General features: G+C 47.3%; 3 protein-coding genes and 1 pseudogene across 3 annotated transcripts; 1 reads left to right on the top strand and 3 right to left on the bottom strand.

Annotated features, from left to right (window-relative positions):
* Positions 1-22648: 22648 nt before the first annotated feature.
* LOC123039560 (uncharacterized) lies at positions 22649-23984 on the bottom strand (annotated as a pseudogene).
* A 10894-nt stretch (positions 23985-34878) lies between these two features.
* On the bottom strand, positions 34879-37308 carry LOC123047182 (uncharacterized). Its single transcript, XM_044470678.1, has 10 exons — positions 37050-37308; positions 36861-36956; positions 36638-36712; positions 36384-36452; positions 36157-36233; positions 35987-36075; positions 35734-35863; positions 35543-35633; positions 35380-35445; positions 34879-35251 (listed from the first exon to the last, which is right to left on the bottom strand). Exons 1-10 carry the CDS (start codon positions 37206-37208, stop codon positions 35132-35134), a joined length of 972 nt encoding a protein of 323 aa, XP_044326613.1. The 5' UTR covers positions 37209-37308; the 3' UTR covers positions 34879-35131.
* Positions 37309-37465: 157 nt separating this feature from the next.
* On the top strand, positions 37466-46009 carry LOC123047181 (uncharacterized aarF domain-containing protein kinase At1g71810, chloroplastic). The gene is made up of 21 exons (XM_044470677.1): positions 37466-37927; positions 38055-38099; positions 38190-38228; positions 38461-38631; positions 39086-39238; positions 39426-39461; positions 39937-39980; positions 40602-40692; positions 40788-40829; positions 40929-41037; positions 41191-41305; positions 41446-41495; positions 41601-41679; positions 41765-41815; positions 41977-42118; positions 42284-42328; positions 44128-44235; positions 44315-44356; positions 44766-44945; positions 45426-45545; positions 45657-46009. The coding sequence occupies exons 1-21, from the start codon at positions 37565-37567 to the stop codon at positions 45759-45761; spliced, it is 2130 nt and encodes a 709-aa protein (XP_044326612.1). The 5' UTR covers positions 37466-37564; the 3' UTR covers positions 45762-46009.
* Positions 46010-46058: 49 nt separating this feature from the next.
* LOC123047183 (shikimate kinase 3, chloroplastic) lies at positions 46059-49285 on the bottom strand. The gene is made up of 10 exons (XM_044470679.1): positions 48849-49285; positions 47950-47996; positions 47780-47834; positions 47615-47687; positions 47414-47501; positions 47096-47178; positions 46890-47019; positions 46724-46802; positions 46494-46558; positions 46059-46414 (listed from the first exon to the last, which is right to left on the bottom strand). Exons 1-10 carry the CDS (start codon positions 49060-49062, stop codon positions 46361-46363), a joined length of 888 nt encoding a protein of 295 aa, XP_044326614.1. The 5' UTR covers positions 49063-49285; the 3' UTR covers positions 46059-46360.
* Positions 49286-70867: the final 21582 nt, after the last annotated feature.

Here is a 70867-nt window from a genome sequence, read left to right as displayed (position 1 = left end):
ACTCCAAGTGAAGTTAACCAAGGAGAAAGCCACTTTTCCCCATATGGTCTTAATTGATAACGCAAATGCTACTAACCCATGTTGTGAGCATGTTCATCTTGTGGAGGAGAATGCCCAGTTGAAAGAGCAATTGAAGAAAGGTCTTGTGACATGCATTCAATGTGAGAAAACCTCAATGACCTTTTGAGCAATCAAAAGGAAGTTGTGGCCAAGGAGGGAGTTGGGTTTACCCCCAAGTCCAAGAAAGAAGAAGAATGACAAGACCAAACGACCTCCTCCTCTCACGCAAACTTTTGTGAAGGAGGGAGAGGGTGCTCCTAAGGAGAAGAACAATGTGAAGGGTGGTGATGTCAAGAAGGGCAATGCCACCCCTTCCAACAAAGCCGGCGACTTTAACCCCTCTTATGTGTTATGTCGTGCTAGTGATGGACATGTTTATGCAAAATTTGTTGGTTCTCCTTATGAGTATATTGAATGGTCTATTTGGGTTCCCAAGACCCTTGTTGCTAACATCAAAGGACCCATTACTCAATGGGTACCTAAAACCAAGCATTGATTTCATGTAGGGGTTTGCTTCCGGTGGAGGATCATGGTTGCTCGATAGTGGAGCAACAAATCATATGACCGGAAGCAAGGAGTTGGTGGTGGACGTGCACAAGATCCCATCTATGCCCACCAACGTCGAGTGGGGTGATGCCTCGTCTTCTAAGGTATTGGGTCTTGGCAAGGTTGTCATTTCTCATGATCTAACGATCGAGAAAGTCATGCTTGTCGAGTCCCTTGCATTCAATCTTCTTTCCGTTCGTCAACTTGCACTCATGGGCTTTGCCACCTTCTTTGATATTGATACTCATGGTCTTAGTGGAGAAAGACTCTTAAAGTAGCCTTTGTTGGGCATGTTGAGAATGGTCTCTATGTGATTAACTTTTCGGAGCGACCCACTAAGACCGCGACATGCCTAATGGCTAAAGTTGATGTGGGATGGCTTTGGCATCGCCGTTTAGCCCACGTCAATATGAGATCTTTGCAAAGTCTTCTCAAGGGGGACCATGTCCGTGGACTAACAAATGTTAGTTTTGCCAAAGATCGTGCTTGCAGTGCTTGTATCGAAGGAAGCTTCATGAGAAGGCTCACCCTCCCACGACTATCATCTACTCGAAGAGACCCTTGGAGCTCCTTCACATGGACCTCTTTGGGCCTCCATCCTTTGATAGTCTTGGGGTAGAAAGTATTGCTTGGTGATTGTGGATGATTATTCAAGATACACTTGGGTATATTTCTTCAAGAGGAAGAGTGAAACTCAACAAACCGTCATCGACTTTGCAAATGAAGCTCAACGTCAACATGATGCAAAGATCTTGACAATAAGAAGTGACAACGGCACTGAGTTCAAGAACTACACCTTGGATGAGTTTCTGAGTGATGACGGGATCAAACATCAATATGCTGCACCATATACCCCTCAACAAAATGGTGTCGCGGAGAGGAAGAACCGGACGTTGATGGATGCGGCAAGAACCATGATGGTGGAGTTCAAGTCTCCATACAACTTTTGGGATGAAGCCATCAACACAGCATGTCATGCATCCAATCGGCTCTATCTCCGCAAAGGCTTGAACAAGAATCCTTATGAAATACTCACTGGTAACAAGCCCAACCTCAAGTACTTCCGGGTGTTTGGGTGTAAGTGTTTCATTCTCAAGAAAGGTGCTTGTTTGTCTAAATTTGAGGCTAGAGCTTATGAGGGCATATTTGTTGGTTATGCTTCAAACTCTCATGCTTACCGTGTCCTCAACAAGTCCACCGGACTCATTGAGGAGACATGTAACATGGAGTTTGATGAGAATAACAGCCCCCAAGTGGAGCAAAGTGGTACTTGTGATGTAGGTGATGGAATTCCTCCCCAAGCTATAAGAAGAATGGGTATTGGTCATATCCTACCCATTGAGGAACCCCTTGTGGCCGAAGGAGAAGGACAATGCTCCACTCAAGTGGAGCCATCACCAACCCAAGACCCACATGCTTCCGAAGAACATAGTGAAGGCCCTCAAGCTCGTGAACAAGACCAAGGGCAAGATCAACCTCAAGATGGTGATGATTCACCAAATGATGCCCAAGGTCAAGTTCTTCCCCTCGAGCAAGTTCAAGATCAAGAGCTAGATCAAGATCTTGAACAAGCTCAAGACGGCGCTCAAGATAATCAAGTTAATCCTCCTCCCTCCACATCCGAGGAGGAATTAGAGCATCACGCCGCGAAGATCACTTCCAAGCTCACCACCAAAGGTCATCTCATGGAGAATGTGGTTGGAAGCCTAAGAAAGGGGGTAAGCACTCATAGACAATTAGCAAACTATTGTGAACATCACGCGTTTGTCTCTTGTGTTGAACCCCAAAAGGTCTATGAGGCGCTCGAAGATTCGGATTGGCTCAATGCCATGCATGAAGAACCCAACAACTTCGAGTACAACAAGGTGTGGAGATTGGTTCCAAGGCCGTCTGGGAACCACAACATCATTGGAACCAAGTGGCTTTTCAAGAACAAGCAAGATGCTCATGGGAACATCATTTGCAACAAGGCAAGATTGGTAGCACAAGGCTACTCCCAAGTCAAGGGTTTCGACTACGGTTAAACCTTTGCTCTCGTTGCCCGCCTTGAATCCATTCGTTTGTTGATTGCTTATGCTTCCCATCACAACTTTAAGTTACAACAAATGGATGTGAAAAGTGCTTTTCTTAATGGTCCTATTAATGAGTTGGTTTATGTCAAGCACCCCCCCGGGTTCGAGGATCCCTACTTCCCGGATCATGTGTATCAACTCGATAAGGCACTCTATGGCCTTAAACAAGCCCCACGTGCGTGGTATGACCACCTTACCGAGTTGTTACAAGATCGTGGATTTGAGGTTGGGCAAATCGATCCCACTCTTTTTACTAAGAAGGTCAAAGGGGAGTTGTTTGTATGCCAACTATATGTTGATGATATTATCTTTGGTTCCCCTAACAAAGCTTTCAATGAGGAATTTGCCGCTCTCATGACCTCTAAGTTCAAGATGTCTTCGATGGGAGAGTTGAAGTTCTTCCTTGGTTTTGATATCAAACAAAGAAGAGAAGGTACCTTCATCAACCAAGCCAAATACACTCAAGACATGCTAAAAAGATTCAAGCTAAGTGATGTCAAGCCGGCTTCTACTCCAATGCCTACCAAGTGCCAACTTGACATTGATCCCAATGGTAAAGCGGTGGATCAAAAGGTATATCGCTCCATGATTGGATCCTTGCTTTACCTTTGTGCATCTAGACCGGATATCATGTTGAGTGTGGGAATTGTGCACGGTTTCAAGCCGCACCGAAGGAAAGCCACTATGTGGCGGTCAAGCGAATCTTTCGATATTTGGCTCATACCCCAAACTTTGGCTTATGGTACCCAAGAGGAGCAAACTTCAAGCTTGAAGGTTTACGGATTCCGATTGGGCGGGAGACAAAGTGGATAGGAAGTCCACTTCCGGAGGGTGCCAATTTCTTGGTTGCTCTTTGGTGAGTTGGTCTTCCAAGAAGCAAAGTTGTGTGTCTCTCTCGTCCACCGAAGCGGAATATGTGGCGGCCGGTAGTTGTTGTGCACAACTCCTATGGATGAGGCAAACTTTAAAGGAGTACGGTGTCATTTGTGACAAAGTGCCTCTTTGGTGTGACAATGAAAGTGCCATCAAGATTTCTCTCAACCCGGTGCAACACTTCAAGACGAAGCACATTGAGATTCGGTATCACTTCATCCGGGATCACATTAGGCGAGGGGAGATCGAGCTCAAGTATGTTAACACTCATGATAACCTTGCAGATATTTTCACGAAGCCTTTGGATGAAGCAAGATTTCATGAGTTAAGGCATGAGCTAAATAGCATTGATTCGAGCAATGTGACTTGAGCCCTTGCACACCCCACCTCACTCAACTTGTTGTCTACTTTAGGTGTAGGCATGGAGATAGGGGGAGTGTTGTTCTCTCAATGAACTCTTCCTCCCCCCATTATGCATAAATTGATCAACTCTTTCACATTAGCCATTTTTTATGGTAGTTGTGCTTCAAAGACGAGTTTTGGTCATGGACCCAAGGATAATTCTTTGCGGTGCCATACCAATTGACTCAAACATAGGTGGCTCCGGCCACCGCCCTCCCTTTGGAGAAGTTGTGTCTCGTAGTTGGTCTTCGTTGTCGTGTGGCTTCCTCTTCTCCTTGCCGTGTTTGGGTCGTCGCTTGTGTTCACCTCTTAGTTGGTCGGTGTTTTTCCGGAGGTTGTTTTGCATTTTCTCCCTTTCTCTCGTGTGTTCTTGCACTCTCTTGGTTTACGGTACTACCGTGGTGAACCACGGTACTACCGCAAGAGTTGGTGGCTCTACGTTTAGTGCGTGGCCCTCCAGGGGCACGGTACTACCGCTACCTCCGCGGCAGTAATTTTTTACTACCGCTGAAAGAGCGGTACTACCGCCCAGCATGCGGTACTTCCGCCCGGGCGGTACTACCGCGATGACCCGCGGTACTTCCGCGCCCACACGAGCGGGTGGGGGTTAAGAGCGGGACAGGGGGAGTTCTAACTCCCCCATACCGATTCATCTCTATTCCCCACCCCATCTCTCTCTCCTGCCCAAGAACGGCGCCGAAGGCCTTCGCCGGATCTCCATCTTTGGCCGCTCTTTTTGAATTCCGACCGGTGGAATCGTTCCCCACCTCGCTCTCTTGCCATGGACCAAGGTTTTTCCCAAAGTTCCTCTCCTTTTTGTCCTTCCTTGTGCTTTTAGGTTTTGGGGAGATGCATGTGGTGTTCTTGAGATTTTTGGCTAAATCTTTGCAAGTGGGATTCGTAGGAGAGTGGTAGTGTAGTTTGCATGCTCTTTGGATAGTCAAAATAGTTCCGGTTGATCAACGGTAGTATCGAAGTCGTCGTGCGGAGGTTCTAGATCCAGATCCGCGACCTCTGCCACGGTTTTCGATCCATGCGGTACTACCGCTCCTCCTGGAGTGGTACTACCGCAGCCTCACCTGGTTCTGACGCCTTGCGGTACTTCCGCACCTTGGTGCGGTACTACCGCTTGGCGTCTGGAAGTAAAAAATTACTTCCGCCCCAAGCGCGGTACTACCGTGCCACCCCGGCACGGTACTACCGCGGCTGGAGCGGATATAATTTTTTACATCCGTAACCCTGCCCGGTACTACCGTAGATTCATCCAGCGCCCTTTGTGCTGTCCAGATCACATGCTTTGTGTTTCTTTCGGTTTGGTTTTGATCCGTCTTGTTCCTGTGCATGTTTTTTTTGTGTGTCTTTGTGTCTAGGTGGTGGCTCCAGTTTCTTTGCTCGTCACTCGAATCCCAGCCGTGACACAGGGTCAAAGCGGCTGCGCAACCCAGATGAAGCTCCAGAGGGGTCCTCTGCTCCCCAACGCAGGACCAAGCACACCGCCAGCAAGCAGAAGGAGCCCGTCATGGGCATGGATGAGATGCCCCAGGCCGAGTTTGTCATTCTAAGGAAGATCAATCCCTATGTGACTCCTCGGGCTAGCTCGCGGGGCAATGATCTCTTCTGGAACAAGTAGCAGAATCTGATCTATATGGACGTGATCAAGGCCAAGCAGAATCACTACGTCGAAGTTCACTGGATTGACATGCATCACATGAGGCAGGAGAAGCATCGTGGGTACTTTGGAGAGCCTTTGGATCTTGTGGAGCAGTTCGGCATTGAAAACATGCTCACCTTCCACAAGGATTTTGATCCGGAGATCATAGCACAGTTCTTTGCTTCGGTCCACTTCGGCGTCGATGAAGCAAGGACCATGACTTGGATGACCAATGATTGACAAATGTCTGCTACCTGGAAGGAGTTCATGGAGTTGCTTCAAGTTCCCGATGATGGGCTGGACTCGCCGGTTGGAGTTCGCCCTCATGCCAACTCTGAGTCTGCCAACAAGAACAAGCTCATGCCATTCCTTGTTCAGAAGACTCTTCCCAGCATGAAGAAGGCGTGGGTGCTTAACCCCTTCCTTGACATCATGCATAGGCTCTTCTAGAACACACTCTTCCCGCGCATTGGTGACATGGGACAGGTGCATGCTTACCTCGTTGACATGATGCTCCTTTGTGAGAGGGCCCGGCAGGCTCAGACTCAGCCACTTGATGTCTCACATATCATGTGGTGTGAGCTTCAGTTCACCGTGTTCAACCATAAGGTCCCTATCTATGGGCCTTACCTGTTTCACCTGATCTCCAAGACTTGGGAGCAGCTCTTTCCCAATGATGAGTTTGAAGCTCCAGGCTGGATTCATCATGAGACCATCAAGCTCCGCATCAAGCTCCAATGGGCTAACACCACCACTGCTGCTGAGGCTGCCAGGATGGCTGTGGATGAGGAGGAGATTGAGGAGGAAGAAGCTGCTGAGGACCGTTCTACTTTCCCTACTCTCTCTGTTGAGCCCTCTTGGGCGAAGAAGCTGAAGAACAAGATGAAGAGGCTGTTCTGCATGCAGGTTCAGGGTCGGTATAAGGCCCATGTTGCTCAGAAGGAGAGTCGCCGTCGCGACATCAAGATCTCGAGGGCATGCGGGGAGGACGTGGCCAGCGGCTCTGAGAAGCACATCACCCCCGAGGCTGCCTGGATGGCGAAGCAGGGCTACCAGTGGACCGATTCAGAGGAGGAGTATGTTCCTGCTGCGGAGTCTGGCGACGACGAGTCATTTTCTGCCTGAGCTACCACATTTGTTGTAGGTGACCTCTCTGCCTTTTTGGTGTGTGGATGCCAAAGGGGGAGAGAGTGTAGGATTTGCTGTCATGTGTCCTGTGTTTCGTTGTTTGCATTGCTTTCCGTCGTTGAACTTGTTTGCTTTGGTTTGGTTGTGCTCGTGAGACTAAGTTTAGCATATGGTGTAAGACATATGCACTCTATCGTACCTTATTATCTTATTGAGCTTATGCCATATCGTGCTATTTATGTTGTGCTCATATCTACCTTCTTGTTTAGTGTTAACCTTACCATTGCTAGATATGCTTTGTTTCTAAAATATAGGGGGAGTGGTGATCCTAGTATTCGTGCCATGCAGTCCAAAGCACTTTACTCTCTAGCACGAATCTAGGGGGAGCTCGTCTATATTTTAGAGATGTAGGGTTTGCTTATGCTATATTCATTCCCTTTGTGCAAATCTCGTATTGTCATCAATCCACCAAAAAGGGGGAGATTGTAAGAGAATTCTTGTCCCTCAGTAGTTTTGATGATTGATGACAATGCCTTTGCGGACTAATCATGTGTATTGAGCTTTTCGGATATATCACAACTAAACACAAGACGATTTGATGCCCCTCGAAGATTATTGAAGATGGCATTTCTCTACGGTTCGGTTTGGTGGAGTTGAGTTGTAGGAAAGCCGTACTATTAAAAGGGGTCCACTTTGGAAAGGTTTGGGTGGAATCTCACGTACACGTCCCCTTTTGCACCACCTTTCCTCTAGCTCTTTGGAGTGTTCCTCCGTCTCACCTTTTCTTTGCGAAATGAAGGTCTCCGTGTTGCTCTTCTCAGGCTAGCGGTAGTACTGCTCCTCAGAGCGGTACTACCACAGGAGCCAGCGGTAGTACCGGGCTCTGGCACAGTAGTACCGTGGGCACCCACGGTAGTACCGTGAGTTCTGGACTGGCCCCGCTGCTCAAGCAGTAGTAGGCGTGGATGTAATTTTTTACATCCGCGCTCTATGCGGTAGTACCATGCTGCGGCGCGGTAGTACCGTGGCGCCTGGCCAGGTACAGTAGTAGGAGCGGAGGTAGGGGCGGATGTAATTTTTTACATCCGCACCCTTCAGGGTAGTACCGCACCCCTGGTCGCGGTAGTTCTATGTCAGATTTTCGCATGACAATATCTCAGCGGAGGTAGTCACGGATGTAATTTTTTACATCTATGCCTACCGAGCCTGGCCTGTGGCTGTCCTGCGGTAGTACCGCATGGGGCCGCGGTAGTACCGCGCCTGCGGATCTACCGCGCCCTGTCCGTGCTCCTTTATTCAAGCCCGGGCTCTGCTGTGCCCACGGTAGTACCGCGGTCCGCCACGGTACTACCGCAGGCCCGTGCGGTAGTACCGCTCCTGTGGTGCGGTAGTTCCGTGGGTCACGGGCTGAGTGGTGGGTAACGGTTGGAATTGTCCCCCCACTATATAAGGGGGTCTTCTTCAACAAGAAGACTTACCTCTTCCAACCCTAACCTCCATTGTTGCTCCAAGCTCCATTTTCGGCTGATCTCTCTCCCTAGCCAATCAAACTTGTTGATTTGCTCGGGATTGGCTGACAAGGCCCCGATCTACACTTCCACCAAGAGATATTCGATTCCCCCCACTAATCCCTAGCGGATCTTGTTACTCTTGGGTGTTTGAGCACCCTAGACGGTTGAGGTCACCTCGGAGCCAAAGTCATTGTGGTGAAGCTTCGTGGTGTCGTTGGGAGCCTCCAATTAAGTTGTGGAGATTGCCCCAACCTTGTTTGTAAAGGTTCGGTCGCCACCTTCAAGGGCACCAATAGTGGAATCACGGCATCTCGCATTGTGTGAGGGCGTGAGGAGATTACGGTGGCCCTAGTGGCTTCTTGGGGAGCATTGTGCCTCCACACCTCTCTAACGGAGACGTACTTCCCCTCAAAAGGAAGGAACTTCGATAACACATCCTCGTCTGCACCGGCTCCACTCTTGGTTATATCATGCCTTTACTTGTGCAAGCTTATTTGTGTTGTATACCTTGCTTGCTTATGTGCTAGTTGTTATTGCATCATATAGGTTGCTCACATAGTTGCATATCTAGACAACCTACTTTGATGCAATGTTTAAATTGGTAAAGAAAAGATTAAAAAGTGTTAGTTGCCTATTCACCCCCCCCCTCTAGTCAACTATATCGATCCTTTCAACAAGCCCAAGTAGAACAGCTCCAGGTCACATACATACATCATATAAACAATACAAAAGCTGACAAGCTCACATGATGAGCTGATTACATAAAACAATATTCAAAAGGAGCTTGCATAAACAGTACGCGAAATCTCATGTGATGGGCTAGGCACATGAATAGTTTCCAATAAACGCATAACGAGCAAGACAATCACAAGATAGGCCTTCTTTTGCTTCATGTGCTCAACGTAGGGTTGGCTAAGTTGAATCTTTTGCTTCTTGTGCACATTGCAGGGCTGTCATTTGGCACCACAGGAATGTTTGCAATTTCTGTAGCAAGTTCTTTCCATCTCCTTTTGGCATTTACCTTCCTAGGAATAATTGTTTGCTTGTTGGGCACATCACTTTCAATGGAAATGGGCGCAGGTTGACTTGAGACAGTCCTTGATCTGCACCTAAGCATGTATGGCAATGGTAATTTAGAGTAAACAAATAATAGAAACAATGCATACATTTTAAACTAAATTGCAGAAGTATTTTAAGTTACCTTTTTTATCCTCTTGATTCAGAGTTACTCACTTTTCCCTTTTTCTTAGTTGTATTCTCCAAGCTTTTGGCCAAGGTGAGAAGGAATCAATTTTGATCAATCCTGTAAAATCAAGAGAAACATAACTATGAGTGCTTTCTACTCCTACATCTTCATTATATAGTAGCTTGTGCAGACAAAACCCATGTGCATATTTTCAGCAAACATTAAAATGAAGATCAATTGTGTAGCTGGAATGACATCACATACTTGCTTCATATTTTAGATATGTGAACATACTTGCTTTATCTCAAACATAAAGAGCTATACTTCTTGCTTATTATGTAACGTGACCAATTTAGCAAAATGATTGACAAGTGGGATATCAAAATTAAAACAATACAATAGTGTGGAAGCACACACAAGTCCTTCTCGACACAACACACAGTAACATTGTAATACCATCAAATGTCTAGAAGTGAATGAATAAACAGGAGCAAACACTCAATCCCGCGCTGGAATTATCTCTACAATTAATGGTGAAACATGCCGATATGTGACATAATCACACAATTTGGTAGCATGTGCATACAAACCTAAAGAAGAAAGAGAAGAAAGGGAGGAATTCACCCTTCGAGCCACGCAAAAGTGTAGTCACTCGCAATAGCACCATCACCCTCTGGCAGTGCTCCATGACCACCCTCCATCTCCCCACGGTCGTGGCCCTCTGGCGCCACGCCTTTGCCCTCTCCCATCGAGGCCTCCACTGCTCATTAGCCGCCCTCCGCCACCCCACCATGGACGCCCGAGGCCGAAAGGGGTGTAGCGCCATGGCCCTCCCCCACCATGCATTCTGCCCCGCCATGGCCGCCGGAGGCCGAGAAGCATCCAACATCGTGGCCCTACTCCACCGCACCTTCCGCCCCGCCATCCAAAGCTGCCTCAGACACACCCTCCTCCATGCCCCAGTCTCGTGTCGCCGCCTAGGGTTAGGGCTCACTCGCAATGAATCGGGAGAGAAAGGGATCGAGGAGAACGTGTGGGACGGTTCGGTTGGAAAAGCAGAGTTTATTTTTCAGCGTGCTAAATCAGGGGCAAGTAGGACTTTTCATGTCCCACTTCATGGCAGCAAAAGCTGACAGAAGTGTCATCTAAAGAAGAATATGACGTTTTGGTGTCAAATAAGAAAAACTGAAAAACATTTGGGCCAACAAGGGAAGCAGGTTTTGAGAAAGGGTCAAATCAAGAATTCTCTCCCTATTTATACTGAATTTTTTTATTTCATAATAACTCATCTTGTTGTTAAAAATATGTTATTTCCATCGATATACATCATTTGATATCTTAAATACTTATTTTTTGGATATAATAAATAGAATGAACCATGTAAACACGCTCATGCATATATAATAAATAGAATGAACCATGTAAACACGCTTATTTCTCTTGCATATATACATCATTTGATATCTTAAATACTTATCTGTGTGTGTGTCTTGTAATATTTATCCTATATATGTGCTAAAGTGTAATTGTTGTTGTCCCATTTAATTTCTTTTAATTTAGAATGTTAAAGAGTCCGTTGTTACTCTGTGTATGTGTGTGTGTGTGTGTGTGTGTGTGTGTGTGTTTTATGTTTTCTAATATTTATCCTATAAATATATCTTATAGTGCTAAAGTGCAATGGTTGGTGTCCCATTTGTTTCTTTTAATTTAGAATGTTTAAAGAGTCTGTTGTTACAGTGCATTTAAATGTAAAACACAGCAAACCATATTATCACATTTGTGTATGTGTGTGTATCCTTTGCCATAGGTCATTATATATCTACAAAACTTTCTAGACTGTGTTAGAGCATATTTATCTCACAAATAAATTGTCAAGGGTCTCTACAGTACAAGACTAAATTAAGGTGTGAACAAGCAAATACTTCTAGATTTCATGGAATGCGTTGCAATTTAGCATGTCAAATCCCATCCTCCGCTATTGCTGGGTCTGTTGGGTACGGGGTGGCGGTAGTTTGGCACTGACCCGTGCCCACATGCACGCCCTATATATTTTAAATCACAAGAATGCAGTAGATAAAATTCAGGATTATTGTGGATCAACCTATGGTTGGATGCATGGTTAGGGCATATCCAACGCTGACCCTCAAACAACCCCCAACCATCTGGACCGCGCGGTCTAGCCGTGTTTTGACATCCAACGGGAGCGTGCATTGGTCTGTAGGCCTGTTCGGGCGTGTTTCTTCCCGCAAACTGAAGAGAAGCTGGGGGGCTTTGCGTGCGTCCGGACCGCTGGCTTACCTGTGTCTGACTAACCTGGCCCACCAAAACCCCCTTTCCCACACCCGCGCGCGTTCCAGATCAAAGCCAACTGCTCACTGGAGCCGCCATTGAAGCGGCTCACCGGCCGAAAGCACCGCTCGCTGCTCGCCCATGGCGCATGCTTTCTCTCCGCATTAGAACGGCATGCCCGCCTACCTCCATTAAATAGGCACGTTATCCGAGGAACCTACTTAGGTGCCCCGAGCGCCACACGTTTGTTCCTATGTCGACCACCATTAAATGCATCTCCGGCTGGCTCCTGCATCCGCTCGCTATATAAACGTGTCTAGGGGCCGGGAAAGAACCACAGCTCACCTTCTCTCTCTCTCCACCTCCTCCTTGTACAGCACCCGCCATGGCCTCCGGCGAATAGAAGAAGGAGTTCTCCAGCATTGCAGCTGCCTGGGTTGCCCGACGAGCCAGACTGATACAGGCTGGCTTCCCAGTAAACCCTCCGGATCCGTTGCCACCACCACCACCATCGCCATCGCCACCCCCTTCTCGCCCATCCAGGTTGGACAACATCGTCTCCTGGTAAATCCGCCTCGAGCAATGGCGGCAACGCGTCAGGCGCGTGGGGAAAGAAGCCATGTCGGTGGAGGTCGGCACGTCCATGGCCGGTTGACCATAGTCTAGTTTTAAAGCAGGTTTGAAATGTATGCAAATAGCATTGGATGGCCGGCTTCCACATCTGTTTCCATGGACCGGTCCCTTGTCCGCGGACAGATGCGGTGTCCAGGTTGCGGGTCAGTGTTGGAGATGGCCATAAGAGGATAGTGGTTTCCCCAGCCTAACAGGGTTCAAGTCTAGACTTACACCGTTTGCTCGCATTTTTCGGGATTTAATTTAGGCCTTCCGACGATGTACCCTCAGTGGAAGGAGACATTTCCATCGACTACGAAGGCATCTGTCGGAGGTGCTCATAGGGTAGGGTGTGTGTATGCATGCGTTCATAGGGGTGAGTGTTGATGACCCACAAGTATAGGGGATCTATCATAGTCCTTTCGATAAGTAAGAGTATTGAACCGAACAAGGAGCAGAAGGAAATGACAAGCGATTTTCAGCAAGGTATTTTCTGCATGCATTAAAATTATCGGTAACACACTACAAAAAATATGTCAACTTGCGATCTTCTCTCAGTGACCCCACCTGAATTGGTCGTAAATCCACGGCCATTTCGCTTGAAAGGGCTCAAACCCTGAAATTGTCTTACACCAAATGTTCATAAAGCAGACAAGAGTGGTTCACGACCTTATTTCTACCTGATTATGACCAATATAAATGGTCATGAGGTTGTGAACGTAGATGCATTAGTACTTAAGGTGTCGCTCAAGGTGGGCTTGGGCCTCAGTGGATCGAGGCCACCTCCTTTTTTAAAAAAAACTATGTGCCATTTGGCCTTAGCCCATCCAGGAAGAAATGTGGGATGCCCTCATATTACTCAAAAAAAACATATATTTGGCTCAACGAAAATGGGAAAATAAAAATATCAACAATGTTAGTCATGTATTTAAATTTTTCTAAAAATGTTAATCATGTATTTAAATTTTTCTAACTAATATCAACAATGTTTTATATGTATACAAAAATGTACAATGTGTAAAAACAAATATAGACATCAAAACGTATGTATGAAAAGATATATTATTTTGGGAATATATGAAAATATGTTAATCATGTATTTGAAAAAAGTTAAACATATATAAACAATATGTACAATGTGTCTTAAAAAATGTAGACATGTGTTCAAAATATTAGACATCAAAATATTTATTAAAAATGTTAATGATGTAATTAAAAACCATTTAATATCCATAAAAATGTTTCTAGTGTACACAAATTTGTTCATAAAATATGGTCTAATATTCTTGAAAAATGGAGAAGTTTTTTTCTACAACAAATATTTGTTAGGTTCTTCACAGAAAAACTCATTTTGGGACTCGGAAAATGGAAAAATGAACATGTGGAAATTTGTCTTTTTCACGAGAGGCGGATCAAAAACTTTTTACACCCAACCATTTGATTAACTGTACAATAAATGTGGTCTAGTATTTTAGAAATTTGATTTAATCCAATTTTGCAACAAATATATGGTAGGTTCTTCACAAAAAAACCTCATTTTAGGCACTAAAGAAATGAAAAATTGATTTTTTGTCCAAAGAAAATAAAAACACCCTCAGGCAACATTATTTGTCATTGCAAGATGCACCCTTGTGCACTATATGAGATCATGTGAACAAACTATGCCATGAACTTTCCATGCCCGTTTCAAAATGCGGTCAAAACGGCGGGCATGACCGTTCCTAGCTAGTGGTTGAATCTTGAATTTTTTTGGCATTTATCTAATTAAATAGATACTTATGTGCCTAGAAATGATTTTTGGAAAAAAATAAATAGCGAACTATAAGGCAACTGCAGTTCAAATTTGACCCGCTTCCAGCTGAATCGACAAAAATTTGTCTTTTTCACGAGAGGTGGATCAAATCTTTTGACACCCAACCATTTGGTCAATTGTGCATCAAATAGGACCTCCTATGTTAGAAAATTGATTTGGTCCAATTTTGCAACAAATATATGGTAGGTCCTTCACAAAAAAACTCATTTTGGGCACCCGAGAAATAAAAAATGTAATTTCCATCCAAAAAAATGAAAACTTTCTTAGGCAACATTGTTTACCATTCCATGATGCACCCTTGTGCATAATATGAGATCATTTGAAGAAACTATGCCATAAATATGGCCATACGATTGATCATTTGGCTTGAAAGCCATTAATCTTCGCACATGATAGCTCGTTTCTGAGAACACTTTTTTAAAACAAATTGCCGTTTTAAAATTTTATTATTTTTCCTGGTAACTTGGTCATATAATGACACAATGCGAAGGTTTTCCATTTTTTTGATTTTCTTTGAAGTTTCCATGCCCGTTTCAACATGCGGTCAAAACGGCGGGCATGACCGTTCCTAGCTATTGGTTGAATCTTGGAATTTTTTTAGTGTTTTCCTGATTAAATAGATACTTATGTACCTAGAAATGATGTTTAGAAAAAATAAATAGCAAACTATAAGGCAGCTGCAGTTCAAATTTGATCTGCTTCCAACTCAATCGGTAGAAATTTGTCTTTTTCATGAGAGGTGGATCAAATTTTTTTACACCCAATCATTTGGTCAATTGTAAATTATATATGGCCCAATATTTTAGAAAATTGATTTGGTCCGATTTTGCAAGAAATATATGGTAGGTCCTTCACAAAAAAAACTCATTTTAGGCACTCAAAAAAATTGAAAATGAATTTTTCGTCCAAAGAAAATGAAAACTTCCTTAGGCAACATTGTTTGCCATTCCAAGATGCATCCTTGTGCACGATATGAGATTATTTGAACAAACTATGCCATGAATGTGGCTATAAGATTAATCATTTGGTTTGGAAGCCATCAATCTTCACACATGATATCTCATTTTTGAGAACATTTTTTTAAAATAATTACCGTATTACAAGTTTATTATTTTTTCTGGCAACTTGGTTACATATAATGACACAATGCGAAGGTTATCCAATTTTTTGATTTTTTTGAATTTTTTATGCCCGTTTCAAAATGCGGTCAAAACGGCGGGCATGACCGTTCCTAGCTAGTGGTTGAATCTTGGAAAACTTTTGGTGTTTCTCTAATTAAATAGATACTTTTGAACCTAAAAATGATTTTTGGGAAAAATAGAGAGCAAACTATGAGGCAGCTGTTGTTCAAATTTGACCCGTTTCCTACTGAATCGGCAGAAATTTGTCTTTTTCACGAGAGGTGGATAAAAACTTTTGACACCCAACTATTTTGTCAATTGTGCATTAAATATGGCCTAGTATGTCAGAAAATTGATTTTGTCCAATTTTGCAACAATTGTTTGGTAGGTTCTTCACAAAAAACCCTCATTTTGGGCACTCGAAAAATGGAAAATGATTTTTTCGTCCAAAGAAAATGAAAACTTCCTTAGGCAACATTGTTTGTCATTCCAATATGCACCCTTGTGCAAAATATGAGATCATTTGAACAAACTATGCCATGAATGTGGCCATAAGATTGACCATTTGGCTTGAAAACCATTGATCTCCACACATAATAGCTCGTTTCTGAGAACACTTTTTTAAAAGAATTGTCGTATTACAAGTTTATTATTTTTCCTAATAACTTGGTTACATATAATGACACAATGCGAAGGTTTCCCAATTTTTTGATTTTGTTTTGAGTTTTTCATGCCCGTTTCAAAACGCGGTCAAAACGGCGGGCATGACCGTTCCTAGCTAGTGGTTGAATCTTGGAATTTTTTTGGTGTTTATGTGATTAAATAGATACTTTTGTACGTAGAGATGATTTTTGGAACAAATAAAGAGCAAACTATGAGGCAGTTGTAGTTCAAACTTGACCCGCTTCTTACTGAATCGGCGGAAATTTGTCTTTTTACCAGAGGTGTATCAGAACTTTTGACACCCAAACATTTGGTCAATTGTGCATTAAATATGACCTAGTATTTTAGAAAATCGATTTGGTCCAAATTTGCAACAAATATATGGTAGGTCCTTCACAAAAAACTCAATTTGGGCACTCAGAAAATGAAAAATGGATTTTTTTCGTCCAAAGAAAATGAAAACCCCCTTCGACAACATTGTTTGCCATTCCAAGATGCACCCTCATGAACAATATGAGATCATTTGATGCGACGATTTGTTGATGCGAGGGGCGTCGAAGCTCATGGTGTGGGGCAGTGATGTGTGGTGCCGCTGGCTGCCGGGTAGTGGCCACCGGTCATGCGTGGTGCCACAAGGTCGTAGGGGGTTGTAGTAGAAGGTGATGCTGCAATAGGTACCAGCAATGTAACCGAGCATCGCCGGTGTTGTGATCCAACATCGTTGGGACCGACGGAGTTGCAATGAAGCAGTGTCGAGCCGCTAGTGTTTTGATTTTCTAGCTTAATTGCAAACGGTTGTGATCTTGACATTTTAGTTAATTGTAAATAAGTTGTGGACTAATATTTTTGAAAAATGTTGTGGTCCTTTTTACAAGACAAATTTATAGTTTTTTCTTGAAAAACGTAGAAAATTTGGGTCCAAATTTTAAAGATTCCAGCAAAAAACAACCGACCAATGAGAAGCAAGGAACCACAATCACACGGATCACCCAATCTGAAGCGATCTGAGCCATCCATCACAGACCCATCAACGGTGGAGATTCTCCAAAGAAACCCAAACCCTAACCCACCCACCCACCCACCCTCATTCTCTCACATTCCCCAGATCCAATCGAGGCACCCCGCCGCCCTCGCCTTCCTCTCCCTCGTCTCATCTTTCTCCCAGATCCAATCGAGGCACCGCTGCCACCCCCACCCACCACCGTCACACTCCTCCTCCCTCGTCCCCATCTCCTCGCCGCCGCCATCTCCTCCCCATACCCCATCGCGTCGCCATCCACCTCGTCGCCTCCCAGCTCGCAGCCGACCTCCACTCCCTCCCCCACCTTCCCCTTTCGCCCCTCCTTGCCTACCTTCGAGCACACGCACACGCACACCGACGCGCTCCTCTCGCCAATTTTCTACTCTTCCTCCATCCCCTTTTCACCCCGCGCCCTCCCGCATCTGCCGCCTCTTACCTGTGAGCAGATCTTCCCGCCCCGTCGTTGGCATCGGCCCTCGCGCCATGCTGAACCCTGACCTGACCCCCACCCGGTCTGCCTCCTCCATGCCCCAGATCTGTTGTTGCCCTACCGGCCATGGACTCCGGTGGCGGGGCCACGGCCATCCGCGTGCCATACCGCCACATCAGGGACGCTGAGACGGAGCTTGTCCGCCTCAACAGCACCAACAGCACCGGCGGCGATGTTGCGCAACCCAAGAAGGAGTAGGGCAGCGGCGCGGAGGCGGGGGAGGGCGGCAGGAAGGGCGCGCCCAAGTGGCGGGTGGTGCTGGCCTGCATGGTCGCCGCGGGCGTGCAGTTCGGCTGGGCACTGCAACTCTCCCTCCTCACCCCCTACATCCAGGTACCATACCACCATCCTGCCTGCCGGATCTCGCCCAAACCCCTCTTGTCTTGCTGCTCGGGGGAGGGACTGCTCTGCTCTGTTGAGTATGCATGCGCGTTCTAGGAAGGGGCCATGCTAATGTATCGCTCCCCATTTCTGTTTCCAGCGACGCCACCGCAACTGCAAATGTGGGCTACTACGCCCCATGTATAATGCATGTGACATAGGACTGCGTGGTGAAGTGTAGGGGTAAGTTCAGTCGGTCCTGCTAATGGATCATAACACCAGCTGCTTACGAATCAGTAAGCAGGGACTCTACTGGTGAGTGGTTGTACGACTTGGGGACTTGCATAGCTAGAATCGCATGGTCTGTTTGGTGTTGTTTTCGGTGATGATTTGGGAAAACGCAGCAGGTTGATTGATTGTGGGAAAACGCTTGCCTCTGCTTAACATATCTAAAATCTAGTCAAATTCCTCAACAACATATTTGTTTTTTACAACAACAATGCATTCAAAAATCTGACCTATCTATATACACACTTGTGGAAGAAATAGGATATATATATATATATATATATATATATATATATATATATATATATATATATATATATATATATATATATATATATATATATCTGTGTGTGTGTGCGCGCGCGCTTCTGTTGCTTCTATATTATATATATATATATATACATGTATGTTTAGTTATTCGACATGCTTCAACATTTTTCTGTTCGATTTGGTGTAGGAGGACGCCTGAGCTGAGAAGGAGGACACCGCCTTCCACCCCAGCCACCACACAAGGTCGTCTTCTATTTCTTTCGATGTTTGTTCATGTGCTACTTGTGTTTAAGTTCCATTGGCTCCTATTGCAAACAGGTCTATACATTAGACTAGCCCAAGTGTTATGAGTGCTGGGTGTCCTAGATACAGAAATATACCAAGTGCAAGTGGGTGCTTGTGTTGTGCATAGTAGCAGATCTGCTTATGTGAGCTATACAATGGCCTATTTCTTCCTAATGATATGAACACTATCTCATCTTGTCATTTTTCCCTCTCTTCTGCAGGGATGGCGCCACTATGCCCGGCGCTTGCCTTGGTCGCCGCGGTGGTGCTTCGGTGGCTTCCAGACCCTCTCCTGGATGTGGTGATGGTCACACCACAGCCGTAGTGTGGCTAAGCCTCTACTACTGCTATAACCTCCCTCTGGTGAGCTCCTCCCCGTTCCTTCTTCTCTGATGTAGCTCCTGCATGGCCTTGGCCATGATTTGGGTTGGATGTGGGGCTCTACTAGTTGCTGCTATATGATGTAACCAAGCATCAACTCCTACTGGAGCTCTCTGGTGATAAATTCATGCGGTTCTAGGGTCTGTCAGTAGCTGCCCACGTGTACTTGCTTTATATATGTGCTCCTGTGATGCTCTGGTGATATGGGGTGGCTAATATCAAGATCATGGTGGTGTTGATGCTTATCTTGCGTGTCTCTGATGGTGGTGGTGTTGACAACAGTTACACACCTAGCTTGTAACTAATATCATTACTGCTAATTTACCTCAAGTTTATCTGAACATGGTTGAAATGAGCGCTGCAAATTTTGTTGTCTAAAATCAATTTTTACCCCAAGTCCTTAAGTAATTATTTTCATTACATCACAGTTAGCTGAGAATATTGATCTGAATATTTTATGAATGCCCTGATGCATGTACACATACAATTGAGCAAATACCGAGCTGCAGTGGAACAACCTGGAGTTAGAGAACTTCAAGGACAAGATCAACAAGGTGACCGGTGTTATGGCGGCTATGTACGGCGGCGACCACAAGTTCTTCAGTGAGCTGTTAGTGTCCATATTGTGTGATAAACGATGCTGCTCCATTGTGCATCTCTCTTTTCTTGTGTGCTGCATCATTGTTGCTTGATAGAGTAAATGGTTTCAGTTCTGGTTGTGTCAAATCTTTACTATGTACCCTTAGTGTTTACTAAACTGAGGCATTGGGCATTGGAATTTAGGCATTTATGTATAATTTTAGTTTTGGATGTGTCCAATGCAAACATTATTGTCAATTGTCAAGTTGATTCTAAAATGTCTCATTAACTTCATTATTCTGTTATTTATTGTTAAATATGCCGTTAGATTTACTTCTATTTTGTTCCTAAACATTTTGTTCTATAACGTGCAGATGCCGGGCTTTCATGTTTCTTCGTGAGCATCAGGACAAAGAAGTCGGAGGAAGCATAGTTCTAGCTCATTGGAGCTAGTTTCTGAGAGTAATGAAGCCCTTTATGCTGCTCCTATTTGTATGTGTGTTATATGATGTAGCAGAACCTGGCTCATGTGTTGTTATCTGATTTAAACTTGATGCTGATCACATTTGTATGTGTGTTATATGATGTAGCACTTTGATGGTTGATAATATTTGAAGTATTTTGTGTGTTTTCTATGTGCCAATTTAAATACTAGGTATTTATTTGCGTTAAATTAAAAAATTGAAGAATATTTCCCTGACGGCTAGGTCCCAGTACTAGAAGCTGACAATGAGGACCCACCTGACTAGTGAACCCACTTTATAAAAAAAGAAAAAATGAAATTGTTGAGACAAAAAGGCCATGGCCCAAAAATAAAAAGGCTGCAATGTTGGGCTTGGTCCATGAAGCCGACAAAAAATTCAGAGGAAAAAAATATAAATGGGCTGAATTAATGGGCTAGGCCCATATAAACACCGAATTGGACTGGGCTGATTCTTATTCACGTCAGCTTGCCACGCTAGATCCTACGTGGCCTAGGGAGGCTGCTAGTGACCAAAAATTTGGTCAAAGAACCAACGACCTTTTACATATCATAAAAAAGGTCGTTAATTTCAGTTTACGACCGTCAGCTTTTGACTATCTGTTTTTGGTCACAAAAAGGTCGCAAATGAAAAACAATGACCTTTCAGCGACCAATAGTGATGGCCGCAAGTTGACATATTTCTTGTAGTGATAAATAGTTTTGTGATAAGATAATTCATGACGGGTAACAAGTAACAAGTGTAACAAAGGTGCAGCAAGGTGGCCCAATCCTTTTTGTAGAAAAAGATAAGTCTGGACAAACTCTTAAATAAAGCAAAGCGCTCCTGAGGACACATGAGAATTATTGTCAAGTTAGTTTTCATCATGCTTATATGATTCACGTTCGTTACTTTTATAATTTGATATGTGGGTGGACCGGTGCTTGGGTGCTGCACTTATTTGGACAAGCCTCCCACTTATGATTAACCTCTCTTGCAAGCATCCGTAACTACAAAAAAAGAATTAAGATAAATCTAACCATAGCATGAAACATGTGGATCCAAATCAGCCCCTTACGAAGCAACTTATAAACTAGGGTTTAAGCTTGTGTCACTCTACCAACCCATCATCTACTTATTACTTCACAATGCCTTCCTCTAGGCCTAAATCATAGTGAAGTGTCATGTAGTCAACGTTCACATAACACCACTAGAGGAAAGACAACATACATCTCATCAAAATATCGAACGAATACCAAATTCACATGATTACTTATAACAAGACTTCTCTCATGTTCTCAGGAACAAACGTAACTACTCATAAAGCATATTCATATTCAAGATCAGAGGGGTATTAATTATCATTAAGGATCTGAACATATGATCTTCGACCGAATAAACCAACTAGCATCAACTACAAGAAGTAATAAACACTATTAACAACCCACAAGTACCAATCTGATGTTTGGAGATAAAGATTGAATACAAGAGATGAACTAGGAGATGGTGCTGGTGAAGATGTTGATGGAGATTGACCCCCTCTCGATGAGAGGATCGTTGGTGATGACGATGGCTTCGATTTTCCCCTCCGAGAGAGAAGTTTGCCCAGCAGAATAGCTCCACCCGAGCCCTAGATTGCTTGTGCCTAGGTTCCGCCTCGAGAAGGCGGCGCTTCGTCCGGAAAGTTTCCTTATGATTTTTTTTCTAGGTAAAAACCCTTCATATAGCAGAAGATGGACACCGGACACCTGCCAGTGAGCCCACAAGCCCTAGGGGCGTGCCCTAGGGGGTAGGCTTGTGGCCACCTGGTGGGTCCCCTCTGGTATTTTCTTTGCCCAATAATTTTTATTTATTCCAAAATAATTCTCTGTAAATTTTTAGGATTTTTAGAGTTGTGCAGAATAGGTCTTTCAGATTTGCTTCTTTTCGGTCCATAATTTCAGCTGACGGCGAGGAGAGGGGGGAATCCTTTGCTGGTGGTGGCCGGCGGGGTTGCCCCGGTGTGGCGCGGCGCTGCCGCGGGGGGGAGGGGGAGTGTTTTTCAGATCCTTAAGTTTTAGTTGTACCTTAGAACAACTGGATACCGTAAAACTCAAATCCCCCACAAGAAAAAAAAACTCGAATCATGTATTGCATCTGGGAGTACGTTAACTTTATAAGAAATCATCTGCAATATTATCATGTGATGTCTCATCATCGTCATTTTATTTGAATTGCAGCGCCTGTTTCTCTTTTTCTGGAGACCCTCGGAGCTGCAGCATCTGTGGCTAGGAAGAGTACTGAATGCTGTGAGTGCAAACAAGATTGCAATCAATCAATAGGTCTGAACGACAAAATTGTATTGTACCCTCGACTTCCAGTGCGCGCATTTGGTATTTGTCTTCCGCTTACGGTTCTCTGTATCTGTACAAACTTGAGTCAGCGTTCAGCAGTCAACAACATGTTTACTGTGGAGGGACGCCTCAGTCAACTTCTTCTAAACAGCGAGGCACTGAAAGTTGTGTTTCACGCAGACATATATATCTTTCCCTGCTTGATTATACGTATATATCTTTCCCTCTTTTCAACAATATAATTGCTACCTCAACCATGTTAGGGCACCCAGGTTCATCACACCGTGAGTGATCAGGAGGCGTTCTCTATCGCCTCGATGCACCCGAGCACGGTGGCCTTCTGCGACATGGCGGACACCAGAGCGTCGTGCGCCGCCTTGTTGTTCTTCAGAAGAGACGCAGCAATCAGCACCTGCAAAACTCAAACAATTCGTTGCATCAATCCAATCAGGACGGTGGCCTTCGCTTGTATTTATGCAACAGGTTTTCTCTTCTGCTACTTCCGCTTCAGAATGAGACGATGGGTAATAATGAGTAATACAACTCACCGCCCATCTCGTAAGGTTTTGCTGCTGTGCTTTGCCCAGCGGCGGCTTAGTGTTCAAGAACCTCTGCAATGCAGACAGGCAGGCAGGATGAATTCTTCAGGTGAAATTTTTCAGGAGACATCTGAACAGTGGGAATGCAAGACTAGAAGGGCTGATGGATGGATTAGTAGTAGATCACCTGAAGTGTGAAGAGGTCGCTGATTGGCCGACGACCTTGTCGTACTCCAGACCTTCAGCAGCCAGTCCGGCCATGGAGATCACAGCTAACCTGGTGACAGATTATATATGTTAGTCAGTAGCTTCTCATATCTCTGACCAGTGACCATATTACACAAAAATTGGACATATATACTATTGACAGGTTAAACGAGAGTTACCTGTCCACTTCCTTTTGGTCGAGCTGACCGCTGTATAGCAGCTTCTGTAGCTGATCATCAACGAGATTAACATGCTCCTTCCCAATGTCCAAAGAGTACCCCAGAATCGGTAGCCCAGTTAAATAGGCAACTGATTCACAAGGAGAGCTTTACAGTCAGTAAGTTCATGGCTGCAGACACACCATTGCATTGCTGCAGCAAGAGAGAGGGAGAGGGAGAGAGAGAGCATATACCCAGAAAATGAGCAGCTTCATGCCTAGCAATCCTCTCTTTATAATCAGGAAAAACCGCAGAAAAGAAACCAATTGCCACCTGCAGAAAACTGATGACAGATGCAGCATTTAGCACTTGTTATTTGTGAATATGCAAAACAAATTTATCAGTCACAGCATGCATACTAGTACTGCTCTGACAAATCCTTTTGTTATGTCAGAAGCAAGCAAACGTACCCTGGAGAAATGCTGCCGATGGCTAATACTACCAATGAAATGCTTCCGGTCAAGTAGGGAACGAAGAAGCCCCAATCATGAGATATGCAATTTTTTGGAGATTAAAAGGATTTCTTTCTTGGCTGTTTAGTAAGCTCAGTGGAATATTACAGCACATAGGGAGGGGAAGGAAGTAGTACCCCGGGAAGCTGGCCTGCAAGGACGGCCAGGAATCCGGTGGTGCCGATGACCGTTAACAGAAACGCTGCCTGCATGATCAGAGGAAATCAAATGCAGTTATGCATAACTACATTCTGAACAATGTGTCACGGCTGCTGGCGTGACCCCACTGGTCAGTGGCACGGCTGCGCCGTTGCACCTGGAGGGAGCTGAGCGGATGGCTGGTGGGCCTGGTCGGACTGACCCGTGGGCCGAGCGTGAGGCCTAGTGAGTGGTGTGGGTGGTGTGGCCTGCGTGCCTGGTTATATAGCCAGTGGGTGAGTAGGCGAGGGCATCAAGAATTATTGTAATCGAATCTGAAGGGAGAAACGGAGCTGACCTTCGTCCTCTTCGGCCGATCCCCTTTCCCCTTCCTTCCTCTCCTCCTTCCAACCCTAGATCGAGGTCCATAACAAGTGGTATCAGAGGTCAGTAGCCCTGGAGACAGCCTACCCCCGTCCCCGCTACACCACCAAACAAGCGCAGAAGACAGCGGCCATGGAGGAGCAGATCGCTGCACTCGTCAAGTCAGTCAACGAGGGCCGCGCGGCCAACGATGCGCGTCTGGAGGCGATTCAGGCGTCCCTCGAGTTGTGGCGACCGGCGGTGACGAACCTCCAGCAGCAGCTCGACGAGCTGCGCACGCAAGTGGGGAGGATCACACTCCATCCCGTCTTGGCAGATCCAAGCGGTGCGGAAGGGGATCCGGCGGCGGATCCAGTGGGGCGTCCCGCGGCGGTGCATCCAGAGCGCGCCATGATGCACCACGGGCCACAAGGCCACGGCGACATCATCGAACCCGAGGGATCGGCTCACGGGGTGGTTACCACCCTGGTGCCTCCTTCGGTCAAGGGTGCGTCCAATTTGCCTCCCCTTGCACTTCCTATCGATTTATCCGTTGGGGTTGGTCAGGAGCGAGAGCAGTTTTTCCCCGTGCACTCTCCTCACCACGGTTGGTCGCTTCCCTGGTGCCTCATTCGATGGAGACAATTCCCAGTTCTGGAAAGCCAAGTGCGAGAAATATTTCGAAGTGTATGGGATTCAAAGTGACATGTGGGTTAGGGTAGCCACTCTGCATTTCTCGGGCAACGCAGCGCGCTGGCTTCAAGTCCAGGAAGCGCGTCGGGGCTCCTTTACTTGGGAGGAGTTGTGTGTTGCTATTTGCGCCAAATTCGGCCGAGAACAGTATCAGGCTCAATTGCGTTAGTTTAATTCTCTCAGGCAGTTAGGATCGGTAGCAGAGTATTTAGAACAGTTCGAGGAGCTTATGCACCATTTGCTTGCGCATAATTCAGCTTTTGATCCACTGTTCTTTACAACTCAGTTTTTAGATGGTCTGGAAATGGAAATTAAAGCCGATGTAGTCTTACATCGTCCCCAGGACTTGGATACTGCCTTTTCTCTCGCCTCGTTGCAGGAGGAGCTCTTGGCAGGCATGCCACGGAAGGAGCAGCCGCGACACGAGCAAGGCGCAGCCCGCGCTCCAATTCGGCCATTGCTGGCCTTGGGTGCACCTCCTCCACGACCAGCACTGCCAGCTCCCCAAGCGGCTGCTGATGATCGTCGCGCGTTGGACGCGGCGCGAGCTCCGGATCGCCGTCAGGATCCAGGGCCAGGAGAAGATCGCATCGCAGTGCTCCGTAACTACAGGCGTGCCCGTGGGCTCTGTTTCAAATGCGGAGAGCGTTGGGGACAAGGCCACCAATGTGCTGCCACGGTGCAGCTTCACGTGGTGGAAGAGCTGTGGGAAATGCTTCAAGCTGAGGAGAATGATCGGCAATGGCATGAATCAGATTCTGAGGAGGAGCAATTGATGTCCATTTCCAAACTTGCCACCATGGGGGCAACTACACCCCGTACGGTCCGGCTGCTGGGCGACATCAAAGGGCATGAGGTACTTATACTGGTGGATTCAGGAAGCTCCCATAGTTTCATCAGCGAGGCAGTGGCAGCAAGGATAGCAGAACAGGTGTTGCCGATGGATCCCGTGTCAGTTAAGATTGCAGATGGGGGTGTGCTCAAGTGTTCGGGGATTGTACCACAGTGTCAGTGCCAGACTCAAGGGTGCAAGTTCACTACTGATGTGCGCGTCTTATCGCTGGGGTGCTATGACATGGTAGTAGGGATCGACTGGTTGGAGCAGTGTTGGCCGATGTTTGTCGACTGGACAGCCAAGACATTGAAATTCAACCAAGCCGGACAGCAAGTAGTGCTACAAGGGCTGCAACCACAAGTCAAACAAGTGCAACAAGCTACATTGTCACAGCTCATGAAGATGGAACAGGGAAACTCAATTGCACATATAGTGATGATTTGTGTAGCAGAACAGAAGGAAGAGGGTGATCCAGTGCCTCCAGCGATACAGCACATCATCGACGACTTTTAGTCGGTGTTTGCTGAACCAACCAGTCCGCCTGAGCACAGAGAGTGGGATCACACCATCCCCCTCATTGCAGGTGCAAATCCCATCAACATGCATCCGTACAGATACACGCCAGAGCAAAAAGACGAAATCGAAGCACAAGTCAGGGAGATGCTTCGCTTGGGGCTTATTGTACCCAGCAACAGTGCATTTTCTTCTCCCATGTTGCTAGTCAAGAAGAAGGACCAGATGTGGAGGTTCTGTGTTGATTTCCGGCATCTGAATGCAATTACTATTAAGAGCACTTACCCGATGCCGATCATAGATGAGTTGTTGGATGAGATTGCCAGGTCCAAGTGGTTTTCGAAGCTGGAGCTACGCGCAGGATATCACCAGATCAGACTGCGCCCAGAGGACGAACACAAGACAGCCTTCAAAACTCATTTGGGGCATTATCAGTTTCGTGTGATGCCGTATGGATTGGCCTATGCACGCGGCACGTTCCAGGGGGGCATGCATATAGTGCTCGCTCCCGTGTTGCGCCATGGTGTGCTTGTCTTCATGGATGATATCCTAGTTCACACTAAAGAGTTGGAGGCTCACAAGAAGTTGTTTGCGTCAGGTTCTTGGGCTCTTACATCAGCACGGACTCAAGGCCAAAATGTCCAAGTGCACCTTTGCGCAGCGAAAGATCAGCTACCTGGGGCGTATTATCAGTGAACAAGGGGTGACTACAGACAACACAAAAATCAGAACAGTGCAACAGTGGCCTGTCCCATCCAATACCAAGGAACTCAGGGGCTTCTTGGGGTTAGTAGGGTACTACAGAAAGTTTGTGCGATCGTTTGGCGTGATCAGCAAGCCACTTACCAATCTGCTCCGGAAGAACACCCTGTTTGTGTGGACACCAGAGGCCAACAAAGCCTTCGTTGCTCTCAAGCAAGCTCTGATCGAGGCTCCGGTGTTGACGTTGCCCAACTTTCAGCAGCAGTTTGTGGTCGAGATGGATGCAAGTGCCACATGCATTGGAGCAGTCCTGATGCAGAACAACCACCCCGTGGCCTACTTAAGCAAAGCTCTAGCCCCACGCAACCTAGGACTGTCGGCATATGAAAAGGAATGTCCGGCTCTCCTTCTGGCAGTGGATCACTAGCGACCCTACCTCCAACACGCAGAGTTTATGGTTCGAACAGATCAAAAGAGCTTACTCAACTTAACTGATCAGAGACTCAATATGCCAATACAGCAGCGAGCGTTTACCAAACTGATGGGACTGCAGTTTACTATTCAGTATAAAGCGGGGCTGACAAACAGAGCAGCGGATGCGCTATCTCGTCGCGCACCCGGACAGGAAACGGAAATGGTAGCAATCTCAGTTTGTAAGCCCACTTGGCTGGAAGCAATCAAGCAAAGCTATCGGTAGGATGCTCCAGCTACCCAGCGCATGACGAGGCTGGCATTGGCTCCAGACAACGAACCAGGGTTCTCCTTGCAGGACGGGATTCTGAAGTTTCATGGGCGCGTGTGGATCGGAAAGGACACTGAAGTACAACATAACTTGGTCAGAACACTTCACTCTAGTGCAGCAGGTGGGTACTCAAGATTCCATGCTACCTACAACCGAGTCAAGCGGCTCTTTGCGTGGCACGGGATGAAACAGCAAGTCAAAACAATGGTTCGTGAATGCATGGTTTGTCAACAGGCGAAAACGGAGAGAATATCACCTGCGGGGTTGCTTCAACTGCTTCCCATCCCCAAGAAGCTGTGGGCTGTCATATCCATGGATTTCATTGAAGCACTACCGCGCTCGGGCGGGCATGATACCATTCTTGTCGTGGTGGATAAGTTCTCCAAGTACGCTCACTTCGTGCCATTGTCCCACCCGTTCACTGCCTTGCAAGTGGCCAAACTCTTCATGCGTGAGATATTTTGGCTCCATGGACTGCCATTGTCAATCATCTCGGATAGGGACAAGATATTCACAAGCAACATCTGGCAGGAGCTCTTTCGCCTCTGCAAAACTGACATACGACTCAGTTCCTCTTATCACCCGCAGACGGACGGGCAGACCGAGAGGGTCAATCAATGCCTGGAAAGCTATCTCCGATGTGCAGTTCATTCCTGTCCTGGCAATTGGTCCAAATGGCTGGCTCTGGCGGAATATTGGTACAATACCTCGTTCCATTCGACTCTCGGACGGACACCATTCGAGGTAATCTATGGGCATCTTCCCAGGGAATTCGGGATCGCACAAGTGGATGAGTGTTCAGTACCTGACTTGGCGGCGTGGTTACAAGAGCGCCAGATCATGGTGCAGCACTTGCAACAGCAACTCAAAAAAGCGCAAGACCGGATGAAGGCTCAAGCAGACAAAAAACATACTGACAGAGAATTTTAGGTGGGGGATGCGTACTGTTGAAACTGCAACCTTTCATCCAGTCGTCAGTGGCCCAACGTCCGCACCAGAAGCTGGCGTTTCGCTACTTTGGACCTTACCGGGTCATCGCAAGAGTGGGCGCGGTGGCGTACAAGCTGCAGTTGCCGTCCTCAAGCAAGATCCACAACGTGGTGCATGTGTCACAACTGAAGAAGGCGGAAGGAGACGTGGTTCCCGTAAGTGATACATTACCCCCTGACAATGCTATTTTACAGGCGGAGCATGAACTAGAGTCCATCCTAGAAGAGAAGATGGTTCGTGTAGGAGGCGGCTCCAAGCTGCGTCTACGCATCAAGTGGGACGGCCTGCTTGGCGTGCTCTCGATGTGGGAGGATCCAGAACTTCTCCCGTTGCATTTCCCGCGCTCTCCGCCTTGGGGACAAGGCGGCTCTCAAGAGCGGGGGACTGTCACGGCTGCTGGCGTGACCCCACTGGTCAGTGGCACGGCTGCGCCGTTGCACCCGGAGGGAGCTGAGTGGATGGCTGGTGGGCCTGGTCGGACTGACCCGTGGGCCGAGCGTGAGGCCTAGTGAGTGGTATGGGTGGTGTGGCCTGCGTTCCTGGTTATATAGCGAGTGGGTGAGTTGGCGAGGGCATCAAGAATTATTGTAATCAAATCTGAAGGGAGAAACGGAGCTGACCTTCGTCCTCCTCGGCCGATCCCCTTTCCCCTTCCTTCCTCTCCTTCCTCCAACCCAAGATCGAGGTCCATAACACAATGCAATATAATTTAGCTTTGACAATGCTAATATTCTACATCTGAATTCTGAAGTGCCAATTTCACAAATTTTGACAAGTGACTTGATTTGGCGCCTGGATTAGTTCATGAATTTATATCTTTTTACTAGGAAGACTGAGCTTGCCATGACTATTATAATTAAATGTTTGCAAGATTACTTTCTTTAACTTTGATATTTTGAAAGGCAATGATTGTTCATCTGTATGCTTGTGTATTATTGCTCATGTGTCAAATTGATAGACTATTGCCTTGAATAATTTGTGTCCCAAGTTCATAACACAATTAATTATCTCCATCATGATTGTGCTAGGTTGCATGCCGCATAAAAAATATCTCTGTTTTATTATTTACATACTCGAGAACGAGCAGGAATTAAGCTTGGAGATGTTGATACGTCTCCGACGTATCTATAATTTTTGATTGTTTCATGTTATTATCATACCACTTCTACATATTTTTGGCAACAATTTATATTATTTTTCTAGACTAACCTATTAATCTAGTGCTCAGTGCCATTTCCTGTTTTTTTTCGTGTTTTTGGTTTTGCATAAAATCCATATCTAGGAAGGTCCAAACACGATGCAAAATTACGATGATTTTTTGTAGAATATATCTAATTTTTGGGCGCAAGAATGAACACAAGACGAGGACCGTGGGCCCCACAAGCCTAGCCCCCAGGTCGCGCCAGGTAGGCTTATGGGCACCCAAGTATGTCGGTTTGGCTCTCGTTCGACCGCAAGGAAGCTAATTTTTTGACAAAATCCCCTCAAAGTTTCAGCTTAATCGAAGTTACGGAACTCTGGCTATAAAAGAAACAGTGTTCAGCCAGAAACCCTACTGCAAAACATAGAAGAAAACACGCACGCGCGTGCACACACACACACACACACACACACATAGAGAGAGAGAGAGAGAGAGAGAGAGAGAGAGAGAGAGAGAGAGATCCACTCTTGGAGGGGCTCCTGCCCACTAGGAGGCATGGCGGCCAAGGAATAGATGGGGAACCCTTCCCCTATCTAGGGGAAGGCCAAGCAAGAATAAGGAGGGAAGCTCTCTCCCCCGATGGTGCCGAAGCGCCGACGGGGAAACCATGGTGACGACGATCTACTCCAACAACTTTGCTGTCGTCATAACCAAAATCCTCCCCCTCTATGCAGCGGTGTAACCTCTCTCACCCCTCTGTAATCTCTACTTGAACATGATGATCTATGCTATATATTATTATCCAATGATGTGTTGCACCTCTATTGTGTTTGAATAGTTTCTTTTTGTCCTATGCTAATTGTGGTATGATATGGTTGATATGAGTTGTATGTTATTATGATGCTGTCCTATGGTGCCCGCAGTGTCGCGCACGCGTGTGCGATCCCCGCTGTAGGGTGTTGCAATATGTTAATGAATTGCTTATAGTGGGTTGTGGGAGTAACTACAAGCCTAAACCCGAGTTCATGAGCTATTGCATATGGGATCAAAGGGGATTTTTACCTAATGCTATGGTTAGGTTTTACCTTAAAGATATTTCCTAGTTGCGGATGCTTGCCTGAGTTCCAATCATAAGAACATGTGATCCAAGTACAGAAAATATGTTAGCTTAAGTTTGTTCCTCATAAGTGTTATGAGTATCACTATCGTGTCATATTCAATTGCCTAGGTACAATCCATTTCTCATTGTTATCCAAAACTCTCTTCTTTATTGTACTTTTATTTAAACAACAACTAATTATTTACTATCTTGCAAAGCTATCTTCTAATTCTCGTAAAGTAGTTTTATTTCTTGTTCTAGGTAAGGCAAACTCAGTGTGCGTAGAGTTGTATCGGTGGTCGATAGAACTTGAGAAAATACTAGTTTTACCTTTAGCTCCTTGTTGGGTTCGACACTCTTATTTATCAAAAATGCTACAACTAATTCCCTACACTTATGGGTTATCACCTTCGCAAATCAGCCATGCATCGGCTAAAGAATTTGTTAATCCTTTTCACAACTTAGCTGGTTCTAAAACTCTTTCATTTTCATACATATCCAAGGGGAGTTGTCCCTAGTATAAATAGGCTAGTGCTCTTCTTGCGAGACGACTTTTGGCATTTGAGATTTCAGAACAAAGAAATAGACTCATCCTGAGTTTGGAGAGTTCTTGCTAGCCCTTATTCTCGTGATCCCTTGTGGAGTTGCTCCTAATCCATGCTCCACGACTTGAGCGTGGTTGTGGGTTAGTGTTCATGATTTCCCTTGCCGATTGCATCTATTCCGCGCTCCACGTCTCGAGCGTGATTGCGTGGGCTTATCTGGGATACCTTTGCAGATTGTGGATTGATGAATGTTTGGATTGTAGGCTACGGTTGGTATCCTCCTCGTCGGGACACAATCTCTTGTTTTCTTACTTGCCTGCTCATAGCTAGTTGTCCCCTTCGTTAAACGATTCTATGTCGTGAAGATCAGGCCTTTCCTCATACACCTTTTTACCTAAAGATGGTGACATTGCAAAATAATAAGAAAATGGAAGATCAAAACGAATAAGAGAAATGGTGGTTGTTCCATTGAGATAAAATAATTGTTTCTATTTTATTTTAGTATATACAATGGGCCCTAATGTGTAGCACGGTGCATATACTAGTTGTTTATTCGCTATTTTTTTAAATAATACATTTTTTTATTAATTTTCATAAATATTACGCTGGGTGAATTTTTTTCAAAAATAATACACCGTCGGCCCGCTGCAGGCCGACTGGGCCTAGTCGGCCCACAGCAGGCCGATTGGATTCCAATCGGCCTACACCTGACCGACTGGCCCCTGTCGGCCCACTGTGGGCTGATTGGGTCTTGTCGGCCCACTGTGGGCTGAGTGGAGCTAATTGGCTCGCTGTGGGCTAACTGTTTTTGCAAAAAAAGTAGGCATAAAAAATATATGTTTAAAAAATGTTAATCATGTATTTAAAAAATGTTAAACGCGTATAAAAAATGTTCCTGATGTATACAAAAAGTGTACAATATATATGCAAAAAAGTTGACTAAAAATATGTTTTAAAAAGTGTTAATCATGTATTTAAAAATTGTTAAATGTGTGTATAAAAATGTTCCTTATCTATACAAAAAATATAGAATGTGTATGAAAAAAAGTTGACACCAAAAAAATATGTTTGAAAAAAAATGTCAATCATGTATTTGGAAAAATGTTCAACGAGTACACAAAAATGTTTCATGTATTGGAATGAAAGGTTAAACGTGTATAAAAAAATGTTCCAGCTCCGGATCCAGTATGGGAGCATCACGGACCTAAGTATGATTGGTTGCTCTTTTTTATGGAACTAAAACATTTTTTTCAAACATATTTTTTTGGTGTCAACTTTTTTTCATACACATTCTATATTTTTTTATATAGATAAGGAACATTTTTTATACACACATTTAACAATTTTTAATCATGTATTTGAAAAAATGTCAACTTTTCAAACATATTTTTCAAACATATTTTTTTGGTGTTAACTTTTTTTCATACACATTCTATATTTTTTGTATAAATAAGGAACATTTTTTATACACACATTTAACAATTTTTAAGTACATGCTTAACACTTTTTAAAACATATTGTTTATGTCAACTTTTTTGCATATATATTGTACATTTTTTGTATACATCAGGAACATTTTTTTATACATGTTTGACATTTTTTTAATTACATGATTAACATTTTTTTAAACATATATTTTTTATGCCTACTTTTTTTGCAAAAACAATTAGCCCACGGCGAGCCAATTAGCTCCAATCGGCCCACAGTGGGCCGACAGGACCCAATCAGCCCACAGTGGGCCAACAGCTGGCCTAGGCCGACTGGAATCCAATCGGCCTGCTGTGGGCCGACTAGGCCCAGTCGGCCTGCAGCGGGCCGACGGTGTATTATTTTTGAATTTTTTTATCCAGCGTAATATTTATGAAAATTAATAAAAAAAGTATTATTTTAAAAAAAAATAGCTGTTTATTCATTCTATGTTCAATTTGGTCCTAACATTTGTATGTTAAACTGGTCTTTCTCATGTAAATAACATATAAGTAAAACTACTAGGTAGATGACCCTCCTCACATTTTGTAATTAGATTACGCGATAATGATACTATAAAACAAACAGGTCTTATTAGAAACAAGATTACTGCCAAGATTATGCGATAGAGCCCAAGACGTTGGGAAGATTAGACTAATCATTATAGGCTAAACACCTATTTATACTGAACTTTTTTATTTCATAATAACTCACCTAGTTAAAGATATGTTATTTCCATCGATGTACATCATTTGATATATCTTAAATACTTATTTTTTTGGATATAACAAATAGAATGAACAATGTAAACACGCTCATGCATGTAGCTATATATGTGTTATGTTCTCTAATATTTATCCTATAAATATATTTTATAGCGCTAAACTGCAATTGTTGTTGTCCCATTTCTTTTCTTTTAATTTAGAATGTTTAAAGAGTCTGTTATCACAATGCGTTTCAACTAAAACACAACAAACCAATATTATAACCCTTGTGTATGTGTGTGTATCCTTTTCCATAGGATCATTATTGATCTACAAAACTTTCTAGAGCGTGTTAGAGCGTATCTATCTTGCAAATAAATTGTCAGGGGTCTCTACGGTATTTCGGTGGAGTGCCTAGATAATTTTAGATATCATGGAATGCCTAGCAATTTAACATCAAATTACATCTTCCGCTACTGCTTGGTCTGTTGGGTGCGGGTTGGTGGTAGTTTGCCAGTGGCCCATGCCCACATGCACGCTCTATATATTTTAAATCACAACAATGCAATAGATAATATCCAGGACTATTGCAAATCAATCTGTGGTTAGATGGTTAAGATGATAGTGGTATCCCCATCGCAACAGGATTCAAGTCCTAGACTTGACACTGTTGCTCGCATTTTCCAGATTTATTTCAGGCCTTTCGACGATGTATCTTTCAGTGAAAGGAGACGTTTCCGTCAACTACGAAAGGCGTTTGTTGCGGGTTACCTCCTTAAGTTTTAGATGTAACCTTAGTACATAGAACTACTGAATAATGTAAAACTCGAATCACGTATTGCATCCTGGGAATATGTTAAATGTATAAGAAATCATCTGCACTATTATCATGTGATGTTTCATCATCGTCATTTATATTTGAGTGTCGTTTCAGTTACCGCGTCTGTTTCTTCCTTTTTCGAGACCCTCGAGTTGCATCATCTGTGGCTAGGAAGAGTACTGAATACTGTGAGTGCAAACAAAAATGCAATCAATCAATAGGTCTGAACAACAAAATTGTATTGTACCCTCGACTTCCAGTGCGCGCATTTGGTTTTCACAAAGTTTCTTTTTTGTTTTTTGTCTTCCGCTTACGGTTCTCTATATCTGTACAAAGTTCAGTCAGCCTTCAGCAGACAACAACATTGTTTTTCTTCTTCTTCTTTTTTTAGAACAGCCAACAGCGAGCATGTTGACTGTCGAGGGACGCCTCAGTCAACTACTGCTAAACAGCGAGGCACAGAAAGTTGTGTTTCAGACAGACATACACACAAGTAAAAAAGAACACCGTTTCTTCCCGTGCTTGATTAGATATATATCTTTCCCTCTTTTCAACAATATATAGCTACCTCAACCATGTTAGGGCACCCAGGTTCATCACACCGTGATCAGGAGGCGTTCTCTATCGCCTCGATGCACCCGAGCACGGTGGCCTTCTGCGACATGGCGGACACCAGGGCGTCGTGCGCCGCCTTGTTGTTCTTCAGAAGCGAGGCGGCAATCAGCACCTGCAAAAAGCCAAACACAATTCGTCGCATCAATCCCAAAATGTTTGTACGCAGCAGGTTTTCTCTTCTGCGACTTCGCTTCAGAGCAAGACGATGGGTAATAAGTAATAACTGATGCTACAACTCACCGCCCATCTCGTAAGGTTCTGCTGCTGTGCTTTGCCCAGCGGCGGCTTAGTCCTGTTCAAGAACCTCTGCAATGCAGATAGGCAGGCAGGGATGAATTCTTCAGGTGAAATCAGTGGAAATGCTGAGGCCAAAAGGAGCTGATGGATCAGCAGTAGAGATCACCTGAAGGGTGAAGAGGTCGGCTGATTGGCCGACGACCTTGTCGTACTGCAGACCTTCAGCAGCCAGCCCGGCCATGGAGATCACAGCTAACCTGGTGACAGAATATACATGTCAGTCAGTAGCCTCTCATATCTCTCATCATATTACACAAAAATTACACATGCCATTCAGTAGCTTAACTCAAGAGTTACCTGTCCACTTCCTTTTGATCAAGCTGACCGCTGTATAGCAGCTTCTGTAACTGATCATCAACGAGATTAACATGCTCCTTCCCAATGTCCAAAGAGTACCCCAGAATAGGTAGCCCAGTCAAATAGGCAACTGATTCACAAGGAGAGCATTATAGTCAGTAAGTTCATGGCTGCAGACACAAGGAGAGCTTTACAGTTAGCAAGTTCCTAGCTGCACATTCACTGTTGCTGCAGAGAAAGAGAGAGCACCTACCCAAAAAATGAGCAGCTTCATGCCTAGCAATTCTCTCTTGGTAGTCAGGGAAAACTGCAGAAAAAGAACCAATTGCAACCTGCAGAAGACTGCGGTGATAGTTGCAACATTAGCTCTGTTTTTCTCTCTGAGCATGCAAATTAGTACTCTGATGAAACATTCAAACATACCCTGGGGATATACTTCCGATGGCTAGTACTACCAAGGAAATGCTTCCGGTCAAGTAGGGAACGAAGAAGCCCCAATCCTGAGAAAAACAATTTCCTGAAGTTCAGACGATCTGTTGCAATCTATTAAGCTCAGATGGAACATAACATGACAAACTTTTGCAGAGAACTCAATGGTTCAGTGGACTGTTTCAGTACTTATGGAAAGGGAGGCAGGAGGGAAGTAGTACCCCGGGGAGCTGGCCTGCAAGGACGGCCAGGAATCCGGTGGTGCCGACGACCGTGAACAGAAACGCTGCCTGCATGCATGATCAGAGCAAATCAAATGCAGGGCTACATTCTGAACAATGCAATGTAATTTAGCTCTGACGATGCCAATATTCTGCATCTGAAATCTGAAGTGCCAATATTTCCACAAGTGAACATCATGCTCCCTTGCACCTTGGGATCACAAATAATCTTTCAGTTGTGGAGCAGGCCTTACATCGTTTCTAACGCTCGGGATCGCGAGGTTCTCGGCGTTCTTGATCCCGAGGTTGGTGAGCTCCCTCAGAGACGTCTGCTCACACACAGTTCAGAAAACAAGCAAGGTTCATCAGTTGGAGCACCACACACCACATTGATCCAAGTATCGAACACTATGACATATTCGCAAAGCGCGAATTCCAAATGTTAGATGCAAGGAGTGGCGCGTGGCGGCGACTGACCGTGCGGCGGGACATGTAGGGCTGCGAGCTCCACCGCTTCGCCCAGCCGAGCTCCTTGAGCTGGTCCAGCGCCTGCCTGGCCTCGTCGCCGTCCTTCTGCACCGCCCACGCAAAACCCATCGTCAGCTCGGTTCTGCTCAGCTTGCTTTCCTACGGGTTCAGCAGCAACTGCAGGCGTGTCTCATTCACCTTATCGATGGCGGCCCCGAGCGCCTTGAGGTCCACCCCGGACGCCGCCGCCGAGGAGGACGCCACCGCGACGCGCCAGCCACGCCGGTGCTGCCGCCCCGCGCCGGAGAGCCCGAGAGGTTTCGCGGCGGGCGCGACGAGACCTGCCACGATCGCCATGCCTCTCTTCTTTCTTCTGCCGCTGCCGACCGCCAAGCGAAGCGGATAACACAGCTTCAGAATCCAGAGCCCGGCACCCGCCACGTCTCGCAGTTTTCTCCCGTTCGATCTTTTGATCGGCGTCGGCGTGTCGCGCCGTGCGCCGCACGATCTTCCCCGCGCGGCGTCCAGCGGCAGATCCGGGCCGCACGTTTGGAAATGCCGTCCCCCGTCCCCGGAAAATCCTGCGCCGCAAATAAACCACGGCCGTTGGAAACCACTCCCTCCTCTCCTTGGCGCCCAATCTTTCTCGGGCTCGGCAGTCCGGTCTCCCGTCCCCGACGAACCCCCGGCGAGCCCTCCCTCCGCGCCTCCGGATGCTTCTCCTCCGCCCGCTCCCGCTCACGCTCCCTGCCCCGGCCCTGCGGGCCAGGCCCGCGGCCCTGGGGCCGCGGCCTCGGAGGCGCCCGCCGCGTCCTCGCGCCGCCTCCGCCTACGGCGCCGGTGGTGTCTCGGAGGAGGACGCCTTCACCAGGTGCTCGGGGTACCTGTTCGAGGAGGGGCTGGCGACCGAGGGGGACCTCCCCACCGCGTACGACATCCCCGGCATCGCTAGAGTGTACGGCCGCCGCCCGCTCCTCGTGCTCCGCCGCTCGCTGCAGATCGGGACCTCCTTCGGCCGCTGGTTCGCTCTGCGCTACCTCGACAGCCTCAACGACCGCGCCGACGACATGTTCGAGGTACGCGTACGCGTACGCCCCGCCTCGCGTCACGACCGGTCGCTTTTGGTCACGCGCACGGCCACTGTTTGATTAAATTCCTTGCTGCTGTTTGGTTCACGGGATGACTTTGGTGATGTAAATGCAGGTCAGGGCTGCTCAGCTCAGGAGGATTCTACTGGAGCTTGGCCCGGTATGCTTCCTCTTCGAACGCATGCTTGTGCATGCCCTCGTCCATGTGTAGGCGATGGTGATTAACGCCTTGCTGCTCTGTTCATGACAGGCATTTGTGAAGATCGCACAAGCAGTTTCCTCACGGCCGGTGAGCTTCACCAGCCAACTAGTCGTTGCATCTTCGTCAGTTGTGATTCGACCTCGAATTTTACTTGTTTGGTGAATGGCATGTCGTGAACTGTCAAATGATGACTATCTGTGCACCATCTTCAGACAGCAGCACTGATTTAAACCGTAGAGAAGGCGCTTAGTTATCCCCTTTCAAATCATTGTTGGCTGACGGGGCATGGATGTGACTACCTTTGTTTCATTTGCTGCAGGATGTGATTCCTCCTGCATACCTCGATGAACTTTCACTACTTCAAGACCGCATAGCACCATTTTCCACTGAGCTTGCTTTCGATATTATAGAAAAGGAGCTTCAGATGCCACTCGACATGATTTTCTCTGAAATGTCACCAGTGCCTGTTGCTGCTGCATCTCTTGGGCAGGTCTGTTTTCTATCATTTTGTAATGAATCAAGGATTCAATTGCCTTCTCTCGCGACTTAATAACCGGACCTTCGTAATTTTAGCTACAGAATCAGAGCAATGGCCCATGACTGTTTCCAGTCGGTTTTGCTTATATAGTTGAGTTCAGCTGCATGATAACTGTCCCCCTTGTTTATTTTGAAATTTCAAGCACGAAATCTGATATGCAACTTAGTGTTCTGTATGCCTATACACCTCCCTAAAGTAATTACAAGGACCTACTTTCATAGATTAGCAGGTTGGAAGCAGCTAATAGGAAAATGAACAAACTAGTAGGATGGGGACCATGAGAGTCTCAGAACTTCACGATGTTTCAGATCCGTACCAATTAACCATGAACTTCCTCGAGTGTATGGCCATCTGTCAGTTGTTCTCATTTTGGATGATATGACATGTTATATTCTTACTGTTGCAGGTTTACCAGGCTAGGTTACGTTCCAATGGGAAGTTAGTTGCCGTAAAAGTACAAAGGCCTGGAGTCCAAGCCGTAATTTCCTTGGATATCTATATCTTGAGGTTCCTCGCTGGTGTTGCCAGGAAGGTTGGCAAGTTCAACACAGACCTTCAGGTAAGGCCAGACTCCTATATGCTTTCCAGTTTTCCTCTTTTAAAGATACAAAGCCAAGCAAATGGAAAAAGAAGAGAGAGTTCTCCTCTTTAAATAAATTTTCTACTGTCCTATTTTCTAGCCTTTTTCTGGTCATATTTATATTTTATTATTTTGTGATCGTATATATTTGTTACCTTACGTGCAGGCTGTCCTTGATGAATGGGCGTCAAGTTTATTTCGGGTAACTTTTCTATGCATGCTCATATAGTATCTTTTGGTAAATTTATGTATGTACTTATTGTTCTTTTACTTGATTACTTCTACTCATGTCATATATGAAGTACTCAATTTGGCGATAATGTGTATGAAGGTGTTGGCATAAGATTAGGTCAGGTAGAGGTAGGAAAGTAACTGTCAGTTAGAGTCATTCAGAAGTATTCTTTTAAGCATTTTTTCAGTGGACTATTTATAGAAGATAAAAGCTAGCTAGAAAATTATTATGGAAGCATCATCCAAATTAGGTTGTGGATCAGACTTCAGAGAGGAAGCAAGCAAAACATTTTAGCTAAAGTTCCAAGCATTCTGGACAGTTATATTAGCAAGTCAGCTTCTGTCACTTGCAAAACTATATTAGCAAATCTTGATATTTTTTTAGAAAGTTATGAGCATATTCTTAGAGCTTCACATTGAATACAGGTAAATCGCATTTGATGCAGGAGATGGATTATAGAGAAGAAGCGAGAAATGGACTTAAGTTCAGGTTGCATTCTTCATTTACAGGCCAAAATCTTGTTCAATTACTTCATCCAATATGATCACTATTTCAGTCAATATTTTCAGTTACTTGTTCATTTGCTTCTTCATTTACAAGCCAAAATCTTGTTTAATTACTCCATCTAATATTATCACTATGTCGGTCAATATTTCGGAAAAACAGTCAACATAGATAATTGAGCACAAGTAATTTGGGTGGAGTTGCAGTTCAAACCATTTTATAAGTTTACGGACATATCATATGGTCATCTGTTATCTAAGCCCTTGCAATCACCAAACCGGCTAGTTGCCTCCAGAACACCCACTAACTAGGATTTTGTTCAAATACTCTGACCATTCCACTAGAATATAAAAAAATGTGTGTACTTTGTTATACCCAAATTTGTGATGGACAACTGATCTTAGAATTACATTTGCAACTTAGCACATGGAAACTATGTTTAAGAGTATGGAGATATATTCTGAAGGTGGATAATTAAGAACTGAGGATTCTCTCATATTTCAGAGGTTTTGCAAATTCTTTGTTTTTGTGGCAAGAACAATATACAAGCTTGATATTTGTATTATAGCATCAAATATTAACCCTGTACCTTCCTTTCTGTATCAGGGAATTATATGGGAAACTTAGAGATGTGATGGTTCCAGAAATGTATCTGGAGCAGACGAGAAGACGAGTCCTTATCATGGAATGGGTTGAGGTGCAGTCTATGATTTTATTCACTTGTTAGCAACCAAACATGCACAATGTTGCAAAAATAACTACTTATTGACTTACTGTAGTGTGACCTTGTAGGGGGAAAGGTTGTCTGAAGTTAGAGATCAATATCTGGTTGAGGTAAAGCAGCGCAAATCAGGACTCGAGTAAATCAAGTAAATATTGGAGCTCAGTAAACACTCTTACGAATTAGATCTGCTGGGATTTGCTACATTGTAGGTTGGAGTATACTGTTCACTTTCCCAGCTTTTGGAATATGGATTTTATCATGCAGACCCACATCCTGGAAATCTTCTACGCACAGTTGATGGGAAGCTAGCATACTTAGGTAATTGTTTTGCTGTACTATTCCTACATAGCTTACCCACTTTAAAATCTTAGTTACCATCGGGTCCCTAATTTGCTTCCTTGCTTCACAATCAATTACATGAAGCCATATGTCTAGCTAATTCAAATACTCTAAACTCTATTCATTATGCAGATTTTGGAATGATGGGAGAATTCCGACAAGAACTCCGTGATGGATTTATTGAAGCTTGTCTACATCTTGTTAACCGGGATTTTGATGGTTTAGCAAAAGATTTTGTTACTCTTGGGTAAGAAAAACACTGATATCACTAAGCTTACGAAATTTTGTGCATGCAGATGGATGCCAGTTGTCAGAAATAACTTCCTTTTTTCTTGCTGGATATCACCATAACTAAGTAGATCTGACCTGCCTTTAAATCTCTTTTAGTTTGCTTCCTGCAACTGCTCAGAAAGATGAAGTGACAAAGGCATTGACAGGTACTCCAGCTTCAGACGAATGTCACTCTAATATTAAGAAATGTAATTAATTTTAAGACATGCCCATCTTGCATATCACTCTTTATTCTGTGTTTGCCATTTCAGGTGTATTTGAAAGTGCAGTTAACAAAGGAGTTCAAAATATAAGCTTTGGAGATCTGTCAGGGAATCTTGGGCAAACAATGTACTGATCTTAGTTTATGCAAAAAGGAATGTAGTGCAAACCCTCGATAAGTTTGTTTCATTAACTAGAGCTAACCTTGTTTCAGGTATAAATTCAAGTTCCAGATACCTTCATACTTCTCTCTTGTAATCCGAAGGTACTTCAATAATGCTATTAGTCAATACATTTTATAATGGACAGGAAACTAGCAAACTGCTTCCAAAAAGGCAGAATGCAGTTTTTTATATATATTTACACTGCTTGGTTTATAAATGATCCGCGTGTTACATTTGAGAGGCTTTCCATGTGATTTTTCAGTCTTGCTGTCTTGGAAGGCATTGCAATCAGCTTCAATCCCAACTACAAAGTCTTGAGCAGTTCATACCCATGGATTGCAAGAAAAGTTCTCACTGACAACTCACCTAACCTTCGGTCAACATTGTACACGCTACTTTATAAGGTTTGCTTTTCCTTGTTGTCTTCACTCTTCAGACATTTTGAATTGTGATGAGATCGTGTCATCGTGCTAGCAAGTCATTTTGTTGCAGGTTCATTTTTTGTCTACTGCAACTTCTGCCAGTTATAGCGAACATCTTATGTCTTCTTTAACCAAAATGTATTGCAGGATGGCACTTTCCAGATTGACCGTTTGGAGTCTTTGTTAACCGAGGTTGGTTTATTTCCTCACAGATATATGCATATGTTGATGGTTTTATTTGTCCTCACATGAATAACTGTTCATTATTTGAAATTTGATGTAAGGCCTCTTTGAGACATGTGAAAGCAACACAACTTTCTAGCATATTCATCTTGGGAACCAGCCAGTTGGTTCTTGCTGGCTTATGGTCAAATGGTGGTTTATAATTAAATTTCAAAATTCTTTTCACCGAGTTGTTAACCATTTGGCATACACTTGTGCCGACTTGCCACCGATTCTAGATATGACTACAACAACAACAAAGCCTTTAGTCCCAAACAAGTTGAGGTAGGCTAGAGCTGAAACTCAAAAGATCTCGCAACCAACTCATGGTTCTGACACATGGATAGCTAGTTTCCACGCACCCTTGTCCATGGCTAGTTCTTTGGTGATATTCCAGTCCTTGAGATCTCTCTTTACGGACTCCTCCCATGTCAAGTTTGGTCTACCCCAACCTCTCTTGACATTATATAAGCACGTTTTAGCCGCCCGCTATGCATTGGAGCTTTCGGAGACGATGTTGGACAAGGTTCTCTTCAATCGGTGCTACCCCAGCTCTATCCCGTATATCATCATTCCGGACCTGATCCTTCCTTGTGCGGCCACACATCTATCTCAACATGCGCACCTTTGCACACGTCACCTTTTAGCCAGCCAACACTCAGCGTCATACAACATTGTGGGTCGAATCGCCGTCCTATAGAACCTGCCTTTTAGCTTTTGGCACTCTTGTCACAAAGAATGCCGAAGCTTGGCGCCACTTCATCCATCCGGCTTTCTCACATCTTCATCGATATCACCATCCTTCTGCAGCATTGACCCCAAACTATGTTTTTAAGGCGACGCCTTACCGCCTTAGGGAGGGGGGGGGGGGCGCTTTGGTGCCTAGGCGACGCCTAGGCGGGCGCTTTGGACGCCTAGGCGGGCGCTTTGGACGCCTAGGCGCCCAAAGCGGTCGATTTTCCAAAGCGGAGGGGGAGCGCTTCGACGCCTAGGCGTCGCCTTAGGGACGCTTTAAAAACATAGACCCCAAATATTGAAAGGTATACTTCTGCCCATCAAGGGTAACCTCCTCCCCCTCGTGCCTAATAGTAATGAACCACACCTCATGTACTCGGTTTTAGTTCTACTAAGCCTAAAACCTTTCGATTCCAAGGTTTGTCTCCATAGCTCTAACTGTCTGATCTGGCTAGAGTGTTGACCACTACTAAAAGTCACTAGATGCGATTATCTCTTTTTAAAGAGGGTGTTAGCTACGATCATGTCGTAGGCTAGAGCAAAGCTTAAGACATCTTCTTGATTCCTGATGCCATAGCGAAATCCCCCATGCACCCCTTCAAAACCTGTGTTAGATGTACCCACGTGGCCATTGAGGTCTCCTCCTATGAAGAGCTTTTCGCCAATAGGCACACTCCTAACCATGTCCTCCAGGCCTTCCCAGAACCCCCTCTTGGTGTTCTCATTGTGGCCTACTTGCGAGTAATACACGCTGATAACATTGAGAACTAAGTCCCCAACTACCAGCTTGACCAGGATAATCTGGTCCCCAGGCCTCTTGACATCTACCACTCCATACTTGAGGCTCTTGTCTTGACGTCTACCACTCCATACCTGATACGATTCTAGATGATTGCTTCTGTTAAATTCTGTAAAGTGGTAGAAATCTGCCAGTTTTGTCAAACTGTTGGGTCGTGGGAAGTATGACTTTTCTGGTTTTATGTACTTTATTCTTACCTTCTTGGTACATCACTGTTTTTGTTTTCTTCTTACAGTCGCTCCGGGCAAGAACAGAGCAGACCTTGGTCAGAACTCAACAAGATGAAAGTGATAGTTCAAGATTTGCAATTAAACAAGTGCTGTCATTTACACTCACTGAACAGGTAAAACCGAGATAGATTGGTAGTTATTTGATAGTATCGAACTCAGTCAGATAATTAGCCAAGTCTGAACTCTTTCCAGGGTGCCTTTGTGAAGGATTTACTTCTTCAGGAGATTGCTAAGGTCAGTTAGCTTGTTATATGTGCACTTTCCATTGCCCTGTTGGCTTCATGTGAATTTATGTGTCAACTGATGAAATAGCTATCAGACAATATATTTTTTGCTTTTGAATTTGAATTTTTGTGCGAAGAAATTCCACAAATTGTTATGTAGCTTTGCAATTAAGGCATAAATGCAATTTGGCTCCATATAATATAAAATTTTGATGTACTTCATGTGGGTCATCTTCCTGTGATTCCATGTTTAATTTTGTTTTATTTAGTAGATAAGGAATTCTCTCTGCTGTCATGCATTTTTGCTTGAAATGATATTTCTCTTTTGAGAAATGCTGGAAACGAAGTGACACCTTTTATTCAAAGGTAAAGGGACTAGATGCACTTGGAGTAGCCACATTAAGTTCTGTAATTTGCAGGGACTAGATGCACTTGGAGTGGCCACATTAAGTTCTGTAACGTCCGCTGCAGCCTCAAGATTGCCATTTGCACCATCCCCATCACCATCACTGAACAACGAGGAGGCCACTAACTTGAGAAACCTCTACCGCCTTCTCCTACTTGTAGCTAAGACTCCTCAAAAGGAAAACTCATCACGGGTAAGTAAAACTTTCAACATTCATGAGCGACTGAGCATGATGATCTATGTAGAGTAGTCTTGGATGCCTTCTCGAATGTCGTGACTTCTCACTATGTGTCAATGGAATGCACAAAATGCAGCTTATAGCAGAGTATGTTACATAACTAAGGAAGCTGATGATGATAAAAGAACCTTTTCAGAAAGAAATGAATTCTGAACTTAACTGAAAAGATAGAGTCTGGAGCTTATATTTGCGACATGCTAATTAGATTCAGTAATCACATTAAGTGATGTGCTGCAATGGTTTATCTGTGAAATTGTTCTCTTTGAGCTGAAACTAACTACAATGTGTCAAACTAATACTCAGATTACACATTGGTTTTTATATTAAAATGGGCTAAAGCACTTCATCTCTGATGCGTGTAAATCCAGCTGATCTATTGACATTGCAAGATGCAACACATGTGTGTAGCCTGCATTCATCATTCAAGTTTTGCAGGCTTCTGGATATGAAAGCACTGGGGAGAAAGGAGATGATGGCGCAGATGATATGTCTCTTGTGTTAAATGAGATGAGGTCTTTTCCAGAGTTTCTGCCAGTTCTTTCTGTCGTTCCTGAGGTAAGAAGGAACATACGGGTTGAATGAGATTATGTATCAAAATTTATGTGGCGTGTATTTATAAATCCAGAGCTCCACGAACTCATTTTTGCACATACTCCTCCAATGCAGCTTTCACCAGAGTCCCAACAGCAGTTTCTCCTCCTGCCTGCGGATTTAACTAATCTTGTTTTATCTCGTGCTGTTGCAAGAACCATCAGAAGAATGTTCATATGAAGTTAAAGCCTACATGTACAGGTTTTGAATCTCAGCTTCCTGCAATGTTTTCCTTTTAACTGTTTAGCTATACGCTAGATGTATAGGGAGATTTGTTTCCAGTACAGTAGCATTATCAAATCGGTCAGATCTAACTATTGGCTTAGCCATGATTATTTTGGAGATAATACTTTCCCTGTACATCTTTATTGAGAGAACATGTACATATCTCGAAAGAAAAAGAGGCAGCCTTACCATGCTGTAACGTACATACTTGTGTTAAGATCTATGCTATTATAAAATTTTCGAGAACTGCACTTTGCCTCAAAGTAATATATTGATGTAAATTGTGGTTGTTTCAAAATGTACAAGGGATATCACTTAACGATGATATAGCTATTTACTCCCAAATCCCATATATCAAATCGCAGCAAGATAAAGACAAGACAAACATTGTCTTAATTTAGAGCTATTCACATATAGTTCACTCAAGTAAAAACCCAAGTTATCCTCTGTCATAGCTCTGGCTATATCAGAAGAATGTCTTATGCAAAGGTATGTACATCACGGCAACCAAGAACCGTTGGTTGTCATCTTTCTTGGTAACCACCGAGATCTGGTCAGTTTCTGACCATGGCCTTCTCAGTAAGAAAGCTCTCCATCTTTAGCAATGCCTGCAAGAACGGAAGGTAGAATTCCCAGTCAGGCAGGGTTCAAAAGATCATCTTAACCAAGTCAGAAATACTCAAATACCTCAATAGCGATGGCACTTGGTGTAAGTACATTCACATCATTATGTCCTTGTTTGAATGCAATATCTGCATTATGGATAATGGTATTTACAGTCAGCAATGGTGTAAAAACTGAACGCGAGCAAAAAACATCATATTGATGGACCATGTAGGCCTTTGTAGCAGTACAGAGTACTAGAATGAAACAAGAATTACGTATAATGGTGTTATCTAACTCGTTAGGAAACATACTTTCAAGGGAAACTCGGGCATCAGCATTAGCATATGAATCCATTCTTTGTTCAAAAAGTGCTGTAAGTTTGGCATAGGCCTGCGTGGGAAAACAAAAAATCATTACCTCTGTCTGCATTCCAAACTCAAATTGCAGAAATAAATAAGAGCATCAGTAGCAAACTACCTTTGCATAAGGATCACCAGATTCCTGATGCAGGAGGGGTCGTGACGCAGTACCAACCGCAGCAATCCTTCTTGCAAGGGCGTCCAATGGAACATCTAACCAAATAGTGAGTCCTTTCTTCATATAACTCCTGCAAATTTCACGCCAAAAACTTAGTAAGCTTTGCCTTGGAAGAGCAACTCGAGCTAGTCTATCACTTCCAGTACCAATTGATTGGTCGTATCACCGCACCACCTCCTGTTGCAACAATTAATCGGTGCATTGACGACAAATCCCTTAGTACCTCACTCTTGAGAAGTCGAATGAAATAAGAGAATGTCAGAAAGCTTGATTAAAGGTTAGACGAGATTAGTATTGTAGACCACTACTATATGACAGCATGAATATTTAAGGTGGACGATGGCAAACTACATCATGCAAGAGAATAAAAAGAACTGCCTGTAGGATTTTTGAGTAATTTTCCAGTCCTCGATAGAAAGAAATAGAGTTATATGCTATTATCTCTAAGAAAAATAAGCGCACACCTCGTTATCTCTGAAGAATGCTTCACTGTGGACCTGAAAAATCTCAGCCACCGACGGTATGCCAACAGACTGCTCAACCAGCTTATCACTGTGAAGGGAGAACACCGCTAAAGTTATTAAACCGTGGTCACTCAAAAGTTAGTTCAAAGAACATCTTGGTTGGCTTTTAGCAGTTGCTGCAGATCGAAGAGAAATTCAAACCTGTCAAAGAATGAATAGCCTAGTACTTCAGCTATTATCTTCCCAACTGTAGTTTTGCCGGAACCCATCATTCCTACATATAAATGCATACACATATTAGATAGGCAATGCATAATGAAGGGATCCATTCAAATTATAGAGCTGATGTGGGGGGTAAGAACTAACCAACTAGATAAACACAGCGGTCATTCAGGTAAGGGAGCACGTCCTCTGCTTTTTGCTGCAGTTAACATGGAGGTCAGTCATATCAACACAAATATGCAGTTAGTTGATGAACTGTGTGAATTTCTCCATGTAAACTTGCAAAGGCCAACACCATTGCATTATCTACTAACCTTTAGTACGAGAGCCTCATCAGCAGAATAGTGGGCTTTCTCAGTACCTGCGATCGTGCATGCATGTCAGATCACAATCATTCGATAGCATCCTCGATAGCACTCTCTTTGACTTCTATGGTTTGTCCTGGGTAGCATACTGCAGAGATTACTCAATCTTTGCGGACTTATTTGCGATCCATGATATTCCTTTGGAGTGTCATGATACATCCCTTAATTTTTCAGAAATATGTAGGCACTAAAATCTAAATAGCTCATGGCTGTTTGATGTGACTGTGATTAGGTTTATGTCCATTTCAATGGCTACTTGCAGCTGGTGACTGATGCGGAACGAAAAGCTTCCGAGGTCCCCAACTAATATTGCTGATTGTACCACTATTAGCGGATCCTCTAGGAAATCCGCACGGAATCGTCCTAACTTTCTGTCTGCTCCTTCGATGATTCTCATGTCTGAAGCGTGCCATGCAACAAAGGCCATTATTTGGTACAGTTATCTTCCCACACAACTCACCCCTTAAGACCAAAACTGGAAAAAAATTACAGCCGTACCAAACGTTAGTTACTCGGGTGTTTCCTGAAGCAGAAAAAAGGTACGTACAATCTCAGGCTGGCGTGCTTAATTACCAACCTAGAAGCCCACGCACACCCTATGCAGAGGGGTAGCTGACAAGTAAAGATCAAAGGAACGGGCCGACACGCAGATGAGATCATCATGGTCCACTTGAACGCTAATTAAACAAAGCGTGGCAATGAGTGGCAATGAGTCGTCATTGACATGGCAATGTCATCTTATCCGGTGTACTAGCACTAATATTAATCTTTGTTGCACCGAGTTGGCGGCAGAAATTGTCCTACTAGTTGACATGCGACAGAAGGAGCACGACCGGTTGGTTGGTTACCTGCCGATTTGTGGCAGCACAGGGCCTTGAGGCTGGCGCCACGGATGGGATCGGTGCTCCGGCTCCCCGCGTCGGTGCGCAGGACCAGCGGCCGCCGCGCCGGATTCTGGTCGAGCCTCACCGCCGGCACTGTCGCCGGGGGGAATCCCTGCGGCTTCCGTCGTTTGGCCCATGCAGTACCGGGCCTCGGCCGGAGACCCACGCCGGCGTCCATCTCCTCTCCCTCCGGCCAGACGAGGCGAGCGGCAGGAAGTTATTAACTGGAGCTACGTGTATCATCCGTGGTTAGCAGAGGCAGGGCTGGGTGTTGAGTATGCCGGCGGCCATCGCGGGAACGGTGGTTGATGGATACGCGGGTGGCGTGGCGGGCGGCGCCGCGGTGGAGGGAAGAAGAGACAGAAGAGGTAGAGGGGTGGTTGGGAGATCGCCGGTTTGTCGTTGCGTTGCGGAGGCTTTTATACATGCCACGAGGCAGGGTGGGTGGTGGTGGTGGTGTCACTGGTTTGGTTGCTTGTCGAGAAGCCCGGGACTGTTTCAGCACAAAATCCCAAGAAAAGGAAAAGCGATCAGTTTCCTGTGCTATGAGAGCAACTTCATAGGGTCGATCCAAACGAACGGTGGTTTTGTCCGCTTTTTTGTCCGTATGGATCGGCCGCCCACCCGAGGCCCGCCCTGTTTTAGATTTGGATTGGTAGCCGGTTGGCCGCCCTACTCAACAAAATAGCTCATTTTTGCATTGCTTTTGCATTCAAACATATGGATATAGTCAAATAAATATAGTTTCAACCGAATAAAATAGCATAGTTTTACAAGTTGAATACAAGTAAAAATGTCTCACACAGTTTTGCAAGCCAAATAAAGAATATACATATGTTGGTTGCCAACATGAGCCTACGTATGCTTAACCAAATCATTTTGCAGTTGCGTGTGAGTTTCCCAATCACGCATGTCACGATGGAATTGGGTGAACTCTTCAAACGTTGCCGCTCCTCCATGCTCAAGCACAACATTCTCACCCCGAAACTGAAACCCTTGATCGTACGGACGTTCCGGGCGCTCATCTTCTACAATCATATTGTGCATGATCACACAAGCAGTCATCACCTCATACAGTTTCTGCGTGCTTCAGGTATTAGCAGGATACCGAACGATGCCCCATCGAGATTGCAAAACACCAAAGGCACGCTCGACATCCTTCTTAGCACTCTCTTGCTCTTGGGCAAATCTTTTCCTCTTCTGTCCGACAGGGTTGGGGATTGTTTTGACAATAGTGGTCCACTGAGGATAGATACCGTCACCCAGGTAGTATTCTTTGTCGTAGTTGTGGCCGTTGACAGTAAAGTTCACCGGTGGGCTGTTGCGTTCGGCAAGCCTAGCAAACACCGGCGAGCGCTGAAGCACGTTGATATCATTGTGTGATCCGGCCATGCCAAAGAAAGAGTGCCAGATCCAGAGATCTTGAGACGCCACGATCTCTAGTATGCCAGTGCAAGCCCTGACATGGACCTATACTGCCATTGCCAAGCAGAAGGACACGTCTTCCACTCCCAGTGCATATAGTCTATGCTATCAAGCATCCCTGTGAAGCCCCTGCTGGCATTCATTGCCAACAAACGGGATGTATCTTCAAGAGTCGGCTCTCTCAAGTACTCAGGGCCAAACACAGCAATAACAGCCTTGCAGAACTTATACATGGACTCTAGGCATGTAGACTCGCTCATACGGACGTACTCATCAATGAGATCATCGGGCACTCCGTATGCAAGCATTCGGATTGCGGCAGTGCATTTCTGATAAGAGGAGAAACCAATCTTTCCAACGGCATCCTCTTTGCACTCGAAGCAGTCATCATAGCCGACCACCCCCTCTCTAATACAGTTGAAAAGATGTCTACTCATACGGAAACGGCAGTGGAATTTCTGATGTTTGAACAACGGATTTGTTGTATCAAAGTAGTCCTTCCAAAGAAGGAGATGCCCGCTCTCTTGGTTGCGATTCAACGCCGGAAGGTGGTCCGGAATGGAGCCACGGAACAACGGCCGCTGACTATTGAGGTGGTGATGGACCAACACTGTCGGAGTAATGGGCCACAGGTAGGCTAACCCGAGCCCCAGGGCATTTCAAGACATCGGGGCAGGCCGCGCCCCTCATGCCGAGTCCCAGGAGCAACTCCAAGATATGCCGAGTCCCAGACGGCGACTCCCAGAAAAGCCGGCTCCAAGCTGGCGACCTCCAGAGAGGCCGACTATGGAGAGTCGGCCCATGACTCCTCCCCCATCTCGAAGTACGATGCGGGGTACGGTCACGGCATGGCCGTTTCCCCCTCTTGCTTACGAAGGACCGGCATGGCTACAGTGAGCCGTATCGCTGGAAGATCTCCGGCTAGATGCGGCACTGTTGCCATGCCTGCCCTGATCTCAGCCACAGTGCGCAGTACACTGTGCCCACGACGCCGGCCTGTACGACCCGAAGGCGGCGGGGCCGCTTGTCAGTGGGTGGGCCGAAGGCGGCCTGGGCAACCCGAAGACGGACCTGTGGGAGTCGGCCTCCCTGGAGTCGGCCGACTCCTCCCAGGGCCCCACGAGCCATTAACCAGATAAGATGGGGAATGGCGACAGTGATCGCCCGATAGACGACGGCACTGTTGCCACGACCCGATGACCAAGCCTGCGTCATCAGGAGTGCCGCTACAGTATCAAGCCTGTCCGTGGGACCCGCCAGTCGGCGGGCCCCAGAAGCCGGCGGGAAGGACGGCGGCCTGAGGGACAGACGGCTGGGACCCGCGCCCAGCCGGATTACTATTGTACCCCCGGGGGGTAGGCCTATATAAACCCCCCGGGGCACCCATGCAAAGGGTTCGGACCTAGAGAGAGATAGACCAGATAGCCCAGGGAGGAGAGAGCTAGCCTTGCCCTCTCCTACCTCCCGAAACAGCTCCAGGAGCACCATTGTAGCCACTTTGCTTTAGTGATCACGCGGAGACCCCGCAGAGCAGCAGTAGGGGTGTTATCTCCTAGGAGGGCCCTGAAGCTGGGTAAGTTCCGCCGGCGTGCATGTCTTTGCCTCATCCCGCTTCCAGGCACCGGCGACGTTCTACTCGCTCCCACCATGATAAGCCATCCTTTGGCATATGTCGTATCCAACCCCCGACATTTGGCGCCCACCGTGGGGCGAGGTGCACCGTCGTCCAGAGATCTGCTCTGGACGGGAACCCTGTTCCTCCCCGGCGAGCATAGCCAGCCCGGCACGCCGGACGGCGTCCGTGCCGACGCGCTGCACGGCGCTGAGATCGCCTGTGCAGCCAGCTGCCTCGCCGATCTTGTCGGCGAGGTTCGCCTCTCCGATGAGCCTGCACTCGACGCAGGCACGAGTGGCCCCGAAAGCCTCCTCGTGGGCCTCCTCGACCAACTCCACGTCGCCGGCGAGCCTGCCGGGGACCTGGAGTCCATAGGATCCACCGACCCGATGCTGGTCGACTCCGACACCGCGTCGCTCGACGCGTTCCCCACCAACGTGGTGGTCTACGACGAGCCGCTCTCATATGCGGGGAGCGGCGGAAGCACCGTCACTGAGGTCCTCGTCCTCGACCACGGCGAGCGCTCCGGCGAAGGAGCGCACGACCCGTTTGACGCGGCCCTGCGAGACCTTGCAGCGCCGATCCCGGAAGACGCCGACGCCGGGACGCTGGAGGCGCTCCGCCTTCAGCTCATCGAGGGCGCGAAGAAGCTGGCAAGCATGAGGCGCTTGTCAGAAGCTTACCAACGTGAGATGGATCGCGCCGTAGGCGGCTCGCCGGCTCCAACCGGGCCTAGCCGCCTAGGCGCGGTCCGACAGCGCGGCGCGGCAATCGCTAACCTCTTCGGGGCTGATCGCCCTGTGTATGCCACGCCCGCAGAGAATATCCGTGCCGCCTAGGAGGCGGCAGACGAGCTCGACAACTTCGAAGGCGAAGAGCGCCGCATAATGACGGAGCGGGTTCAGCAGCTCCTCGACGCGGCTGCCGCGCAGAATGATGTCGGCTGCCGCACCGAGGCGCCGCAGCGCCAAAACGACGACCCACCGCCTCGCCGAGACCAAGGTGCGACGTCTCGGACGTCGACTGGCGGGGCCCGTGGAAAGAAGGACAAGGAGCCGGCTGTCAGCCGCAGTCGGACTCACATCACCGTCGAGCGCGACCAAGACGGCCGCCCCAAAGCGGTGGAACGGCGGGACGACTACCTGCCTCCTCCTCCTCATAGAGAAAGGCGAGTCTCCCCGCCGCCCGTGGAACATCCGACTCTCGGCGACCGCCTTGGCTGCCAAGAGGGAGTCGGAGAGAACGACGCCCGCCACCGGATCGACCGACTCCACCGATCCCTGGCGCTGGAAGAAGAAGACGAGTTGGGTCCCCCCTGCTTTGGACCCCGCATCCGGGACGAGCCCTTTCCCAAAGGGTTCACGCTCCCCCGAGACACGCCCAAATATACCGGCACCGTGAAGCCGGAAGATTGGCTGATCGATTACTCCACTGCCGTCAACATAGCGAACGGCAACAAGCGTGTTGCCATAAGATACGTCCCGCTCATGCTCCAGGGCTCGGCCCGGATGTGGTTGAACAGTCTGAAGCCTCGCAGCATCAACAGCTGGGTCGACTTCACCGAGGCTTTCGTCCGTAACTTCACGAGCACGTACAAGCGACCTCCCAAGCCACGCCAGCTCTCCTTGTGCGTGCAAGGCCCTGACGAGTCTACTCGCGACTACGTCACGCGCTGGGGCGAACTCCGGAACTCCTGCGAGGGCGTGCACGAGGTGCAGGCCATCGAGTACTTTACTGCCGGGTGCAGAGAAGGCACCCTCCTCAAGCACAAGCTCCTCTGCGACGAGCCGGAGACCCTCGACGAGCTGCTGATCGCAGCGGACAAGTACGCCACGGCCGACTCCTCCATGAAGGCAGAGATTCGGGTCAGCACAACTAGCAAAGTCGCCCCTCAGGCTCCAAGAACTCTGGCTGGAGACACCAGTCGGCGGCAACAGCAGAATGACCAGAAGCGCAAAGCCCCGCAGCCGACTTCCAGCAGTCGGCAAGTGGCAACAGCAGAAGACCAGCAATTGGAGGGACCGCCTCCGGCGAAGCGACAGAAGGGCGGCAAGTCCAACTGGCTGCCGACTTTCTCCTACGAGCAGACTCTAGATGATCCCTACAAGTTTCACAGCGGCGCGAAGCCGTCGAACCACACCACCAGGAAATGCCACTGGCTGACCAGAATCGCCAAGGGGGACGGCCTGCTCCCTCCCACTCCTACTGGGCCACCTCCTCCACCGCGGCCCCAGCAGCCGGCCGTCAGGCCAGTCGGCGCGATACAAGACGAGTTCCCAGATGAGCACAGAGCGTATGTGGTGTTCACCAGTGTAGCGGATGACTGACGCAGCAGGCGCCAACAGCAGCAAGAAGTGAATGCGGTTGCATCAAGCCCTCCAGAGTTCATGCATTGGTCCAAGAAGCCTATCAGTTGGAGCAGAGCTGATCACCCAGAGGTGATGCCGAGCCCAGGCTCCCACGCCTTGGTCTTAAGCGCCACACTCGCCACAGATAGACGGGCCGCTCGCTTCTTGCGAGTACTGATAGACGGAGGCAGCAATATCAACATCCTGTACAAGGATACAATGGAGAAATTGGGAATCAAGCGAAGACAGCTTCAAAGCAGCCGGACTATGTTCCACGAAATCGTTCCTGGCCTTTCCTGCTTGCCAATCGGCAAGATCCTGATAGATGTCCTCTTCGCAGACAAGGATCATTTCCGACGAGAGCCAGTTTGGTTTGAGGTGGTGGACCTTGAAAGCCCGTATCATGCACTGCTTGGCCGACCCGCCTTGGCCAAGTTCATGGCGGTCCCCCACTACGCCTACCTCAAGATGAAGATGCTGAGTTCCAAGGGAATCATAACCGTGTCCGGCAACTACAGGAAGTCGTCCGCTTGCGCGGCCGAAAGCAGTCGGCTGGCCGAGTCCTTGGTGATCGCGGCTGAGAAACGGCTTCTTGATCGGGTCGTGGCGATGGCCGGCAAGCAGCCCGAGTTATCGCCCGACCCCAAGGAGTCGGAAGCAGAAGGATCATTCAAGCCGGCCAAAGAAACAAAGAAGATACCGTTGGACCCGTAGCACCCGGAGAGGTACGCTGTCATGGGCACAGGCCTTGACAGCAAATAGGAAGGCGAGCTCGTCGATTTCCTCCGTGAGAATCGCGACATCTTCGCATGGTCCCCCAAGGACATGCCTGGTGTCCCGACGGAATTCACCGAGCACAAATTACACGTCCGATCTGATATGAAGCCCGTCAGGCAGCCCTTGCGCCGCCTGTCGGAAGAAAAATAAGGAGTTGTTGGAGAAGAAATAGCCCGGCTCCTGGCAGCCGGCTTCATCATGGAAGTATTTTTTCCAGAGTGGCTGGCAAACCCAGTACTGGTGCTGAAGAAGAACAAGCAGTGGCGGATGTGCATTGATTACACGAGCCTCAACAAAGCCTGCCCTAAGGACCCATTTGCTCTGCCGAGAATTGATCAGGTGATAGACTCCACAGCCGGATGCAAGCTGTTGAGTTTCCTAGACGCATATTCAGGATATCACCAGATCAAGCTGAACCCGGCTGACAGACTGAAGACCGCCTTCATCACGCCGTTTGGAGCCTTCTGCTACCTGACCATGACGTTCGGCTTAAGAAACGCCGGCGCCACCTTTCAGCGTTGCATGCAGAAGTGCCTCCTGAAGCAACTCGGCAGAAATGCCCATGTCTATGTGGATGATGTAGTGGTGAAGACGGAGAAGCGTGGAACCTTGCTGGAAGACCTCAAGGAAACCTTTGAGAATCTGCGCCGATTCCAGATTAAACTCAACCCAGAGAAGTGCGTTTTCGGAGTACCAGCCGGCCAGCTCCTCGGTTTCCTGGTCTCCGAACGCGGCATAGAGTGCAATCCTGTGAAGATCAAGGCCATCGAAAGGATGGAGGCACCCAGACGACTGTTAGATGTGCAGAAGTTCACCGGCTGTTTGGCATCCATCAGCCGATTCATCAGTCGGCTGGGCGAGAAGGCTCTCCCCTTGTATCAGCTCATGAAGAAGACGACCTTCTTTGAGTGGACTCCCAAGGCGGACAAGGCTTTTCTCCAACTAAATAAGATGTTGACTACTCCCCCTGTGCTGGCGGCTCCGACTCCCAAAGAGCCCATGCTCCTATACATTGCCGCCACCAGCCGAGTAGTCAGCACAGTCATTGTAGTCGAGCGCAAGGAGGAAGGCAAGGCGCTACCTGTCCAGAGACCGGTATATTACTTGAGCGAGGTGCTGTCGACCTCCAAGCAGAACTACCCCCATTACCAGAAGATGTGCTACAGCGTGCATTTTGCTGCCAAGAAATTGAAGCCTTACTTCCAGGAGCATCCAATCACCGTGGTCTGCACAGCTCCACTGGCCGAGATCATCGGAAGCCGGGATGCTTCTGGCCAAGTGGCCAAATGGGCCATTGACTTGGCCCCCTACACCATCAACTACGAGCCCCGCACCGCCATCAAGTCACAAGCACTGGCCGACTTCCTCATCGACTGGGCCGAGACCCAGTATTTGCCGCCAGCGCCCGACTCCACCCATTGGCGGATGCACTTCAACGGCTCCAAGATGCGCACCGGCTTGGGAGCCGGCGTCGTGCTCACTTCCCCCAAGGGCGACAAACTCAGATATGCACTGCAGATCCACTTCGCCGCCTCCAACAATGTGGCCGAATACGAGGCGCTCATCCACGGGCTTCGGCTTGCCAAAGAACTCGGTATTCATCGGATCTTGTGTTATGGCGACTCTGACTTGGTGGTCCAGCAATCATCTGGCGATTGGGACGCCAAGGACGCAAATATGGCGAGCTACCGTTTCCTCGTCCAGCAACTCAGCGGATACTTCGAGGGGTGCGAGTTCCTCCACGTGCCATCCGCCGCCTCCTCAAGCCTTCTATCAAGCCGTCACCCGAATCAGATTCAATCTATGTGCCGGCTCCGCCTGAGGAGGACGGATCCGACTCCAAGAAACATACAGTCGAAGCCGGCCCGGGGACTTCAGAACCCGGCCCGGGGACTGCAGTAGCAAGATCGAAGACTCCAGAGCTCGGTCCGGGGACTGCTCCAGTCGGCCCCGGGACTTTGTCAAATCAGCAAGCGGCTGTGGACTCCAACCCGCCGCCTCCCAGCCCGGCCACCCTTATCCAAGTCGCACTAGTGGCAGTTGAAGAAATAGCAGCACCTTCATGGGCCCAGCCCATCCTCAGATTCTTAGTAAATAGAGAGCTGCCAACTGATGAAATCTTGGCTCGGCAAGTGCAACGCCGAGCAGCAACTTACACCATAGTCAACAGAGAGCTGGTCAGGCGCAGCGTTACCGGCATCTTCCAACGCTGCATCGAGGCAGAACAAGGCCAGACAATCCTCAGAGACATCCATGAAGGCGAGTGCGGTCACCACGCGGCCTCCAGGGCACTCGTCGCCAAAGCCTTCCGGCACGGTTTTTTCTGGCCAACCGCCCTGGAAGAGGCCAAAGAGTTAGTCCAAAAGTGCAAGGGGTGCCAGATTTTCCGTTCCAAGCCACATCAGCCGGCTTCTGCACTCAAGACTATCCCCATCGCCTGGCCCTTTGCAGTCTGGGCCTGGACATGGTGGGACCATTCAAGACGGTACGAGGTGGCTTGACTCACCTACTTGTCGCAGTGGACAAGTTCACCAAGTGGGTGGAGGTGAAACCCATCAAGAAGTTGAATGGTCCGACTGCAGTGACCTTCATCGCTGACATCACAACTCGGTACGGCATCCCACACAGCATCATCACCGACAATGGCACGAATTTTGCCAAAGGCGCCTTGGCCCGTTTCTGCGCGACACAGGGCATCCGACTGGACTTAGCGTCCGTTGCCCATCCGCAGTCAAACGGCCAGGTGGAGCGAGCGAACGGCCTCATCTTATCCGGCATTAAGCCTCGACTCGTCGTACCGCTGGAGCGATCTGCCGGCTGTTGGCTTGAGGAGCTGCCAGCCGTCCTCTGGAGTCTGCGCACGACTCCAAACAAGTCAACCGGCTTCACACCATTCTTCCTCGTCTATGGCGCCGAAGCCGTCATCCCAACGGACATAGAGTTCGACTCCCCGCGAGTCACCATGTACACCGAGGAAGAAGCAGAAGAAGCACGTCAAGACGGCGTCGATCTGCTGGAAGAGGGCCGACTGTTGGCACTCAGCCGGTCCAGCATCTACCAGCAGAGTCTGCGTCGGTACTACAATAGGAAGGTCATGCCAAGATCTTTCCAAGAAGGCGACCTTGTGCTCCGGCTGATCCAGCGAACAGCCGGCCAGCACAAGCTGTCGGCACCTTGGGAAGGCCCCTTCATCATCAGCAAGGTGCTAGGAAACGACGCCTACTATCTGATCGACGCTCAGAAGCCCCGAGCGCGCAAGAGGGACGATTCCGGCAAAGAGACAGAGCGCCCGTGGAATGCAAATCTTCTTCAAAGATTTTACAGTTGACGCAGTATGTATCACACTACCCCTTTGTATTAAAGTACTAAGACTTGGGGCCCCCCGAGACGAGCCTCGGGGACTGCCCTTCTTGTTATTTGTATGATAAGAATTATGCCTCCGAGTACATTACTTCCATTGCAAGCCGCTTGGCACCGGGCCAGACTAGTCGGCCCGGGGACTCACCGCCTTGCGCTATGAGGAGCTTCCCGCAGTCAGACAAGTAGTGTGCGGTGCCCAATCCGCCTCCTGGCAAAGCCGCAGCTCGCAGAGCGACTGTGAGGCGGGCAGGAGTGAGGAAGAACGGGCGCCCACACGAAAAATGGCTAAGGACCTAAAGCACGAACATAGCGTAAGATGGCCTCCAACATTTCTGAAGCGGAAAACTGACTCATGAGTAGTCGGCTCGCCGTCTTTATTAGCCTCTATTAAGGACGGCCGACTCTTGGGTAGTCGGCATGTCGCTTTCTATCCGACTTGCTAAAGAAACTCTAAACGGCCAAGTACTTGCCTTCCCGAAGTAGCCAAGCACTTGACCCAGCGACAGTCCGCAGAGCGGCTGCCCGACTGGCAAGGCAGCGACTAAAGGAAGTCGGCAAAGGGAAAAGCCTAAAGAGCAATAAGCAAGGAAAGACGGAAAACAGATTAATATTTACATAGGCCCTTGGCCGAATCTTCGAATAGAAGTTCAAGATACACCCCGCGGGTGGAATTGTTCGAATCTAACAAAGTTTTCAAAAGATTACTAAGACAGACAAACAGAGGCGAAAAAGGCAGCCTAGGAGGCGGCATCTGGGATCGGAGGATCGGAGGTGACGGCGGTGTCAGGCACCGGGGGAGTCGGCTGGGCGGTCTCGGTTTGATCGCCTCCGACGGCAGTCGCTTTCTCCCGACGCGGCTCGTTGCTGGAGGCGCGGTCGAGCTGAGGCTGGCCGCCTGCTCCGCCTTCTGGCACCTCCGCCTCGCCTTCGTCCTCTGCCTCGTCCTCCTCCTCGGTGCTGGAGTCGATCACCTCCGCCGAGTCCTCGCCATACTCTGGGTTCATCCCGAACCACTCTGGCGGCACTTCCTCGCCGCCTTCAGCCCGCTCGGGGACGAAGACACTGGTGTCCGTGTACTCGGCGATGGCCGCCGCACGCTCGATAAGGGCGCCCTCCACGGCCTCCAGCTCGGCCTGGGCTTCTGACCGGAACGCGGCCAGACGGTCCAGGTCCAGCCCTGGATACCACGCCTTGACGAACTCCAAGGCCCGGCGCGCTCCGGCCCGGGCCGAGGAGCCCTTCCAGGCCTCAAGACGGCCGACAGCGACCTCCAGCCAGTCGGTAGTTCGGCTGGCGGTGCGCAGAGCCGGCGTGCCTGACCATAGGGCGGCAACTGCCTGGGCGCCGGCACGCTGAAGCCGGCGCATCAGCCGGCAAGCCGGACGAAGACGGGCTTCAATACTCAGAAGCTGCTCATCGACGGTTCAGGGGGCATTAGCGGCGATCTCCTCACCGTTCGCCCTTCGCGCCTCACGAGCAGCCTCGATGGCCAGAGGGACTGCCTGCGAGTGACCAGGGAAGAAGTCTGCCAAGACAAAAAAGAAGCAAGTCGAAAAATCAGAAGTCGGCCTGACACATAGTCGGAAGCCCGAAGAAGCAAAAAAAACTTACCATCAACGATATCCTCGATCTCGTGGAAGCCGGAGGTCAGCATCGCCTCCCTGTCAGTCCAGGAGGAGCGCTCGCTCTCGAACTCGGCCAGGAGGGCGGTCTCCCTCTTCTCGGCCTCGTCCTGCGCCTTCTTGAGCAGCTCCTTCTGCTCGGCCAGCTGCGCCGCCAGCAGGTCGCGCTCCGTGGCAAGCTTGTCACACTCCTCCTCCTTGGCGCGACGGGCGGTATTGGCCTCGCCCAGCTGCTCCTGAAGAGCGGCGTTGGCTCCTGAAGAACGAAAGAAGAGACAATGAGTCGTCAGCAAAGAAGATCACCGGGAAGATCCGGCCCGACTGCTCAGCAGTCAGCCCGAATCTCGGGGACTACAGCCCGCGGGTGCGCCAGCGCGCCCCCGCGAAGAAGAAGAACTCACTCCGGCTTTCCGACAAGTCGGCAGCCCGCTTGCTCAACTCCTCAACATTGCGGTTGAAGGCAGTGGCGCGGAGGTTGTGATACTCCTGCAATAAGTCATTGAAAACAAAGTTAGTGTTTGGAACTCGCCAGAGGGAGTTCCGAACCGCCTGCTCAGCAGCCGGCCCGGAACTCGGGGACTACACCCAATGGGTGCGCTGGCGCGCCCCCACAGAGAAAAACAAGAATCAAAAAAGAAACTTACTCGGACGGCCGTTCGTGCGGCCAGGTGCGCTCTGGTGCAGGCTTTGAAGGGCATCGCCTTCGGCCCGCAACTTCGCCTGGACTTCCAGGAGCAATTGATTTAGCGGTCCAGTGCCGCCTCCGCGCACCCACCCGGTGGGCGCGGCGCTTGTGGCCTCGGCGTCTAGGGTTGCCGAGCTGGCAGCGCCGATCTCCCGAGGTCGCGGCGCCGAGGTCGCCCTCTCAAGACGGCGACGCACCGGCGAGGCGACTTGGAGAAGCAGCCGCACCTCGGCCTCGTCCATGGCCGGCGGCTCCGACGGATCCACCGGCTGTTTGCCGTGCGGTCTCCCAGACGGCGGTGGAGGCGGCGGTGGCAGCACGAGAGTGTCCGACATAGAGGCCTCGCCTCTCTCCTTCTCCACGACGGGGTTCTCGGTGCCGGCCTCTCCGGTCTGCCCCGTGAACTCCGGGGGCGGCGGTGCAAACGACAGTGGGGGGACGAGTATCGCAGATCGGCGACGCGCGGCCTCCTCGGCGCGCCGTCTCGCCGCAAGGGCGGCCTCGGCATCATCCAGCTTCTTCTGGGCGAAGGCGGCCGCCCTGTCGGCCTCCGCCTTCTCCAGACGGTCGGCCTCCTCCTCCTCGCGCTTCTCCCGCGCATTCCGCTCCGTCGCCTCCCGGAGGTCGGCGGCGGGGTCGGGCCGCCGAGTGTTGGCGGACGTCTCTGCCGACCCCATGACGGAGGGGACGGCGACTCTCTCAAGGGAAAGAGGGGCCTTGAAGAAGAATGGAGGGAGTATATAAATGAAGACTCGGACAAGATTCAACAAGGGAAAATAAAAGAGCGTAAAGACTTACGCGGAGACTAGCGGTGGCCTTCTCACTTCCCTTCGGAAGCGGTTGGCCTTCGCGGCCGCCTCCTCCCGTTTGGTCGCGGCGGCCGCCCCCTTTATCTTCTTCAACTTGCTGCCGGGCGCACTCGGCCCGGCGTGGCGCCTCTTCAAACCGCCTTGGCCGGCGGAGGAACCGACCTTCGGCTGGTGGCGCGGGGCGACCTCCCCTTCGGCGTCGTCATCAGGCCAGTCGATGAAGGTGGCCGAGGGCCTGAAGTCGCCCTCTGCTCCTCCTCCCCCGCCTTCGGCGTCGGCTTCCATCGCCGCCGCCTCCAAGTCGGGGTCGTCGACGTCGCTCTCCGCGCGGTCAGGAACATACTCGCGGGGCTATCTCGTGGCACCGGCGGCAGGCTGCATAAGAGGATTCTAGCTCAGAAGAAACCGACAAAAGTCAGAAGCCGGAGTCGGCTGCAAAGAAAACAGAGCGATAGCGGGACGCGACTTACCACTGGTGGAGGGTTGTCGCGCGAGTACGGCTCCTTGCCGAACTGCCAGTCCTCCTCGTACTCGCAGTGCGCGATGTAATTCACCATATTTGCCACCTCCTTGCGGGGCATCTCCTTGGTGCTCATCCGACTTGGGTCTCGGAGGCCGTGAAGGAAATATGCCCTAGAGGCAATAATAAAGTTATTATTTATTTCCTCACATCATGATAAATGTTTATTATTCATGCTAGAATTGTATTAACCGGAAACATGATACATGTGTGAATACATAGACAAACATATAGTCACTAGTATGCCTCTACTTGACTAGCTCATTAATCAAAGATGGTTATGTTTCCTAACCATAGACATGTGTTGTCATTTGGTTAATGGGATCACATCATTAGAAGAATGATGTGATTGACATGACCCATTTCGTTAGCCTAGCACTTGATCGTTTAGTATGCTGCTATTGCTTTCTTCATGACTTATACATGTTCCTGTAACTATGAGAAATATGCAACTCCCGTTTACCGGAGGAACACTTTGGGTACTACCAAACGTCACAACGTAACTGGGTGATTATAAAGGAGTACTACAGGTGTCTCCAAAGGTACATGTTGAGTTGGCGTATTTCGAGATTAGGTTTTGTCACTCCGATTGTCGGAGAGGTATCTCTGGGCCCTCTCGGTAATGCACATCATTATAAGCCTTGCAAGCAATGTGACCAAATGAGTTGGTTACGGGATGATGCATTACGGAACAAGTAAAGAGACTTACCGGTAACGAGATTGAACTGGGTATTGGATACCGACGATCAAATCTCGGGCAAGTAACATACCGATGACAAAGGGAACAACGTATGTTGTTATGCGGTTTGACCGATAAAGATCTTCGTAGAATATGTAGGAACCAGTATGGGCATCCAGGTCCCGCTATTGGTTATTGACCGAGAATGGTTCTAGGTCATGTCTACATAGTTCTCGAACCCGCAGGGTCCGCACGCTTAACGTTACGATGACAGTTTTATTATGAGTTTAAAAGTTTTTGATGTACCGAAGTTTGTTCGGAGTCCCGGATGTGATCACGGACATGACGGGGAGTCTCGAAATGGTCGAGACATAAAGATTGATATATTGGACGACTATATTCGGACACCGGAAGTGTTCCGGGTGATTTCGGAGAAAACCGGAGTGCCGGAGGGTTACCGGAACCCCCCCGGAGAGTTAATGGGCCACATGGGCCTTGGTGGGAAGAGAGAGGGGCGGCCAGGAAGGGCCGCGCGCCCCCTCTCCTTCTGGTCCGAATTGGACTAGGAGGGGGGGGGGGCGGCGCCCCCCTCTTTCCTTCCCCTCCTCTCCCCCTTCCTTCCCCTCCTAGTAGGAGTAGGAAAGGAGGAGTCCTACTCCTACTAGGAGGAGGACTCCTCCTCCTGGCGTGCCCAACAAGGGCCGGCCGGCCTCCCCCTCCCTCCTTTATATACGGGGGCAGGGGGCACCCCATGACACATAAGTTGATCTACGGATCGTTCCTTAGCCGTGTGCGGTGCCTCCCTCCACCATATTCCACCTCGGTCATATCGTCGCGGAGTTTAGGCGAAGCCCTGCGTCGGTAGAACATCATCATCGTCACCACGCCGTCGTGCTGACGGAACTCATCCCCGAAGCTTTGCTGGATCGGAGCCCGGGGATCGTCATCGAGATGAACGTGTGCTGAACTCGGAGGTGCCGTACGTTCGGTGCTTGGATCGGTCGGATCGTGAAGACGTACGACTACATCAACCGCGTTGTCATAACGCTTCCGCTTACGGTCTACGAGGGTACGTGGACGAACACTCTCCCCTCTCGTTGCTATGCCATCACCATGATCTTGCGTGTGCGTAGGAAATTTTTTGAAATTACTACGTTCCCCAACAGTGGCATCTGAGCCAGGTTTTATGCATTGATGATATATGCACGAGTAGAACACAAGTGAGTTGTGGGCGATACAAGTCATACTGCTTACCAGCATGTCATACTTTGGTTCTGCGGTATTGTGAGATGAAGCGGCCCGGACCGACATTACGCGTACGCTTACGCGAGACTGGTTTCACCGTTGCGAGCACTCGTGCTTAAAGGTGGCTGGCGGGTGTCTGTCTCTCTCACTTTAGCTGAATCGAGTGTGGCTACGCCCGGTCCTTGCGAAGGTTAAAACAACACCAACTTGACAAACTATCGTTGTGGTTTTGATGCGTAGGTAAGAACGGTTCTTGCTAAGCCCGTAGCAGCCACATAAAATTTGCAACAACAAAGTAGAGGACGTCTAACTTGTTTTTGCAGGGCATGTTGTGATGTGATATGGTCAAGACGTGATGCTATATTTTATTGTATGAGATGACCATGTTTTGTAACCGAAGTTATCGGCAACTGGCAGGAGCCATATGGTTGTCGCTTTATTGTATGAAATGCAAACGCCCTGTAATTGCTTTACTTTATCACTAAGCGGTAGCGATAGTCGTAGAAGCAATAGATGGTGTAACGACAACGATGCTACGATGGAGATCAAGGTGTCGCGCCGGTGACGATGGTGATCACGACGGTGCTTCGAAGATGGAGATCACAAGCACAAGATGATGATGGCCATATCATATCACTTATATTGATTGCATGTGATGTTTATCCTTTATGCATCTTATCTTGCTTTGATTGTCGGTAGCATTTTAAGATGATCTCTCACTTAATAATCAAGAAGTGTTCTCCCTGAGTATGCACCATTGCGAAAGTTCTTCGTGCTGAGACACCACGTGATGATCGGGTGTGATAGGCTCTACGTTCAAATACAACGGGTGCAAAACAGTTGCACACGCGGAATACTCAGGTCATACTTGACGAGCCTAGCATATACAGATATGGCCTTGGAACACGGAGATCGAAAGGTCGAACGTGAATCATATAGTAGATATGATCAACATAGTGATGTTCACCATTGAAACTACTCCATCTCACGTGATGATCGGACATGGTTTAGTTGATTTGGATCACGTGATCACTTAGATGACTAGAGAGATGTCTGTCTAAGTGGGAGTTCTTAAGTAATATGATTAATTGAACTTAAATTTATCATGAACTTAGTACCTGATAGTATTTTGCTTGTCTATGTTTGTTTGTAGATAGATGGCTCGTGCTGTTGTTCCGTTAAATTTTAATGCGTTCCTTGAGAAAGCAAAGTTGAAAGATGATGGTAGCAATTACACGGACTGGGTCCGTAACCTGAGGATTATCCTCATTGCTGCACAGAAAAGTTACGTCCTGGAAGCACCGCTGGGTGCCAGGCCTGCTGCTGATGCAACTGACGACGTTAAGAACGTCTGGCAGAGCAAAGCTGATGACTACTCGATAGTTCAGTGTGCCATGCTTTACGGCTTAGAACCGGGTCTTCAACGATGTTTTGAACGTCATGGAGCATATGAGATGTTTCAGGAGTTGAAGTTAATATTTCAAGCAAATGCCCGGATTGAGAGATATGAAGTCTCCAATAAGTTCTATAGCTGCAAGATGGAGGAGAATAGTTCTGTCAGTGAACACATACTCAAAATGTCTGGGTATAATAATCACTTGATTCAACTGGGAGTTAATCTTCCTGATGATAGTGTCATTGACAGAATTCTCCAATCACTGCCACCAAGCTACAAGAGCTTCGTGATGAATTATAATATGCAAGGGATGAACAAGACTATTCCCGAGCTCTTCGCAATGCTAAAGGCTGCGGAGGTAGAAATCAAAAAGGAGCATCAAGTGTTGATGGTTAACAAGACCACAAGTTTCAAGAAAAAGGGCAAAGGGAAGAAGAAGGGGAACTTTAAAAAGAACAGCAAGCAAGTTGCTGCTCAAGAGAAGAAACCCAAGTCTGGACCTAAGCCTGAAACTGAGTGCTTCTACTACAAGCAGACTGGACACTGGAAGCGGAACTGCCCCAAGTATTTGGCGGATAAGAAGGATGGCAAAGTGAACAAAGGTATATGTGATATACATGTTATTGATGTGTACCTTACTAATGCTCGCAGTAGCACCTGGGTATTTGATACTGGTTCTGTTGCTAATATTTGCAACTCGAAACAGGGACTACGAATTAAGCGAAGATTGGCTAAGGACGAGGTGACGATGCGCGTGGGAAATGGTTCCAAAGTCGATGTGATCGCGGTCGGCACGCTACCTCTACATCTACCATCGGGATTAGTTTTAGACCTAAATAATTGTTATTTGGTGCCAGCGTTGAGCATGAACATTATATCTGGATCTTGTTTGATGCGAGACGGTTATTCATTTAAATCAGAGAATAATGGTTGTTCTATTTATATGAGTAATATCTTTTATGGTCATGCACCCTTGAAGAGTGGTCTATTTTTATTGAATCTCGATAGTAGTGATACACATATTCATAGTGTTGAAACCAAAAGATGTAGAGTTGATAACGATAGTACAACTTATTTGTGGCACTGCCGTTTAGGTCATATCGGTGTAAAGCACATGAAGAAACTCCATACTGATGGGCTTTTGGAATCACTTGATTATGAATCACTTGGTACTTGCGAACCGTGCCTCATGGGCAAGATGACTAAAACGCCGTTCTCCGGAACTATGGAGCGAGCAACTGATTTGTTGGAGATCATACATACTGATGTTTGTGGTCCAATGAATGTTGAGGCTCGCGGCGGGTATCGTTATTTTCTCACCTTCACAGATGATTTGAGCAGATATGGGTATATCTACTTAATGAAACATAAGTCTAAAACATTTGAAAAGTTCAAAGAATTTCAGAGTGAAGTGGAAAATCATCGTAACAAGAAAATAAAGTTTCTACGATCTGATCGTGGAGGAGAATATTTGAGTTACGAGTTTGGTCTACACTTGAAACAATGCGGAATAGTTTCGCAACTCACGCCACCCGGGACACCACAACGAAATGGTGTGTCCAAACGTCGTAATCGTACTTTACTAGATATGGTGCAATCCATGATGTCTCTTACTGATTTACCGCTATCGTTTTGGGGTTATGCTTTAGAGATGGCCGCATTCACATTAAATAGGGCACCATCAAAATCCGTTGAGACGACGCCTTATGAACTGTGGTTTGGCAAGAAACCAAAGTTGTCGTTTCTTAAAGTTTGGGGCTGCGATGCTTATGTGAAGAAACTTCAACCAGATAAGCTCGAACCCAAATCGGAGAAATGTGTCTTCATAGGATACCCAAAAGAGACTATTGGGTACACCTTCTATCACAGATCTGAGGGCAAGATTTTCGTCGCTAAAATCAGATCCTTTCTAGAGAAGGAGTTTCTCTCGAAAGAAGTGAGTGGGAGGAAAGTAGAACTTGATGAGATAGCTGTATCTACTCCCTTGTTGGAAAGTAGTTCATCACAAGAACCGGTTCCTGTGACAACTACACCAACTAGTGAGGAAGCTAATGATATTGATCATGAAACTTCAGATCAAGTTTCTACTGAACCTCGTAGGTCTACTAGAGTAAGATCCGCACCAGAGTGGTACGGTAATCCTATTTTGGAAGTCATGTTACTTGACCATGATGAACCTACGAACTATGAGGAAGCGATGATGAGCCCAGATTCCGCAAAATGGCTAGAGGCCATGAAATCTGAGATGGGATCCATGTATGAAAATAAAGTATGGACTTTGGTTGACTTGCCCGATGATCGGCAAGCCATTGAGAATAAATGGATCTTTAAGAAGAAGACTGACGCTGATGGCAATGTAACTGTCTATAAAGCTTGACTTGTTGCGAAAGGTTTTCGACAAGTTCAAGGGGTTGACTACGATGAGACTTTCTCACCCGTAGCGATGCTTAAGTCTGTCCGAATCATGTTAGCTATTGCTGCATTTCATGATTATGAAATTTGGCAAATGGATGTCAAAACTGCATTCTTGAATGGATTTCTGGAAGAAGAGTTGTATATGATGCAACCAGAAGGTTTTGTTGATCCAAAAGGTGCTAACAAAGTGTGCAAGCTCCAGCGATCCATTTATGGACTGGTGCAAGCATCTCGGAGTTGGAATAAACGTTTTGATAGTGTGATCAAAGCATATGGTTTTATACAGACTTTTGGAGAAGCCTGTATTTACAAGAAAGTGAGTGGGAGCTCTGTAGCATTTCTGATTTTATAAGTAGATGACATATTATTAATTGGAAATGATATAGAATTTTTGGATAGCATAAAGAGATACTTGAATAAAAGTTTTTCAATGAAAGACCTCGGTGAAGCTGCTTACATATTGGGCATCAAGATCTATAGAGATAGATCGAGACGCTTAATAGGACTTTCACAAAGCACATACCTTGACAAAATTTTGAAAAAGTTCAAAATGGATCAGGCAAAGAAAGGTTTCTTGCCTGTGCTACAAGGTGTGAAGTTGAGTCAAACTCAATGCCCGACCACAGCAGAAGATAGAGAGAAAATGAAAGATGTTCCCTATGCTTCAGCCATAGGCTCTATCATGTATGCAATGCTGTGTACCAGGCCTGACGTATGCTTAGTAATAAGCTTGGCAGGAAGGTACCAAAGTAATCCAGGAGTGGATCACTGGACAACGGTCAAGAACATCCTGAAATACCTGAAAAGGACTAAGGATATGTTTCTCGTATATGGAGGTGACAAAGAGCTAGTCGTAAATGGTTACGTTGATGCAAGCTTTGACACTGATCCGGACGATTCTAAATCGCAAACCGGATACGTGTTTTTATTAAACGGTGGAGCTGTAAGTTGGTGCAGTTCTAAACAAAGCGTCGTGGCGGGATCTACATGTGAAGCGGAGTACATAGCTGCTTCTGAAGCAGCAAATGAAGGAGTCTGGATGAAGGAGTTCATTACCGATCTAGGTGTCATACCGAGTGCATCGGGACCAATGAAGATCTTCTGTGACAATACTGGTGCAATTGCTTTTGCAAAGGAATCCAGATTTCACAAGAGGACCAAGCACATCAAGAGACGCTTCAATTCCATTCGGGACCAAGTCCAAGTGGGAGACATAGAGATTTGCAAAATACATACGGATCTGAATGATGCAGACCCGTTGACTAAGCCTCTCTCACGAGCAAAACATGATCAACACCAAGACTCCATGGGTGTTAGAATCATTACTATGTAATCTAGATTATTGACTCTAGTGCAAGTGGGAGACTGAAGGAAATATGCCCTAGAGGCAATAATAAAGTTATTATTTATTTCCTCACATCATGATAAATGTTTATTATTCATGCTAGAATTGTATTAACCGGAAACATGATACATGTGTGAATACATAGACAAACATATAGTCACTAGTATGCCTCTACTTGACTAGCTCATTAATCAAAGATGGTTATGTTTCCTAACCATAGACATGTGTTGTCATTTGATTAATGGGATCACATCATTAGAAGAATGATGTTATTGACATGACCCATTTCGTTAGCCTAGCACTTGATCGTTTAGTATGCTGCTATTGCTTTCTTCATGACTTATACATGTTCCTGTAACTATGAGAAATATGCAACTCCCGTTTACCGAAGGAACACTTTGGGTACTACCAAACGTCACAACGTAACTGGGTGATTATAAAGGAGTACTACAGGTGTCTCCAAAGGTACATGTTGAGTTGGCGTATTTCGAGATTAGGTTTTGTCACTCCGATTGTCGGAAAGGTTTCTCTGGGCCCTCTCGGTAATGCACATCATTATAAGCCTTGCAAGCAATGTGACCAAATGAGTTGGTTACGGGATGATGCATTACGGAACGAGTAAAGAGACTTACTGGTAACGAGATTGAACTGGGTATTGGATACCGACGATCAAATCTCGGGCAAGTAACATACCGATGACAAAGGGAACAACGTATGTTGTTATGCGGTTTGACCGATAAAGATCTTCGTAGAATATGTAGGAACCAGTATGGGCATCCATGTCCCGCTATTGGTTATTGACCGAGAATGGTTCTAGGTCATGTCTACATAGTTCTCGAACCCGCAGGGTCCGCACGCTTAACGTTACGATGACAGTTTTATTATGAGTTTAAAAGTTTTTGATGTACCGAAGTTTGTTCGGAGTCCCGGATGTGATCACGGACATGACGAGGAGTCTCGAAATGGTCGAGACATAAAGATTGATATATTGGACGACTATATTCGGACACCGGAAGTGTTCCGGGTGATTTCGGAGAAAACCAGAGTGCCGGAGGGTTACCGGACCCCCCCGGAGAGTTAATGGACCACATGGGCCTTGGTGGGAAGAGAGAGGGGCGGCCAGGAAGGGCCACGCGCCCCCTCTCCCTCTGGTCCGAATTGGACTAGGAGGGGGGGGGGGGGCGGCGGCGCCCCCCTTTTTCCTTCCCCTCCTCTCCCCCTTCCTTCCCCTCCTAGTAGGAGTAGGAAAGGAGGAGTCCTACTCCTACTAGGAGGAGGACTCCTCCTCCTGGCGCGCCCAACAAGGGCCGGCCGGCCTCCCCCCTCGCTCCTTTATATACGGGGGCAGGGGGCACCCCATAGACACACAAGTTGATCTACGGATCGTTCCTTAGCCGTGTGCGGTGCCCCCCTCCACCATATTCCACCTCGGTCATATCGTCGCGGAGTTTAGGCGAAGCCCTGCGCCGGTAGAGCATCATCATCGTCACCACGCCGTCGTGATAACGGAACTCATCCCCGAAGCTTTGCTGGATCGGAGCCCGGGGATCGTCGTCGAGCTGAACGTGTGCTGAACTCGGAGGTGCCGTACGTTCGGTGCTTGGATCGGTCGGATCGTGAAGACGTACGACTACATCAACCGCATTGTCATAACGCTTCCGCTTACGGTCTACGAGGGTACGTGGACAACACTCTCCCCTCTCGTTGCTATGCCATCACCATGATCTTGCGTGTACGTAGGA

Source organism: Triticum aestivum, chromosome 2B, assembly GCF_018294505.1.
Source record: "Triticum aestivum cultivar Chinese Spring chromosome 2B, IWGSC CS RefSeq v2.1, whole genome shotgun sequence".
Taxonomy (NCBI): Eukaryota; Viridiplantae; Streptophyta; class Magnoliopsida; order Poales; family Poaceae; genus Triticum; species Triticum aestivum.
This window is presented reverse-complemented; position numbering and strand designations above follow the sequence as displayed.

Coding starts and splice junctions, on each gene's coding strand:
- LOC123047182 (XM_044470678.1), bottom strand. CDS start 37,208: ATGGCGATCGTGGCAGGTCTCGTCGCGCCCGCCGCGAAACCTCTCGGG. Junction 36,453..36,637: donor TCCCGAGCGTTAGAAACGAT/GTAAGGCCTGCT, acceptor TCATGCATGCAG/GCAGCGTTTCTGTTCACGGT. Junction 35,864..35,986: donor TGAAGCTGCTCATTTTTTGG/GTAGGTGCTCTC, acceptor CTTGTGAATCAG/TTGCCTATTTGACTGGGCTA.
- LOC123047181 (XM_044470677.1), top strand. CDS start 37,565: ATGCTTCTCCTCCGCCCGCTCCCGCTCACGCTCCCTGCCCCGGCCCTG. Junction 41,306..41,445: donor AAAGATTTTGTTACTCTTGG/GTAAGAAAAACA, acceptor AATCTCTTTTAG/TTTGCTTCCTGCAACTGCTC. Junction 44,236..44,314: donor CATTTACACTCACTGAACAG/GTAAAACCGAGA, acceptor AACTCTTTCCAG/GGTGCCTTTGTGAAGGATTT.
- LOC123047183 (XM_044470679.1), bottom strand. CDS start 49,062: ATGGACGCCGGCGTGGGTCTCCGGCCGAGGCCCGGTACTGCATGGGCC. Junction 47,688..47,779: donor CCGCTGTGTTTATCTAGTTG/GTTAGTTCTTAC, acceptor ATTTATATGTAG/GAATGATGGGTTCCGGCAAA. Junction 46,559..46,723: donor TGCCCGAGTTTCCCTTGAAA/GTATGTTTCCTA, acceptor TCCATAATGCAG/ATATTGCATTCAAACAAGGA.